The sequence below is a fragment of the Erithacus rubecula genome (genome assembly GCF_903797595.1).
Source record: "Erithacus rubecula genome assembly, chromosome: 29".
NCBI classification, from domain to species: domain Eukaryota; kingdom Metazoa; phylum Chordata; class Aves; order Passeriformes; family Muscicapidae; genus Erithacus; species Erithacus rubecula.
The window spans coordinates 326,193-387,140 of NC_136681.1; the positions used below are offsets into that span (position 1 = coordinate 326,193).

Here is a 60,948-nt window from a genome sequence, read left to right on the forward strand (position 1 = left end):
CCTTCCTCCTGCAGCACACACAGGGAAAAGCTGGGAATGGGGGCTGGCACATCTTTTCCAACCCAAATTTGCTGTGATTTTGGGGGTTTTCTCTTGCTCCTGGGGTTGGGAAGGGGGAGATTTTCCTGGGAGCTGTGCTGGTGTAAATCAGGATTGGGGACAGCCAGGGACAAAGTATGGAAAACTCAGGGTATGGGAACAGGGAGGGACCAATTCTGCACTGGGAGGATCCATCAGATCCAGTCTCCCCAGTTTAGAGTCCAAGGACAGGGCTTGGAGCAGCCTGGGGTGGTTGGAGGTGTCTGTATCCACCCACAGAATGAGACCATCCAAAAGCTCCCCTTCAATCCAAACCATTCCATGCTGATATGGGATTTTGGGAAGGAACTCCTGGCTGGGAGGGTGGGGAGGGGCTGGGATGGAATTCCCAGAGGAGCTGTGGCTGCTCCAACCCTGGCAGTCACAGCACCCTGGGACAGTGGGAGGTGTCCCTGCCATGGCAGAGGTGACACAGGACTGATTTAAGGTCCCTTCCCACCCAAACCATCCCATAATCTCCTGATTCTCTGCCCCAATTCCCTCAATTCCCCCCTGCCTGGGGCATTTCTCACCTCCCTGTGCCGCAGCTGCAGGTTCTGCCCCTCGTAGTAGATGTTGTAAGTTTTCAGGTGCAGGAGGAGCTCATTCCTGGGGAAAAAAAATGGGAAAAAATGGGGAAAAAATGGGAAAAAAATGGGGAAAAATGCTGAGATGGGGTTTGGGGTGAGGGGGGAGATGCTGCAGGCATCACTCAGTGACCCCTGAGCTGCCCAGGGTGGAGCAGGAATTGATTCCCTGGCTGAGAGGACACAAAATTTGCTTCATTTGAGGCACATTTGGGTCTTTCCAGACCTCCCTTGTTGAAGGTTTTTGCTGGGGATCCAACATTTTGCAGCCACATCTAAGGAGAGAAGCTCCCCATGACCATGTCCCCACAAATCTTCTGAAAAGGCACAAGAAACCCCATCAGAGCTCGGGGCAGTTGGTCATGAGGCTGGAAAATAAATCAGTTTTCTGGGGGTCACACTGGAGTCACGAGGGATCCCGGGTGAGGTGCTCATGTCAAAGCTCTGAGCTCTGCTCTGGGCAAAAACTCGTGATAAAAATACAAATAAAGGCAAAAACAAGGGCAAAAATCTACAAAAAAATAAATGTTCAAAGGTGGAAATAAAGATTGATATGAAAATAAAAGTGAAATAAATGATCTGGGGTAGGAGAGGGGGGAATTTCATATTTCTGCTTTATCTCCCTTTCAATCTCCCCAAATTCACTTTTTTTTCCCCCTAAGAACAGAAGAATGATTATTAATCAGGATTTTTTCAGCAAAAACCATTTTGTATGGGAAGTTTTAAAGCATTTGGCCACACTCCTAAGGAAAAATTGAAAATCTCACCAAAAACTGCTTTTTTTTGTTAAAGAAATTGCCTTTTTATAATGTTATATAGCGTGTTTATAATGCTACATTCTGTTATGCATTATATACATACAAAATATATATATATATATAAAAATATATAAATATATTGTTATATATTGCTATATATTGCTATATATTGTTATATGCTATATATTATATATATAAAATGTATATAAATTAATGTATTAAATATTTTGCTCAAAGGAATCTTGTATATTGCAGCTCATAGATAATATGTTATATATTGTGTTGATAATGTTATATATTGTTATATAGTGTTATATATTGCTATATGCTATATATTATATATGCAAAATATATAAAAATTAATATATTATCTATTTAGCTCAAAGAAATCTTGTATGCTATACGTCATAGATAATATGTTATATATTGTATTTATTATTTTACATTGTTGATATTGTTGTTATTGTGTTGATAATGCTTTATATAGTTAGATACTGTTATATGCTGTTAGATATTGATAGATACCATAATTTGTTACATGTGATATATTGTATATTGTTATATATATTTTTATAGTGTTATATATTGTTATATAGTGTTATATATTGTTATATATTGCTATATATTGTTAAACATTATTATATATTGTTATATATTGTAATATATTGTTATACATTATTATATATTGTTATATGCTGTTAGACATGGTTATATGTTGTTATACATTATTATATATTGTTATATACTGTTAGACATGGTTATATATTGTTATATATAATTATACATTATTATATATTGTTATATGCTGTTAGACATGGTTATATGTTGTTATACATTATTATATATTGTTGTATATTGTTATACATTGTTATATATTGTTATATATTGTTATATATAGTTATACATTGTTATATATTGTTATATATAGTTATACATTATTATATATTTTTATTTATTGTTAGCCACTGTTCTGTGCTGTTAGATACTTTTGGGTATTGCACTATTTTGCATATTTGGGGTACAGATAACACCTTACACACCCTGTTACCCACCCCAGGTCACAGATAACCCCCCATCCCCCACCCCCCATCCCCCACCCCCCGCAATCCCGCACCCCGCCCCTCCCCCCTCACCTGGAGATGAATTTGTCTTTCCCGCAGGGAACCGCGTCCCCTGGGCCGAGCTCCATCCCGGGGCATGGAGCTGGGGAGGGAGCAGAGACAGCTCAGGGAGCGGCAGAGAAACAGAGATAATGGGAACGGTGGGGATGATTAACAGAGATAACAGAGATAACAGAGATAACAGAGATAATGGGAATGGTGGGAATGATAGAGATAACAGAGATAACAGAGATAATGGGAACGGTGGGGATGATAGAGATAACAGAGATAACAGAGATAACAGAGATAACAGAGATAATAGAGATAATGGGAACGGTGGGGATGATAGAGATAACAGAGATAATAGAGATAATGGGAATGGTGGGAATGATAGAGATAACAGAGATAACAGAGATAATGGGAACGGTGGGGATGATAGAGATAACAGAGATAACAGAGATAACAGAGATAATGGGAACGGTGGGGATGATAGAGATAACAGAGATAACAGAGATAACAGAGATAATGGGAACGGTGGGGATGATAGAGATAACAGAGATAATAGAGATAATAGAGATAATAGAGATAACAGAGATAATGGGAACGGTGGGAATGATAGAGATAACAGAGATAATGGGAACGGTGGGAATGATAGAGATAAGAGATAATGGGAATGGTGGGGATGATAGAGATAACAGAGATAATGGGAATGGTGGGAATGATAGAGATAACAGAGATAACAGAGATAACAGAGATAACAGAGATAATGGGAATGGTGGGGATGATAGAGATAACAGAGATAACAGAGATAACAGAGATAATGGGAATGGTGGGGATGATAGAGATAACAGAGATAATGGGAATGGTGGGAATGGTGGGAATAATAGAGGTAATGGAAATAATAGAGATAACAGAGATAACAGAGATAATGGGAATGGTGGGAATGGTGGGAATGGTGGGAATGATAGAGATAACAGAGATAATAGAGATAATAGAGATAACAGAGATAATGGGAATGATGGGAATGGTGGGAATGAAATAATAGAGATAACAGAGATAATAGAGATGAGATAATGGGAATGATGGGAATGGTGGGAATGGTGGGAATGATGGGAATGATAGAGGTAATGGAAATAATAGAGATAATAGAAATTATAGAGATTATAGAGATAATAAAATTATAGAGATGATAGAGATGATAGAAATAGAAATACAGAAATAGAAATAGAAATCGAAATATAGAAATAGAAATAGAAATAGAAATGGAAGCCCACCCCAACAAAACAAACAAACAAACAAACAAACAAACAAACAAAAAAAACCCACACAAAGATAAAATTAAAATAAAAATAAAGTAAAAAATAAGTAAAAAATAAAAATAAAAATAACAATAAAAATTTAAAAATTAAAAAATTAAAAATAAAATAAAATAAAAGTACAAATAAAAATAAAAGTAAATAGAAATAAATAAAAACAAAAAAAAATTTAAAAAATTAAAATAAATAAAAATAAAAATAAAAATAAAAAATAAAAGTAAAAAATAAAATACTCCCCCCCCCGCCCCCGCGCCGTGCTGGAAAGGCTCCGGAGGGGCGGGCGGGGCTCGGCGCGGCTGCTCGGGGGAAGGAGCGAGATCAGATAAGGGCGGAGGCGCCGCGAGCTCACTGAAAATTTAATCCCAGCGGAGATAACCTTACGCGAAATTTGCATTTGGAGCATCCGCGGGTGTCCCAGGGAAGCCAGAGCTGCGGGAGGGCGGGGGGAAAATGGGAATTGTTCCTTTTCTCCGATTATTTCCCTCTTTTTTTCATCCTACAAAACTCTGAACATGCGAGTCCAGGTCCTGCCTTGGGCCGTCCCAGCCCCGCGCGGCTCCAGGGATGAATTTTCCAAGCAGCCAGAGCTGCTGGGCTGATCCTGCAGCTTTATTTTTTATGATTCCAGCTGGATTTTTGGGCCATGTAAACCCTTGGGAAGTCCCCAAAATCCCATCTTGGGGCAGGTCCTAGCTTAGGTCTCAGGTGGGATTTTTGAACCATATAAAATGGAATTAAAATGAGGTTTGGGGTGGAGCTCTTGGGGTTCTCATGGGTTCAGAACAGTTTGGAAATCGGGTGTTGAAGAGACCTCAGAATGTGGAACTGGGATGGTTTTGAATGACCAAGAAAGGACTTCTGGGGTCGTGCTTTTCCTTGGCTGAAATCCTAGACAGGATTTCATTTTTCAGGGTCTTTTCCCTCCCTTCCCTTCTCCTAGAGGAGAAACTGAGGTGAGCAGAAATCATTTGCTCCACAAGCTGCTGTATTTCCACCTCCCACATCTCTTCCTCTCAGTTCCCTGGGACCAAATAAAAAAAAAAAAAAAACCAAAACTTTTCCTGAAAGAAAAAAACCCAAATCCACACCAAAATCCAGGGCAAGGTGGTAAAAGCTGTCAGAGGATGGGTCTAAAATCTAAAATCTAAAGCCTCTGCAATCCTGGGGCTCCATCCTGCACGTTGGGATGAATCTCTGGGGAAAAAAAAAATGGATTGGCAAGGGAAAAAATCTTCTGTGGCAGGTTTGAAACCCCACACGAGGCTGAGCTGGAGCTGGAGCAGGAGGGGAAGGGCAGGAAATCGGCCCAGCCCAGCCCTGGGGCTCTGGGTCCGCCCGGAGAAAAAGCAGAAGAAAAAGTCGGCACCGAAAAATCGCGGAAGACCTGAAAAATCTTTGGGTTTCCTGAGCAGCTGAATGAGGGTTTTGGCAAAAGTGGGAGAAATTTGGAGAAATTTGGCAAAATCCAGCACCAACCCTCTCCCTGCAGCCAGCAGCCTCCTTTCCTGTCTCCATCCTCCCACAGGGAACAAACCCAGGAATAATCCTGTTTATCCATCAAAAATGGGATTTCACAGCTGGCTCAGGGGTTTGGGATAAACCCTTGGGGTTTTGGGCAGCAGCTGCGTGTGGAGCCCTAAATTTGGGGGTCCCATCTGAGAGGGGCAGGAATGAGCATCCCCCTCGTGAGTGTCCCCTGGCAAGAGATAAAAAGCTCTTGAGGACATTCAGAGGATTAAAGGACACGGAAAATGAGAAAATGGTGCCAAAATCACCAAAATGAGTGAAAAAAACCTTCCTAGAGCAGCAAAAACACCAAAGTAAGTTAAAAACAACCTTCCTAGAGCAGCCCAGGGTGGAGCCCTTGGTACCACTCGGAGCTTTGCTCCAGAGCATCCTGGTGATGCCAAGGGGCGAAGCCAAAGTCCCAATTCCCTCGGAGGGGACACGGGAGTGATCTGCAGCCATAAAAAAGGGCCAATTTTGGGGTGCAAGGGGAACTCCAAAATGCAGGTTCATCCTCCCGTGCCGAGGAGTCGTTTCCTGTTTACGCCCCGGCTCTGCCACCTTCGCCTCCGTCATCACATCCCCTTCCTAGCGCTCAGGAAAGGGGCAAATTCTTCCTTTTTTGGGTCTGGAGAGAACCAGGCTGGGAGTGGAGGGGAGAGGCGGCTCCTGGAGATTCCCCAGGCGCTGCGACCCCCGATATCCCGCCGTGGCTTTGGAAAAAGGCTGAAAACCACGCCAGAAAAACTGGAAATCACCCAAATCAAAGCGCTGGCAAAGTGGAAGTTGCTCCATTGCTCAATCGTGACATTTTGGGACCGTGTCTGCTCCCCGTGCCTCAGTTTCCCTCTCGGAGCTGACGCGTTTCCGCCGTGCCCTGCCCAGCCCGAGCTGCTCCTGGTGCTTTGCAAAGCGCTTTTAGCACAGCCCTGACCCTCTCTGCCTCCCCTCGGCTGCTCCCAGGACCCCACGGAACCCAGACTCGCTCCCCTCCCTAAAAACAGCCCTCCGAAAATTCTTCCCTCATCCCTGCACCCCGCAGCCACAGCTTCTGTCGAGCTCCCGGGACTCCAACACCACAAAACAAGGAAAAAAGTGGCAAACCCCCCAAAGCAGTGTTTTCAGCGGGACAGCGATTTTTCTTTCCCTGCTCCCGCAAAGAAATCTGCATTTTTTGGGGGGGTTTGCTGCCTCAGTCCCGCCCCCCGCAGCACCCGGGAGCCTGGGCAGCATCCCCGGCATCCCCCGAGGGATTGTGGGAATATCCCGGGAGGCCGCGATGTTCGCTCCTTCCCCGCAGCCCGGGGCGGCTTTTAGCGGCCCAGGGACGCTGGGATCGCACGGGGCTGGGTGGGAAAGCATCACCCGAGGGCTCCGCGGAGCCTCCGCGGTGCCGGGCAGGGGCGGAGCGCTCACCCCGTCCCGCGGATCCTGCGCTGCCTCCGGCCCGGCCGCTACTCCTGGGCTGCGATTCCTGCCCCGCGTCCGGCCCGCATCCCTACGCGGGGAGGTGCGGCTGCTCCATTGTTTTCCAGCGCCGCTATTGTTCTCCAGCCCGATTGCTCCGTCCTGGAAAGGGAGAGGGGAAGGAGGGAGCGCCGAGCGCTGGCGGAGCCGCCGGAGATGCCGCGGGGTGCCGGGTCCCTCGGGGACAGGCGAGGGGACCCAGGGGCCGCGCTCGGGGTGGAGCCCCCCGGGAGGAGCCGGTGGTCCCGGGGGTCGCGGTGGGACAGCGGCGGGCGGCTCTGCCCCGGGGAGAAGGATCCGAGCCCGGGGGGAGCCGCGGGCGCTGCGGCCGCTCCGGCCCCGCGATGCCGAGGGCGCCCGGGGGTGCCGAGGGGACACCGGGGGTGGCGGCGGGTCCCCCCCGCTCCCGGCGGGTTTCGCCTCCGCTCGCTGCGGGGGGAGCGCGGCTCAGCCCCGGGGCCGCTCCCCGCGCAGGGTGCGGGGATGGGGATGGAGAGCGCGATGGGGACGGGGATGGGAATGGGGGTGAGGACGCCCCATCCCGCCCGCACTCACCCCGTGCCGGTGCCGGTGCCGCTCCGCTCCAGCCGGTGTCCCCTAGGGCCGCCCCTGGGCGGGGCGCGACGGGGAGGGGCGCGGGCGGGGCCGGGGGCGGCAGCGCGGGGGACACCCCCACCCGCGGCCGGGGTCATCCCGGAACCCGGATCCCGAAGGACATCCCGGCCCCGGGATCCCTTTCCGGGTGCCGGGGACCCCGGAGGATGCGGCATCGGGAGCCGGGCTGTCCCCGCCCGCACATCCCGGAGGATGCTCCAGCCACATCCCTGGAGCAGGTTCTGGGCTCCCAAAGGACACCCCGGCTCCACCCGGGTTGCACGTCAGGAGCAGGATCTGAAAGGATTCTCCATCCCTGGTGCCATTAAAAGGATCCCAAAGGGCGCCCCATACCCACTGTCACCACCAGGATCCCAAAGGAATCCCCATCCCACACAGCCAGGCTGGAAATGTTCTTACTATCAGCTCCAGCTTTGTCCAGAATTCCCAGAGGGAGCTTTGTGTGCTGCACCCCACAGGCTGGAGCAGTTGTTTCTGCCTTGAAAAGCCCCAAATCCTGGGATATGCAGTGCCAGAGCCATGCAGGCAGCACCCTCAGCTCTTCTCTTGTTGGGATGGGGCCCAACCTCGGCCGCGGGATCTCACCCAGATCCAAAACCGCCCCCGAGAAGGGGATGGGGGAGGAAATGAATTAAAATAAAAAGTGCCTGGCAGCAGCAGCTGCAGCTGGGGCTCACAGTTACCCAGAGCTCAGCATTCCCAGGATCAGGGTCCCATCCTGCCTGTCCAGTCCCAGTGGTCTGGGGGGAGTTTGGGGTGAAGTTTGGGGGGAGTTTGGGGGGAACTCTATTCCAGAGGAGCAGGGGCCGTGTCCCTCCCCCTTTGTCTGCTCCTGACCTTTCCCAGTGCTTTGTGGCTTCTCTGGGCTGTTTTTCTTTTTAAGGAATTTGCCTAGAAACAGCCCACACGAAAGAAAAAAAAAAACAACCCCAAAACAAAGAAATAATCAAAGCAGTTTCTTGAGCCAAACAGGCGTCTCTGCAGGCACAGACTGGAATGGGCCTTTCCCCCCGATTTTCTTGGATTTCTATGTAAAATATGAGAAGTTCTGGAGGAGCCATCTGGCTGAGGGAAGCACTGACTCTGCAGAAGGGAGCAGGGCCGGGTCAGGATTGATATTCCAGCAGCATCTCCAGGGCTGGCAGGGATGAGAGGCCCTTTGTGGCAGGAAGAGAGGACAATGGAGCCCCAAACCCCAGGGACTCAGCCTCAAACTCAGGGAGAGCTTCCCCTGACCCTCAGCTCGTGGGGTGGATGCGAACAGAAAAATAAAATTAAATCTTGGGTTTGGGGTGCACAGGGGGATTCTGGCTGCAGAGTGTGGGTTAAATCCTGATTTTTGCCATGTTTTGCTCGCTGCCATCAGAGCACAGGCAGTGGGGGGAGGCTGGAGCCTGGATGGAGGGATTTATTTAGTAAATAAAAGGAACCTGACCCATTCGTGCCCTGAGGGCTCCCTGCAGCTGCAGGCTGCTGCTGCCTCCACAGCAGGGTGAGCACAGATCCACGGGGAAGGAGAACTTCCACCCCTCAAGCTGCTGAAAACCCCCCAGGAAAAGGCAAAAAGGATGTTACAGCACCTGTTCTGCAGGCTGAGTCAGCATTTCAGCCACGCAGGGATCACAGCAGATGCCTTTCCAACCACGATCTTGGATGCATTTACTGCTGCCAAGGACCTCAGTCAGGCCCCAGAATAAAACACCAGCCCTAAAATTCTTCAATATTCAATGATTTCCCCCCAGACCAAGCAAGCAGCCTAAATCCCTTCTTCCCTACCTTGGCAGCTTCTCGTGGTTTCAGCTTTGAGCCCCCCCAGCTGATTGCCAGTAAATACTGAGCAGTGTCCCACACTTGGATCCACGCTGGTGTGGGAGCAGCTGGGAGCTGTTAGGGAGCTCTGAAACCAGATGGGAAGAGATGTGGCTCTGCAAAGGCCTCTCCTCCTCCCTGACCTTGGCTCTTTCCCAGGATTGCCTCCCCTGTGTGGGAGTTTTGGCTGTTCTGAAAACCCCCAAGTTTGAGTTCCTGTCTCAGAATCTGCTCACCTTGGGCTGATGCTGATTTGGGGAAGGCACGAGGAGAAAACACAATTATTGCCTGAGCTGTGATCCCACAGCACAGGGGATTAGCCAGGATTAGGATCAGGTTTTCATCACAGACCCAAACCTGGAGTGCTCAGAAATCCCTGGCCCTGCTCCCAGCTGCTCCCCTGGCTCTGATCCCACAGCTGCTCCCAGCTCCTCACTGTGGATTTGGGTGGGTTTTTTTTTGCTGTTTTAGTTCCTATCCCACTCCACCATGGCCACATCCAAGTTTGGGGTGGTGCTGGGGTGTCCCCAAAGCCAGGAGCAGCTCCCTTGGGGGCTGGGTACCCTCAGCCAGGTGTTCCCAGCTCCCAACCCCTCCCAGGGAACCCCCTGCTGCTCTGGGCTCAAACCTGGAATTTGCTGCAGAGAAATGAGGTCATGGAGGGGCTGGGGATGAGCAGAGGTGGTGACAGCCCAGGTGACACTCAGCTCCTTCACCCACACACAGGGGGACCTGGAGGTGCCTCAGTGAGAGCAGGGACAGGCAGGAATCCCAGGAATGGGCAGGGAATTGCAGAAAAGATCCCAGGAAGGAGCAGGAATCCCAAGAACAGGCAGGAATCCCGGGATGGGCAGGCAGCTGTGCCTCTCGCCCATAAATGCAGGAATCCCACATGGTGGGAGCAGTGGGATGAAGGTCCCTTCCAACCCAAACCATTTCAGGATGTTCCAATTCCAGAATTCTCCAAAGGAACTGACACCACACTGCCCCACTGCATCTATGCCCGCGTTTATTTATACTGAACAGCTTTAAAAATACAGAATAAAATAGCTTTATCTACTATTATTCACAACATCTGGTCCAAATATTACATTTTTAAATATTTAGTTGTTTAATGAAGCAATGTTAGAAAAAAAAAAAAAAAAAAGGAATAATAATAAAAAAACTCCATAAAAGAATTACACATCTTAGAACAACAAAAAAAATCAAACATCCCACCCTCCCCCAAATAAACTTTTGCTGTTGAACAAAAAAGTTTTACAGCCAAAGTCAGTCACGAAAAGTCATGGAGAAAACAAAATTTATCCCCACCGCCTAAGAACAGTCAATAGTTTGTTACACCAGAGGTTGTTCTAAACAGACAAACAGAGGAATTATCTGGACTGGCAGCAGGAGGATTGCCCAGAAGGGCAGAGGCCACCCTGGATGTCCCTGGCCAGTGGCAATTCCAGCAGGAATGCTTGAGGTGGCTCCAGCACTGCCCCAGCTCTCAGCCAGCCCAGGTACAGCCCCAACCAGGGAAACTGCACCCAGTGGGACTTTGCTGCAAAAAAAAGGTGACCCCCCCCAGTGCCCCTGCTTTGAAAAAGGAAAAGGGGAGAAAAAAAGCTGCTTTAGGTAGAAGAAGGCCACAAAAAGCAAGGTGAAGGTCGTGCTGGTCTCACACAGGCGCTGCACACATCAACCCAGCGGTTCTGGCAAGCACAGGCTGCTCACGTGGGGTGGAGGATCCAAGGGCTCAGGCAAACCTGCAGGCACTGGGCTCTGCCACCAGCAGTGCCTGCAGTGCTGTTTGTACCCAAAAATGACAAATTTGCACTTCTGGGGTGCAAAGGACGGGTCACACTCACTGGTGCTCCTCGGGCACCACTGAGGGATTTTCTCCAATTCTGCCCCGGGAGCCTCGAGGGCTCAGCAGGGAGGAAACAACAAAACCCTCCAGTTTTGGGTAGGAACACAAACATGGGTAAATAAAGTATACACAACCACTATAGATTCGTCAATGAAGAAATTCTACCATCACATGACATTGTCATGACACTCATACCACTCCCTCCCAGGAAAAGCACTGCCATTATCCTGAGTGGAAATGTTATTTTTCTTAATATATGGAAATAAAATACTGCAATATTCATGTACAAACCAAGTTGTCATATTTCAAGTCAGTATTAAAAGGCAATAAAAGCAAATTTGGGGTTGAAAAAGGTTGAGCTTTCTGAGCGAGGTACGTGGTGAAGTCCCTCCAATATGACAACGTTAATCAGTCATAGCTGTCAGCTAGGAAACCTAAATTTCTCTAGGCATAATTTGCAAATATTTGCTTTAGAAAATGTGTTTCAACATGTCAGCAAGAACCCTTAATTTAACCTAAAAAAAATACAAGAGAATATCAATTACAAAAATCCCAAGTTACTTTGTTTGTATACACTGATGCCATCTCTGATATGACAAAATGAGATTTCTACCATGAATATTTGCCCTTCCCTCTCAAAATTGGCTGAAACTTCTCATGGCCTCATCACTCATCTCTCAGCTGCCATCTTCCCTGGGTGGTTGGAGTTTGGCTGTTGGAAAGGCAGGGAGGGACAGAGAGGAAAATCCAGCATTGCACTGGCAGTCAGGTTACACCTGGATGTCCCCAGCACACACAACTCATATTTAATGCTCCCCAAACCTGCAGCTTCATCCACAGGCACCCAGCTCCCTGGAATTTCACAGCAGCCACTTGGGAATGTGGCCAGAAGGGACCAGGGGGAAAAAAAAGGGACCAGGAAAATAAGAACCAGAAAGAAAAGGGAGCATGAAAAAAAAAAGGGAGCAGGAAATGGGAAGGTTGGAGAAGGGTCTAAGGTCCAAAATCCCCCCTGTGCCTGCACAAACCCTGGCTGAACTCAGGGATTTGCCCCCAAAGCAAAGCACTGCTCTCCTCTCCCTGGGAGGGCTCCAGGAGCCCCAGGAAGGGTCAGGAGCTCCTGTTCTCACCTCAGCCCAGCCCTGCCTGCACTTCCAGCTGTCCTTCCCCAGCCCAGGGCTCACCTTGCACCATTCACCTGGGGAAAGGTGGGGATTTGTCCCACTGACCAAAGGGATCCAAAGCGACCCCAATTCCAGCTGCTTGCCAGGGACAGCCAGGGGCAATGGGCACAAACACAGAAAGAATTCAATCCAAAGAAATTTGAAGTGTAGCTGCTCAAGGAGTGCTGTGGGGAAGGAGGGGTGCTCTGCTCCAGGGAGGAGAGAAAACTATCCTGGGATTTGCTGCCCTGGCACTCTGAGTGTCTTGGGAATCTCCACTGAGAACTCACCCAGATTTCCCTCAACAGGGTGAGAGAGACAAACTCTGCTGTCATCCCCTCCTCTCTCTGGAGTTAGCTGGAAATTAAAAGCTTTTTCTCCCTTTCTCCACTTTTACAGGATAACCAACTTTGGCATCTGACATCACCACGACCCCTCAGGTCGTGGCCTGTGTTTTCCATGGGTATTTTTAACCTCCCACATCTGCCACACATCTTTGGTTGCACAGAAAGCTGGGGAATTTGGAAGCTTTGTGCCACTGAGCAGAGGCCTCCATACCCAAACTGTGTCCAACACCTCACTACCTGGAGAGGAAAGACTGAAAAATGAGCAAAAATGATTTTTGTTTCACAGGCAAACCAACCTCATCTATACACAACAACTCTTCCGAGCAGCTCTCGAGTCCAACTGACACCAAGACTGCAAACTACTGAAAGTTCCCCAAAGGAAGCAGGAACAAAGGCATGCTTGGACATGGGAAAAGCAGGATAAAACAGTTTCTGGAAACAGCCATGGCATGCTGAGAACGATTTCCACAGAATCATTCCCACTCTACACTACTCAGCACGGATCCATCAAGCTCTGTCCTTGCCCTCCCCACCCCAACCCATCCATGCTTCAATAACCCAGAACAAATTCCCCTGGGAGCAGACTTAGAGAAAACAGAGCTCCTGTGCTCCTGTCCAGTAGTCAAACTTGGATAAATATATCAGGGGGTTACAGGATCTACTGTTATGGTTTTCCAGGAATACAAAATGCAAGCACCGTAGAGCATTACTGGCCTTGAAATTACATTACACAACATTTCCCTGATGATCTCCACAGCTGAAAATGCTTTTGGGGCCACACTGAAGTCTAAAACTAACTTGCAATAGTAAGAACATTAAACAGGAATAAAACTGTTAATCATGAATGCATGATGAGCATGAACACCCACATAACAGCAGAGCTGAGACTATTCCAGGAACAAAAAGAGAGATCTGAGTGGTGCCCTGATTGGACCCAATACCCGTGAACCCATCCCGTGGGTGAGGCTGGCAGGTGCAGTGTCTCTGCTGTCCCAAACCCCCTTCCCAGCAGGAATCAGCTCTGGAGAAGCCCCACAACAGGAGAAGAAAGAGCCTTGTGCAGCATCAGCAAAAAAAAAACCAAACCAAACCCTGCTCAGCCCCAAGCCAGGAGTGCCCAGCATTCGGAGCACGCAGCTTTCCCTGCAGGGAACAACTGCTAATTGCTTGGAGCTGCTCAGCTAATTAGCATTTCTGGCCATTAAACATCCTGCTGGACACGGGCACTGAACTGAAATGCTGCCTCCAGGTCCTGTCTGAGTTGAGATTTCCCATCCCAGCCTTGGAAGGAATTCCCCAGGTGGGGAAAGCAAAAGTTCAAGAATGAGAAATGCTGTGAGTAAAATAAAGTGGCTGCTGCAGCACTGAGCCAGCCACGGTTTTTAAGGGCAAAGTTATTCCAGAAACTTCCTGTCTGAGCACTGGATGTGCCACTGAAATCACAGATAATTCAGAACTGAACTCTCATGATTTGCCAGCATCAGCTGAGCCTGGTTTCCAGGGTGCTGAGAGCATGGAATGTGCAAATCACTGAGTGGCAGAACAGCATCTATGGGACTTGACTTGATCAGAAGGAAAGTGTTTTCCTTTTCTCCCTTTTCCCCCTCCCTCCTTTTCTTCAAGGTTCAGTTTTCTCAGCATAACCAACACTGAGGGCTTCAATAAAATCACCATAAAAACCAAAGGTTTGCAGCAGCACCTCCACACCTCCACCTAAAACCATTCCAAAACAACAGACTTCGGTGCACAGCTCTCTACAACTTCCCAAAATCAGCAGCATTTGCCACAGAGACACTAGACCTAGCTCCCACCACCCACAGCAGGAAAAGCTTTTTTTTTTTTCTTTTTTTTTTTTTTTTAAATCTGTCTCAGCTCTGGTTCCAGAATTTAAATGCAGATATACAAAACATAGATTTTAATGCTTCTTAATCAGCAAGAAACTGCAAATACATCTTTGACTACAACTAGATAATATAATTTCAGCTAAGGCTATACTGTAGCTTCTGAGTCTTCATCTGAACTCCTGCAGTTACTGCTTTTCCTGAAGCCTTTCCACGTGTATCCCATGAAGGTGGGGCTGATGGGCAGGAAGCTGAAACATCTGTATTTTTTAATGAAGTTCATGCCAAAAGGCAGATCATATGTTTCCATGCCATCCAGGGATTTGCTTCCTTTACCAACCCCTTTCTTCCATTTCCGTATTCCCCTTTCTTCAGGGCTTCCTAGAAATCAAAATAAAAGAAGAAAATATGTCTACATCTACATATCTATATATCTATGTATCTATATATCTATATATCCATGGATATCTTTATATGAACACACAGGCCTAAAGCAGAGCCTGAAAGAAGAAAGAAAACATCAAGGCTCAGCCACCAAGATCTTCCAGCTACAAAGATCTTCCAGGCTCCTCAAAAATTGAAAGACACATTATTTATTTTGTAACTGGAAGTCAAGGCAAGTTTTTCCTCTTGAATGGAAGCAGGTTTGGATCTCAAAGCCAATTTTACTGTGTCTCCAGGCTGGTTTGGGTTTTATCAGTTGTCTTAGGGGTTTGATTTTAACCTGGGAAGGACTCCAGGTGTTCTCAGGGGAAGGGAGGGCAGGTGTAAGGACTCTGCTGCTGCTGCTGTGGGAACAGGCAGCCCCCAGGCAGGGATCCTGCCCCTGCTCAGGCCCAGGGATGCTGCAGGCAGCAGGGAAGGACTCAGGCTCACCTGGGATGGTGTTATCCAGGATGAAGGCGACGCAGCCCCCGACGAACATGGCAGTGGTGAGCAGCACGTTCAACACCTGATCAATGCCTGCTATTCCTGCAGCAACAGGGAGAACCTGGCTGGGCTCTGGGGCACACACACCCTGTGATCCACACCCAGGCCAAGCTGAAGCACTCAGCTCAAGGGAGGGATCTGCTCCACAAGGGCTCTGCAAGCCACGTGGGCTTGGTGCAGAAGAAGCACCACCACGGGACATTGTTCCCCAAAATGCAACCTCAGAACTGTCAGCTGCTCACAAAAATGTCACCAAACACTGTTTTAGTTCCTACTGCAGACACAACTAATCTGAACTAAGCAGAAAATTGTGAAATGGAAAAAGAAATGTTCAGATTGTGAAATCACAGGGACTGAAATATTCTTTTTATAAATCTTTACTTTTTGAAGGGGCAAGAATTCACAGCCCCACTTAGGGAACAACACTGCATTAACCACATAAAGCTTGAAGGATCTACTTTTCTAACCACTCACAGCAGGACAGATATGTCCTTAAATCCTGGTCTGAAGGCATAGTGGAAAGAAAAGTCAGTTAATATTTTGTTTAAAAAACCCCAAACAAACCCAAAGCAGTGAAATATTTCCTTTGAATCCATCTCTGGTGACACACACTGGCACGACCACTGGTGAGGGGAACATTAAAACAGAAAACCCTCCCAGTGAACTCCTCAAAGCTACTATTTGGTTAACAGTCTGCAAAGGAATTCACTAAAATTAAAATTTACACTCAGAACATGTCTGAGTGACAAAAACTTGCAACCCCCAAACAATTCCCCACCTTCCAAACTCTGCCTTGGTGTTTCCCCTTAATCTTTTAACATCATTTACAGGTCACATTCACCCTTTCAGTTTTTCTTTCAGCCTGGTTGGTAACTGCCTCTTTCCACTGCTCTACAATGCACCCAGAGAAAGCAGAAAAGCTTCAGCTGAAACATTCCCTGCAGGTCTCAACCTCCCAATGAATTCTCTGAACAGACACACAGCTTGTCTGCACCTTCACTCTCTGCATAGTTTGGGTTTTTTCTCTCCACAATTTGGGTTTCTTCTCACTGACCCTCTGCACCTGGATGGATTCTCCATGTGAGCACAAGGCACAAATGCTGCTGTGGAGGAGCAGGAGCACCTACCAGTGACCAGGGGGTTCTGCTTGAGATAGCTGGGGAGGACGAGCCCGAAGAAGATGGAAAACCCGAGCACGAAGAGATTCCGAGAAGAATTGAGATCGATGAACTGCAGGTTTGACAGACCCACGGCCGTGATCATCCCTGAACACACAAAAACCAGCTTGAAATAAGTGCTTTTCTTCAAATCCCAGTCCAGCAGAATGCTGAGCAGCAGCAGAGGAGCCCCGAGCCCCCTTACCGAAGAGGGTGCAGAAGAGCGCGCCCAGCACGGGGTCGGGCAGCGAGGCGAAGAGCGCGCTGAACTTGCCCACCATGCCCAGCAGCAGCATGAAGGCAGCTCCATACTGGATCACCCTGCGGCTGCCAACCTGCAGGGAACAGCACAGACACTGCCTGAGGGCTGCACTCAGCCCAGCCTCACCTTCTGTTGTGCTCAGTTTTCATTTCTGCTCCTTCCCATTCCCTTCCGTTTGAGCTCGTGTTTTGTGTTGGTGCTGGAGGGCTCAGCCAAGCTCAGCTGCCCCAGGCCAGCCCTAAAACCATCTGGAACTGCCACAAGCACCAGGAAATGTGCAACCCAAAATGGCCAAACCCAGGGAGGAGAGATGGCAAATGGAAAAAAGAAAATAAATTTTGTGTGCTGCTGCCCCTGGACAGGGGAATCCATTGAACAGTTACCAGGTGTGGTGGTTTGTAATGACACCAGCTCACAGCAAGGAGGTGCAGGATTTTTAGACTTAGATTAGCAGGTGGTTTTGTGACATCCTCAGAGACCAGGGCTGAATGCAAATCAGGGCTGTGCTAACACTGAAACCAAGGGCCTGCACTTCCTTCCCAGTTTTATTTTAAGCATTTGAAATTCAAGCAGTCAGTGGTTCTCTGTGCTGCAGGGGTGCTGGATAAACCTGCACATTCCTTCCCCAAAACCCAAGAGTTTTTCAGTTGGTATTTTAACACACTTCTGCTGCCCTAAGAGGTGCCCCAGAGACAACAAAAACTCCTTTACATTAAGGTGGTTTCTAGAAAAGCCCTTTGCAGGTCCCCTGGCACAGAGCATGAAGGCTCAAAAAGGAAATATTCATTTGTTCATCATGTGTGACTGAGCTATATGAGTGAAATGAGAAACAACAGATCCAACAGGCCTGAGGAGGGGCTAAGTCCTTCCTTGCCCCACATTCCTCACTGCTGAGTTCCAGGGGAGCTTCTCTCCCTGAAAACAGAAGCTGCACCATGAACTGGAATTACAATAGAACTCAGCTGGTACCTTTCTACTCTTTATAAAAGATATTCACTTCTGCAGAGTCACTCAGATCTTGCCCTGCAAATCTCTTCCTGCCAGAAACTGACAAATTCTTTGAAAACCTTCATGATAGTGACATTTATTTATGCAAACAAATTAAGCTCCTCTGGCAAGTTACTGAAAATATCCCAGGCAGCATTTAGCTCAGGCTCTGTATTTATTCCCAGCACACACACTTACAGTGATTATTTTGGAGTGCATCAAATGGTACCTGGTGCCTCCATTTCAGCACCACCACTATGGCAAGAGCTGCTTTAGCCCCAGCTGATCAGAATTAATTGATCTTCCTCTCATCAAGTAAAATACACACTGGCTCAAAGACCTTGCAGCACCTCCACCCAGCTGCATTTAAATTCTAAGTGTAATTACACACCAATTTCAAAGGAGGGAAATGCTCTGGGATCAGCAGCACTGAAGATTTCCCCTCCCAAATCAACAGCAGAGCATCTCTGTGCCAAAATTCTATCTGAAACTGAAAAACTCTTGGGTTTTGGGGAAGGAATGTGCAGGCAGGGGAACAAGAGCAAAGCCTGTTGCAGACACCCAGCTGTGTCTACCCAGCTCCACTCCCTGCCACAGCTGCCACTCCAACCTTCCACTGCTCCAGCATGAAATGCACACTCATTTCTATGGGCTGCACATAAAAAAAGTGCTGTTAATTCATCTCAACCCCCATGAAGTAACAATAGAAAGGGAGAAGGACAGAATAAACCTTTCTTTAAGGATTTTTTTCCTGACCAAAACCTCTCCTAGGAGATTTCCACCAGCAGCTGGATGGTGACTGGTACAGACAGCAGATGGTGCTGTTAGTGTTGAATTGCAGCCTGAACCCAGCAGAATCTCCCTTTGTGCAGCAGAAGGAATGGCTGAGGACAAATCTATCCTTTATGTGGGGGATTAGGCCAGGGGGATGAGTCACACACATTTTCTATCCCTGCACAAAGGATTTATGATCCCCATGTCAAACACCCAACAAGATGTTATTACATCATAAATAACAAAAGAACATAAATTACGTTATTTACAACATAAATCACTCTCATGGTAAATCACACAATGCTGCTGCTATTTCTTACCAAGGTTAAATTAACAATATCAGGCAGATCTTGCAGCCCAAGGCCTCCCAGCTTACCCAGGCACAGATCCAGCTCCACATGTGAGCAAAGGAACTCCACAAGTGCTCACACACTTCACTGAACAACGTCAGGAGAAAATATGTAAAGCCCTAAAAGCCTTAAACCCAAATATCAGGGTACACTGAACTCTGCCACAACCTTGACTGCAGCCCCTGAGCCAGTGCAGTGTCCCAGTACAGACACTGATAAAGCCCAAGCACTTCCCACTGCATTTTACTGTGTTGGAGGTATTAAAAAGTCACTTCCTACTGGTGCTTTCAGAGCCAAGATACCCAAAAAGCACCAATTTCTACAGAGTTTACAGTGTTTATGCCTCAACTCCAACCACCCCAGAGCCCTGGAATGCTGCCTGGGTTTCCAAGAGTCAATTTATGCAGCAGCATCTGCTTTATGTGAATTCTAACTGTCTTTTACTGTGAATAGAAGGGATTTTTGATGTAGAAGAATGCATTTCTCTCAGACAAGAGCTGGTACAGACAATCAGGTACACTCAGAATGATCTGGGAAGTTTGTCTGCACAGGAATGGAGCAGAAGGATCTCCTGAAGAGGATTATGAAGCTAAGGAAGACTTGAACCCCTCACCTTTGTGATGCCCAGGACCCCAATGTTGGGGCTGGAAGAGGTGGATCCATTCCCTGTTCCAAACACTCCATCCAGGACACAGGAAAGACCCTCGATGAAAATCCCCCTGGAAATTCCAAAAACAACCCAAGAGTCACATTGATACAGTGATTACTTTGGAGTGCATCATTTGGATTCACTGGCATTCACTGAGAGGGCATCTCATGGCTGAATATCACAGGGACATCTGTTCCATCATGGAATTATTGTAATTCATGTTTCAAGCTCCAACACACCTGGAAAACACACTGGAGTTCTGTTTTCTGAGTCTTAGATCCCCACATTCTTAAAGTGAGGAAATTATATAAAAAATTCACTTAAAACTTCAGAGCCGCTCTTTGTTTCTAAACTGCATTCCAGGTGATTTTGCCAACCCCAATTGCAGAACCAGTTCAGAGTTCTATCCCTATGGAGATGGTGCTATTAGCTCCCACAGATCCCAGCAGGAATAGGACTGGGATCCAAATGCTCCATCTGTAAGGTGACAGCTCCATCCTGGATCTCAGACCCGTGGCCCTCGTGTTTGACCAAACTGCAACATCTCATCTCAGAGCACATTCCTGCCTTATCCCAAGGGGGAAAACAATAAAAACCCAACTAGTCTAAGCCATGGAAGTCTCATTTTTGTACAAACCTGTTGATGGCATGGATGGGGGGAGGAGGAGCACAGGAGAGCCTGGCACAGGCGTAGTAATCCCCGATGGACTCGATGATGCTGGCGACGACGGCGCTCAGCATCCCGATCACCCCCGCAGCAGAGATGGTGGGCAGCCCCCACTGGACTGTGGAGAGAGGAAAACTGAAACCTCTGCTGCCCCAGGAAACTGCCTGGGTATCAAACAAACAGAAATCTGATGGAATTGTGGAGTGGTTTGTGTTTTAGGATCTTTTTAGGATCATCGAGTGCTGTTCTCCCAGCACTGCCCAGGCCACCGCTGGCCCTGTCCCCAGGTGTCACATCCCCCACACTGCTGCTAAATCCCCCCAGGGATGGGGATTCCACCCCTGTTTCAGAGCTGGGCAGCCCTTCTGGACAAGAAATGTTCCCCAAAATCCACCCTGAGCTCCCCTGGCTCAGCCTGAGGCTGTTCCCTCTCCTCCTGTCCCTGTTCCCTGGGTTAAGATCCCAAATCCCCCCTGGCTGTCCCCTCCTGTCAGGGAGCTGTGCAGAGCCACAAGGTTCCCCCTGAGCCTCCTTTTCTCCATGCTGAGCCCCTTTCCAGCTCCTTCAGCCCCTTTATGTCCTTGCCCTGAGGGGCCAGAACTGACCCTGGCATTGAGGTGGGGCCTCCCCAATGCCCAGCACAGCCCTGGGCACTGTTTATTTATCTTTGATGGAAACAACAAACTCCCTTCACTCTAACAAAGTCTGGCAAGTTCAAGGAGATGAAAGGAGCAAAGGAAAAACTGCCAAACCAACTGCTTTGATCACACTTGGAAAAATCCCAGAGAACTATAAACCTCACTAAAAAAAATTCCTCCTGTTCAGGAATCAGGAATTTGAGCTGCAGCATGTGAGAAAACAATTGTGGCCAGCGAGACAAATGCCACTTAATTATTATTGCTCCAAAAATTCACTTTGGTCACAAGTTTAGTGTACCAAAGAGGATGGCAACAACCAGCTCTGATCACTGCACAAACACCTCCCAGCTCCAAATTTTTGTAGTAGAGAAAATAAGATTAATTTAAGCTTGCAGAAAAGCCTGGCAGGTTTTCAACAGCAATTGCCTTGATGCTTTTATCTCTTTGAAATAGATGAGCCTCCTGCAACAAAGGGATCTTCAGTCACACAAGAGTGAATGAAGCTCACAGATATGAAAGGGCTGATCAGGGTGGGGAAGTTTTCCTCCTCTTCTTTCCCAAAAGCTTCTATTCTTCATCTGCTGCTTTAGAAGTGGTTTCTTTTAAGAACCAAAGCATAAGGAAAACCACAATGAAGCTGCCTCATCACAATGTGGTGGCATAACTGATAATTCCTATAAACTCTATTCTAAAAGAACATTATTCCCTAATTACCCCGTTAATTTCTGAAGGGTAAACCAGTTGTGCAATCTCATGCCATAAACCCAGCCTTTACCAGCTTTAAACTTAAGAGGTAGCCAACATAAAAATGCATCCAAAAGGTTGTGTAAAGTGTTTGGTGCTCTTCTTGTAAATAATTTCATTGCCCTCTGATAAGCAGGGCCTGGCATTCCCTGACTTGCCTGCTCCAGCACTGCCTTGGCAAGTCAGGACATTCTTCTGCCAGTAACAGTTGTGCTCGTTCAGGAATGGGTGTGTTTGGGGCAGGGAAGTGCAGCAAGCTGGAAGAAACTCCCCACAAAAAGTGATTCTTTACCCAAGGAGAGTCAGCAGAGCTGTAAAAACCTGTCCCTGGCATTGTACAACATTAACAGGATTGCCAAGGACAGATAAATCAGCCAGTCCTTGGATTTTCCACGTTATAGATAAAATCACTTGTTATCAGAAGAGTCACCCACATAAATCCTACAAACTGCAGTTCCAGAACCTCAGCCTTCCTTGGATGAGACATTAAGGCAGCAACTGAAGAAGAAAACAAGGAAAATCCCCAGAAATCAGAGAGTGGTGTGTGCTAGAAGCGTGCAACGGAGAGCAGGGACCCCGTGCGTGCCCCAGGCTGGACAGGGGTGCAGCATCCACCACCCAAAGGTTATGGGATGCAGCTGTGGGATGCAGCAGTGAGCCAGAGAGCTGCTGTTACAAGAGGAGGGGCAGTTCTGGGCTGGGCAGCACTTACAGGGGTAGGGCACCTTGAACCAGGGTGCCACCAGCAGCACGCCGCGGCGCGCGTCCGTGCGCGCGTAGAAACCGTACTTGGAGCTGTCCGGGGGGAACACGTCTGTCACTGTGAAGATGAAGCACAGCAGCCACGACACCAGGATGGCCAGGATGATCTGGGGACAGCAGCACACAGGGATAAAGGACTCTGAGTGCCTGCTGGGCTGTGAGTCTGAGAGGGCAGAGCTGCCAGCTGCTCCCCCCGCCCCAGGAAAGGGCTCTCACAAAATCCTGGCAAGCAAAGCAAATCCCTTCTCTCAAATCTCCAAATGGGCACTTGAACACACTGGGGAATTAGTCTCAGTTTTACCAGGGGCAGGGGAGCTGTTCAGGTAAAAGGGGATGCTCAGGGTCTGGAATCAGCTCAGTCTGAGCTCCCTGGGCCTCCATCACTGCAACAGCTCCACCAGAGTGGCCACAAAATCAGAATATTTCCTGTGGCCAACAAGCCATTATGTTTCCAATAAATCCATTTAAGCTTTTATCTCACTTTTGTTAAGAAAAATCAACACCCCCCCCCCCCCAAACAGATTTTTTTTTTTGCCTAAGGAAGAACAAGTTCAACGACTTACAGGGAACATCTTGAAAAGCTGCAGCCTGTATGCTGTCCATCCTTTCTTGGATTTATAAATGGGCAAGGGAAATTTGACATTTCTGGCATACTGAGAAAACAACAATACTAGGAAAATAGTCCTGAGGAAAAAAGGAGGAGGAGGGTGGGAAAAGAGAGAAATGTCATTAGCACCAATATATGATAAATTCTTCTCAGCACAAACCTCTTGAGACTCTTTGGATGCAAAAACATAAATGCAAATTTTCAATTTAAGCAGAAGACAAGGCAGCAAAATGATTAAAATTATTATTCCTCAAATGCCAAACCAGAATTTGAATTCTAAAGTGCTGCAGAACTCAGCAGCTGCAAGCAGATAAAATGAATGAGGAACAGGCCCAGACTGAAGGGAAGTTTTCAGTTACAATTCCTGTGCTGCCCCTTCTTTCCTCCCAGACTCCACCTGTGAGCAAGGGTTGCTCTGTAAAGCACAAAACTTGCTGCCAGCAACTGGGAACAAACAGGAGAACTGGAGGCCTGCATACATGTAAAAATTTAATTTTTTACATTTCAAAATTTGTATGAAACTCCAAAGCACTTGAAATATTTCTGTGAGGGAAATTTTTCTGTTTATCAGAATTCATTTTTTTTCATTATGAATCTTGAACTGAATAGCTGCAAATGAAGCAGAATGCAGCCAAACCCCCAAGATTTGCTGCAAGTGCAGTTCATCAGTATTAGATATCTGAATTATTATGCATTCTCCCCCTTAATGAAACTGCCAAGCTCCTCTAGACATTAAAAATTAATTTTTACAGCTAAAATAAGCCCCCACTGCACTGAAAAATCAGAAGCCAGGGTACATTTCTCAATTCTGAAGGAGCCAAGCCAGCTCTGCTCTGAAAGAGCCTCCCAAAGACTGGAGCAGTCTGAAGAAGCAAAGCTCTGCTGAAATCTGAGATTATGTTTTTATCAGCTGACTTGAAGAATAAAAAGAGGATTTTCAGCCTCTCTCCCTCTTCTGCCCTGCATCAAACACAAACCAGTTTTGCTCTTCCTCAATCTCCAGGAACAAGGAGGGGCATTTACAGCTCTCAGCACTGCAGGAGAAAAGCAAAAGGCATCCCCTTTTCCATGCAGGAAACTCCACATCTCCCCCAAAATCCACCATGGGAAGATGGGCTCCACTCCCTCACACACCAGCCCTGAGGACAGGGAGCTTTGGATTTTATTTAGTACAGAGCTGTAAAAAAAATAAATCTAATATTCTATTACTGCAATGAATTTTCTAATGGCTGCAGGGCAGGGGGCTGTGAAACAGCACCAAATCCTTGAATGCCCCAGGAAAATTTGGATAAACAGGCAAAGACCAACTCAGAATAATTCCTCTTTTTACAAACCACAATGCAAAGTGTCTCATAAATGAACAAGTCAGGTCAGGAAAGTGGGAAATGGGGAATCCTGTCCACCATGGACACCCCCAGCTCTGCCACAGCTGATTCTGCAGGGCCAGGGGAAAATCCAGGACCTTGATCTCATCTCACAGAGCTGGAGTCACCTTTCAGTGGCTCTCCACAGCTGTGGAGCTGTTTGCCACAATCCAGTGCACATTTTTGCATGGCAGAAGCCAGAAATACTTTATTGACTGGGTAATATTTGAATCCTGCTCCTGAATTGATTTTTTTTTCCATCTGCAAAAACGTCAACTTTAATTACACGTTTCCATGTCCAATTCAAAGATCTGCTTGATTCACTTAATGTGAGTCCCAACTTGCACAGAATTTGTTTTACAGGCAAATAAAATGTTCCTTTGGATCAGCTGCTTCATAGAATAGAATAGAATCACCAAAATACTCATGATGCCAACATGCAAGATAAAAGAGAATTAAAGAGCCCTTTTAATCATAAGCTGCACTTACAGAATACTTTACATGTTCAAAGCACTGTGCAAACAGATTAGTGAGATCACAATCTGATCTCATCAAGCCATTCCTCCTGCTCCCAGAGCCAGCACAGCCACTGCTGTACATAGAACTCAGCAACTGCTTCAGCCTCTTTCCTCCCTAAAATGGGGCTCCCAGCCCTACTTGGGCTTTTTGCTTACCCACATGGGAAGTTCTGTCTTCTCTTTGTCTCATTTCCCTCACTTACTCCTTTCCATTCTTCCATTTCCCTGCCTCTACAGCTGATGGCACACACATTCCATTGAAACTCCCTCTAAAAGCCTTTTTGTCCCCTTGACAGGAATCTCTCAGCTCATGGCTCAGCCACTGGTGGTGTTTATGGCAATACTTGTGCCCTCTGTCACCACAAAAATGAGTTTCTCTTGGGCACAGGTCAGCAAATCAGTACCAGGGCAGAGGGACCAGCACCACCAGTGGTATTTACCTGCTGCTGCAGGAGAGAAAACAGGCAATGCCAGCCCAGAAATACAAATTGTTCACTGGATTTCATCTCTCCAGTGTTTTGCTAAATCATCTTTTCTATGGCACTGACTCCACCTGGCAAATGGCTCCCAGATCAACTCCTGCACTACAGAATTCTGCTTTCCACATTTAATTTATGGCCACTGTCCTTTCCCTTCTCCTTGAGTTCACATTATCATGGAATGGTTTGGGTGGGAAGGAACCTTAAAACACATCCAGTTCCACAGAGGAACCATGGACAGGGACACCTTCCATTATGCCAAGCTGCTCCAAGCCCTGTCCAACCTGACCTGGCACACTCCCAAGGATCCAGGGGTGACCACAGCAGCTCTGGGGCCTCCCCACTCTCCCAGGGAAGGATTTCATCCCAGGGAAAAGCTTCTTCAGGCAGCTCCCCTGACCTGCTGACCCAGTCTCAGCCAGCCTCCTGCTCGTGCTGTGGCTCCCCCCAGCTGTGGCTGCCCAGCAGCAGCCCAGGTACTCACAGCATGGCGATGCCCCAGTGCTTGCCAGCTCTCTCCCCTGCAGCCTGGAAGCCCGAGAGGCCGATCAGGGCCACGGTGGGGGTGATGGTCAGGGGGCCGATGTAGCGCAGCAGAGCCCCGGGCAGCCCCAGCAGCCCGATCACCACCTCGATCAGCGAGGACATGATGATGGCACCTTGGATCTGAACACACAACAGGCCACAGAGGCAGCTCAGTGCCATCTGACAGCAAAGCCACACCCTTTGTTTTTCTGCTCTGGATTACAAACTGCAGTTAAAAGAATTCAGTGACACAGAAGAACTCAGCAATTTTTTTTTTTTCGTCATAAAACAGCTCATTATGTTTAAGTGACTTATTGCTTTAAGCATAACACTTATGGTTTTCTCCACAAAACTATTACACAACAGACCAGTGGGCCAGTCTGGAAGCTGTGTGGAAAGCACATCACACTGTCAGACAGGAGACCTGGGGTCCAGGCTAACCTTTAAGCTCTCAGATCGAACGGCAAGGGTTGGTGCGCCACGAGGTGATGCTCCTAGCTCCTAGGGGCAGAGTGTGTGCTGCATTGGTCACAAGTGCTCCTTAGAAGCTGGATTAGAGCAGCGTTGTGGTCTCAGGAGACTGTCAGCCCTCTTGGCTGCAGGGCTCTTGGCAGGATGTAGCTATGGTTTGAACATGGGGAAGAGAGAGGGGTTGTTTTTAATTAAGAAAAAGTTGGCAGCCCAAAGCAACGGGATGGGAGATCAATTCCATGACACACGCCTTCATTTGGACTACTCTACCTGCCACCCTGGCATGGCACAGCCCTCAGCCTGCCCTGCAGGGCACCACACAGGACTTCACACTGCCCTGCTGCGAGTGGAGAAGGAGCTCCAGGTATTTCACAAGTTTCTCTTATCACAAGAGTCTCCAACTTAAGACACTTGGGAATGAACCAGATTTCCTAACTGCAGATTCACCTTCCAGGGGCCAGCCCCACTGCACAAGGACAGCAGGCAAGAGGCCTGGCAGCAGCTGAACTGCTGCCAGCGAGCACAAATCAAAGTTACAAGAAGAGTTTTCATCTCACTTGAGCATTTCACTGCATGTCTTTTGGAATGTGGTAACTAACTCCTGGTATTTGCTGTCCAGCAATGAACAGGTGGAAAAGATGAAGACTTCCATGAAATGAGTAAAGGGATATATTTAAATGGAGATCGCAGTGAAACAAGAAATTACCAACTTAAAGACAAGAACACACAGATGATTAAGTGAGAAACTTAACTGGAACTGGAGAGAGTGACAGCAAAAGGCAACTCCCACATTACCTCTCGTATCCGGGGGTACCAGATGTGCTCCGTGTGCAGCAGCTCTGCTGTTCCATTGGTAACTGTTACATCTTGCAAAGGGAGAAAGAACACAGGGATTGATTAATTTATTGATTGATTTACTCCCCAGCCACTCTGCTACCACCCCATACTAAACAAATCCCTCCTCATGCTGTGTGTGAGCCCCAATTCACATAGAGAGCAAGTCCTGCTACAAATGAAGTGACACCAGGCTCACCAACCAATCCCTCACCTCACCCTCTGCTCCAAAGTGGGAAAACACCCTGACTTCCAGACAGACAGCTCAGTCAGGAATTCTCACCCTCCCCCAACAGAGGGGTGCTCAGTGCACCCAAGGAATCACAAACACCAGAGCCTGCTGCTCCCCAGTCACTCACTGAATGAGCTGACCCTGGGGACAACCCCAACTGGCAGCTCTGGAAGGTGAAAGGGGTCAGAGGGAAGATGCAGCAAAACTCTTTTTGAAAATCTGGAGTTGTGGGGAAAATTGCTTTGCCACCCATCCAGGGCTATCAGTTTCTTTCAACAAGTTGGGTATTAATCACATTTTGAATGTGAGGTAACAGAGATGTATAAATACATAAATAATGCAAATTCAATTCTTAGAGAGTCCAAAGGAGCCTTGGGAAGAGCTTAAGTCAGGAGTGAGCAGCCTGATTCCCTGTGCTGCTGCTGCCCACTGCCCACAGCCTTGGTGCTGAATTAACCACCCCCCAAAAAACTGCCAGAGTCATTTCCACCTTCCAGTCAATCTAAAGCAAATGCTCCCATCCCAACCAGAATCTTTTCCCTCTGCAGTTCCAACCTTTCAGGATGACAACAACAGCAGAGAAAGAATGAAAAAGAACATCCACATCTTGTCAAAACCTGCCAGGTATGATTTAAACAAGGGAAAATCCTGGTCTGGAGGTGATGCTGTACATTGCTCAAACTCCCTCCTACTCACAACTTCCAAGGAATTCAGTTGGACTTGTTATTTCCAAATATTTGGAACATTATGGGAAGGAGTATTTACAGAATGCAAATGAAACAGAAAAATTACTTTATGCCATGTTTACATTTCTTTTGTCAACGTTTTTATATTTTAAAAATCCCCAAAACCAGAACTGCACAAGGACATTTTCAGCAATCTTCTTCTGTGGCACAGTATTTTAACTCTAAAAAGAGAGGCTTCCCATATTCCCTGCTCATGACTCCCTGTTTTTACATCACAAGCTCTGGTAGCTGCACTCCACATGACCTGGGCCATTTGTCACTTAAACCTGAACAAGGATAAACAACAATTACCTGTGTTATTGCACTTCCACTTCTCCAGAGAGAGAATTGCTCTGGCAGGTGCTAAGAATGCAAAAGCACTGGCTTGGAACAGGGGTAACCTGGTGGAAAGGGAGAGGAGAGATGGTGACATTCTGTGGGTGGCTCAAACCACCTTTTCCTGAGTTATAAAACTGGGAAATAGGAAGATTTCTCACCAAAAAAAAACCCAAACCCAGTCAGAGAAATGCAAAGATTTCACAAGCCAAAGCCAGGATATCACAGCACCTGCCTGGAGCTATGAGCCAGGTAATTCCAGGGGCCAGGCAGTGCTGGCAGGCTCAGCAGCACAGGGACACAGATGGACAGAGCTGGGAACAGGGTGCTGAACATGCAGCTTTGACCATCCCAACTCTCTGAAGGTGCAGCCTCCTTCCCTTCCCTCTGCATGACTCCAAGTACACTCATTTCTATGTGCATGTGTCAACAACTGCTGGCTCGATGGCAGCAGATTAGATGTTCCAAGTGGTTGCCACCAATAAATATAAACACCACAAGAATTTCAAGATGACATTCTTAGCATTGATGTTTATACTTCCCAAAAGATTTAAGGATCTGAAGAGGATCTACCTGCACCAAGTATGAATTTACTGAACTCACTGTGCCTTGTGTAACAAATCTCCCAATGTCACTTAACTCCACTTGGAACTATTCTGCAAATATTGACATGAATGCATTGCCATGAGATTCCCTTTAGCAGGAGATCCCAAGGTGTGACAGGGAAATGCTCAGGAGCTGTTTTACAGCACCTTGAGGGCAGGGCAAACACCAGGGCAGGAAAAAGAGCTGCTCAGGTTCAGGCAGAGATCAGCAAATGCTCAAAGGAGGAGAAATGTGGGGGGAAAGTGGAGTACAGTGAGCACAGGAAAGATCAAAGCAGAATCATGTTGTTCATGGTAGTTGTGAAGCTCACAGGCAGCAGCTGGTGCAGTTTGAGCCATGGGCAATTTCAAACCCACCAAATGCTGAAAACTCCATTAGAAACTCAAACTTCATAAACTCCATGAGCCATCTAAGCATGGCTGACTGGACAGAACTCCCACTGGGAGCTCCTTCAAGCACAAATCCCAGCTCTATCTCCAGGAAGTCAGGGCTGGTGGCTCAGGGAATGAGTCACCCCATTCTGCCAGGCTCATTAAGCAAAGCTGGTGCCCATGGCAGGGCTGCAATACCTGGAACAAGCTGCTACTGCTCCATCCCACCTACACAGCCCCTCAGAGGTTTGGTAAACACACACTGCAAACACATTCTCCAGTGCTGAGCTCACTGCTGCCAGCTTGGGTTGTTCTGTATCCCATTAAACACCAGCAGATGGATGGAAAATCACATCTCAGCATGTCCTCAACCTTTACCTGACACAGGTAACTCAGAGAGCTGTCAAAAGGCTCAAAATAGTGGGTTTTTCCCCTAAGCCAGGCAAAAACAAAGAAAAGTAATTACATTTTTATAATTTTTTTAACAAATTGCTCAAAATCAATCACCAAGATCTGTCTCTTTCTCAAGCAACAGCTGCAGTCTGGAACTTGACTTCCAGATTTGAAGGCAGCCACTCACTGCCAGTCAGCTAAAGCACCAAAGCTCATTTAAATTTCACTCTAAATCATCAAGCTGCTCCATTTTGGCACTGGCCCTTGTGAAGACAGGAGTTTTTCTGCAGCCAAAGACATCTGGAAATGTCTCATTAGGTTCACATGTCCCACAGATGTGAGAAAGCTGAGCCAGTGCAGTGAGGGCACAGCACCAAGTGGATTAAAGCTCTATTTGATGGTCTCAGTGCCACTAATTACCCACTAATGAACCCCTGCCAGAGCTGGGGCTCACTATTCACCCAGTGAATAGCTGGAATTCCTAGAACTGGTCTGGGTACCAAAGTGACCACAACTCCACCTGTAATTGAGCTAAATCCATCTTTAAGGACCCTTAAACCATGGAATTTGACCTTTTGAAACCTTTATTTGCTGAAATACTTGGCAGTTGACAGACTTGCCAATGAATACTTGCAAATCTCATTGAGAGGCCTGTGCTGCTGTATCCTATTCCCAGCCTTACATAAACCCCCCATCACATGGGGAATAGTTATAAAACATCCAAGAGTGGAAATTTCCTTCTTAAATACAAGTTATTTTAAGACCCAAACATAATTTGGCCTTCAGGAATATAAAATGTAAGTACAGTGCAAGTAAAAGTCACTGAAAAGGGAAAAATCCCAGCAGGGTGGAGACCAGGGATGGGATTACAGAGAAAGAACAGATAATTTCAAAATGATGGCACCATAATTTTGGGCCCTTTCTCTCTGAATGAGCCCCAAATCCCTCTTAATATAGTAAGTGATAAAAAGCCAAGATTAGTTAGGGAAAAAAAACCAAAAAACAAAAAACAAACCAAATATGACAAACTTCCAGATAAGGTACATGAGGATTTATGGCTGCAGCACAAAGAGCCAACCAGGCTGGAAATAAAATTACTAACCCTGGGGAGTCTTTACTAACAAGAAATACATTGGGGAAAGAAAATTTGCTTTTTCAACAGTTTTCACTCTGTTGTTTTGTCATCACAAAGGGAGAGGAGTGAGCTCCAAAGTCCAGTAAGACAAAATAATATAGGGAATGATTTTATTTCCCAAAGGAAAAAAACAAACCAGCAAGAACCACAGCAAACTCAAATAGCAACCAAAGGATACACTGGAAAACCTGGAATATCTGGAAATGTTTTAGATTAAAAGTTGATCCACCACAGGTTTGCATTCTGCACCCTCCTGAGACACCTTTGCCACCTGAAGATTCTGGTTCTTAACTAAATCTTTAAAAATGTGAAAGGTGTTGAGAATTTTTTAGTGGAAAGCAAGATTTCAGCTCACATTGTTCCAAAACTGAACTGAATGACTCAAGGATCACCTGAGGGTTAAACATGCACTTTTATTCTGGATTGGGTTTATTCAAGAAAATGTAGAAATAACTGTGCAGGTTTTAGTTATTCCCAAAGTTTAGGTCAGCATGTTAAACATCTGTGCAGTGGTGACTCTGGAACAAGGTTCTCAAAGATTTATCTCAATAAAACAACATCCTGTTCTGGCCAACACCAGATTTCTACAAGGCCATCCCTTTGTGTGTGTTCCAAAGTCCAGGGATGATCACTACCCATAACTCAGAGCAGCTAACAAATAAACCCAAATTATTTCATGGACTGGGAGGTATCAGAGACTCAGTTCAGAGTGGTAAGTTTCCCTCATCATTTTTCCCTGCCTTTTTAACTTGCTAAGCCCTTCACAGGATGAAGAATGCAATTTCTTGAAGGGCTGATCACAACAACCTAAATATTGCCAAGAATTTCATTCAAGAAATTAATAAAAATAACCACAGTTAGCTCCTGTTTACCAAGGTGTATGAATTTTCATCTTCCAGGAACACTTCCTTCCCTCTCTTTTCTGCTGGGTTTCTCTCCTCCTTCTCCCCTTTCCTTGCTGTATTTTCTCACCCTTGGGATGCCTTGTGTTATTTCAAATCCACCTTTTTTTTGGGAGAAGCTTTCCTAAAGCTCTCCCTGTGTGGGACTTGTGAACAGTAAATTAGTGTGATTATGCAGAAGGTGATTTATTGTTTACTTTTAATTTCACTTCTACATTTTTAAACTACTGTTTATGTGATCACACATTTTTTGATTGGTGCTTCTATCTTGTCAAAGAGCCTTGCAGGCAAAATGACTGATTGCAGTTTAGAGCATTACTGCCTACCTTTATTTTGGCTTTTGAATCTTGGTATTGTGTTTTTCAGCTTTTTCTCTCCCAATTTAGCACAATTTATATTTCAATAGCCTTGAAGAGTTCTACAGAAAAACACTTAGAAATGGTTTATCCACCTGTTATAAACAAGGGTTTAAAATGAAAAAAAAACGTAGAAAAATACATTTTGGCCGGTGCACTTGGGCAAACAAAGGATGGATTGCTACAGCCCTGTAGCTGCTGCTGTTGTGATCTGCCCCAAGCCCCAGTCTCACCTGCAGCCAAAGGTGGTCTGCAGCAGGGTGGTGATGCCCACGCAGAAGAAGATGGTCCCGATGAGCTGGCTGGTGGCCCACTGGTCAAAGCCCACGCACATGGCATCGGCCAGCAGGAAGGGCACGGCGATGGTGCCGCTGAAACACGTCAGGTAGTGCTGGGGGCACAGGGGGGTTAGAGCTGCAGCCAGCAGCAGCCTCACTCATCCATTCACTCATCATTCACTCATTTCTGCTTCTGAACCCTCAGCAAAGCTCCTGCTCTGCTGAGGTTTCCTTTCAGTGTTTCTCTGAGCTCTTGGTGCTGGTGTGGGTTCCATAGGGCAGTTCCACAGCTGCTCTCCTGAGCAGGCATCCAGGTAACTGCTGAGAGCAGCTGCCAGCCCAGAAATAACTGCATTCATGCTGCCTCACATCCCCTGCCTCTCAAGGACCAGCAGCTGGGCACTCGTTCATTCCTCCTCAAGCCAAGCAGTCAAAAGCAAAACAAACAAATTTTCACCATACTCCACCCACAAGTAAAAAGAGACTTCCTACAGAACTGCCTGTCCTTGAGGAAAAGGCAGAAATAAAAAAGGATGCTTTGGAATGTATTTGTTTGGAGACTTCAACATCCTTTACAGAGATTACCAAATTCTCAGCATTCCTGTGGGACAGATTTTCTGACCACTGCAGAAGGGAAGGAGATGGAACTGGAGCTGCTCTGCTGCCCTCAAGTAGTGGCTGAGCTGGAGGAGGGTCCAGCTGCCCACTGCAGCCCCAGTCCCTGCAGGAAGCTGCTCCTGCTCCAAGGGGCAAGCCAGCTGCAGGGTGATGTTCTCAGAACTGGAATAACTGCAGTAGCAGCTTTAATATTCAACATTTCAGGTCTAAACCATTCTCTCCATCTTTAACTCCAGAGGTGCCTCATGTCCCTTGTGAAGGCCACCACTGAGCCTTTGCTCACTCATTTACCAACGGCAGCTTGTAGCTCTTAAATAATTAAAGTGAATCTCATAAAAGCACAAAGTGAAAACTCAAATCATTCTCAGAACAATGATCTGAGTGTGATCAGCTTCAGAAGAAACCTCTGAGCACCTTCTTCAAACATGTGAGGGTGGAGAAGGATAAAACTCACACACACAAACACAATGAACTGGACAGAAAATCCTCAACAAGCTTTGAAAGTTACAGAAGAAAAAACTGTCTCTGCTCTGGCATGTACCTGCAAGCCCAGAAAAATGCAGAGGTACCAGGGAGGAACATCTTCAATGGTGTAAATCATGTCAGTCCTCTGGGCATCCAAGCTGCCACTGCTGTCCAGGGTCTCTGCCAGGGAGCTCTGCAGGAAAACAAGGGACACCAGCAGGTTATTGCTGCATGGAATGAAGTGAATTGAAACACCCAGACACTCCAAGGCTGGTTCAGCACTCCCAAGAAATGCTGATTTGTGACAATTTCAAAGCCTTTCACATCCAGCTCCTGAATTTGTACCCAACATGTTCCCTTCTGACAGCCATTCCCTGGCTTTTTTATTTATAAATGATGACCGATGACAGAACTGATCTGGCAGCCAAAATGTGCCTAAAAATGGATTCATCATGACAAGACTGTTAAAAAATCCCACCAAACCCCAAGACCACAAAAACAAACAAACAAACAAAAAAAATTGGGAAGAATTGGAACTAAGAAGCCAACCCTGGCTGTTTCCAAAGCTGAAGAGTTCTGTCCTTGCATCAGAGACCAAAATGACTGGCAAAAATACATCCTCATTATGATAATTGCTTCCCTGCTTTGCTCTTACCCAATTTGATCTTGGTTAACCACTTTTGGCCAAAGAATTTGTAATTTTTCTTCTGTCCCTCCTATTTATGCAGTCAGGAAAAATGCTTATAATTATAACCAAATTAATCCCCAACCAATTTCTATCAGTCATACAAAGTTCCTCCAGGAATTTAAATTCCCTCAGGAATTTAGGCAAGGCCACACTGTGCTCTAGCAGACTGAGAGAGCCAAGGGACAACTGACCAGAGACATTCACACATCAACACCCCTGCAAATTTTCCACTAGAACAAGGGCTCTGTCATTTCTCTGACACAAATGAGTGGAATCTTTTCCCTCCAACCCTCTGGTTTGGAAATTCCTGAGAACAAACCACAACGCTCCCAGCACAACAACAAAAGCAGGAGGAAGTATTGGATTTTGTAATTTCAGATCAAGTAACTCAAAAATTACCTTACACAACAACTGCTCTGCCCTAATCCAGCCCAAGACACAGCAAAGCCACGTGAAGCTGCCTCACACAGAGCCTGGGAGCTCTGCCAGACTCGTGACTGCCTCAAACAGTCTCTACTTCTCCAAAAATCCCAAAACATCCACAGATTGTGCTGAGGTCATCTCCACTTGGTGCCACTTGTAAGCTCAGTGAGCCAAACTGACCCTGCACTCCCCAGGGAAAACAAATCCACTGGGATAATTCACATTCAGTGGGTGCAAGTGAGCACTGGGGGAAGGTTGAGGGTGTTGCAGCAGGAAAGAAAAATCTAGAAATTGTCATTTCAGAGAACTTGGTAAAGCACTTTGAGCAATCCTCTCCCCAGGATCCAGAGCCTGCACAGAGCCAGCAGGGGAAGTGTCCCTGCCCAGCCCCTCCTGCAGCACCAGTGACTGAAAAAGGAACACATTCTCTCCTGACCCAATTATCTGAAAAAAAAAAACCAAAAACCAAAAAACAAAGACTTGGGAAAAACCAGAAATTTGAATCATGGAATGATTAAAGCTGGAAAAGCCCTTTCAGATCATCAGGTGTGACCACCAACAGAGCAGCACCACCATGGTCACCACCAAACCACATCTCCAAGTAACACATCCACTCATTGCTGGAACTCCTCTGGGGATGGGGACTCCATCACTGCCTGGGACATCCCTTCCAATCCCTGACCACCCTTTCCCTGAAGAACTCTTCTGATGTCCAACCTGGCCCTGCCCTAGCTGGCCCAGTGGGACCATGGGCAGGGACACCTCCCACTGTCCCAGGCCTGGCCCTGGTCACTGCCAGGGACTCAGGGGCAGCCACAGCTGCTCTGGGCACCTGTGCAGGGCCTGCCCACCCTGCTCATTCACCCAGAGCCACAGCAAAGCTTTAAGTCATGATCTGCTTACTCAAAAGCTCAGTCTCTCTTAGGTGAATTATTCTCCATCATCCCCAGTTCTGACCACATGGATCAGCTGGGAAGGAGAAAAGCACATGGTTGGTAAAAGCAGGAACACTTCCATGTCTAGAGATGGCTTATCTCATTGCACAATTCCACCCAAACACCTTCTGCTCAAGGCTTTTATCAGATTGTGCCTCTCCACTCCAGCCCCAGCATGCTCTGAAAATCAGCCATCAAAGACTTTCCAGGTCAACAAAACCCCTGTCCATTAAACATGACTGTGATGATGATGATGGCTGTGGGGATGTGAGTGAGACAGAATGAGCTGGGTGTGCTCCAGGCCTCCTCTGGAACCCAACACTGACAGGCCTCTGGCTGCTCAGGGGGTGTTTCAAATCTGAAATTCAGGAGTGAATTTGGGTGTCTGAGTTGAAAACATTAACTGCACCTCCTGTTGTCATCTCTGCCCCAAGAGAAACTACAGCCTTGAAGAAGGAACATCACAATGCCCCTGCTTGGAACCAGGAGTTTTGTTCTTGTTTCTATCAGGACATTTGGAAAAACTTTGGTCAGATTGAGGCTTTTCAGAGACAAGGCTCTACTACCAAGCCAGTATGACTGAACATTTTAGAAGTTCAGATTTACCATAATCCTCATCATTACTTTAAACAAAAGCTGAGATTCACACCATCTCACCTTGCAGGATTATTACTTAACAGCCCCAGGGAATGAAGGAATGGAGAAAAAAGCTGAGAAAATCACAACCAAGGGCATGAACTGCCTCTACCATTTCCTGAGTCATGCCCCAAATGCTGCAACCGAAGTGTGTGATCAGGAGTCATGAGGGCAGAACTGCCTGGGGTGATGTGAATCTGCAAGTCAGCAGCTCTGAGAGAGGAAACCTCACAGCCAGGGGAGGCTGCTGTGAGCAAAGCAGGAGCTGAGAGAGCAAGAGTGAGTCCCCACCTAGCAGGGAAGGCCCACATACCTTCTCTGCTATGCCATTCTCTGTGGTGTAAATGGCCATCAGCTCTGTGTCCTCTGTGTCCTGGTCACCACTGGATGTGGCTCCACCGTTTATCACAACCTTAAAAACATCACAAAAAGAGAAACATGAGGTCTTTTAAAAGAAACATTTCCTCTGTGATCACACCTCGTATGTCACTCAGTTTTCTCTCTTGGTACTTGGCATCTGCCTCTTGATATTTTGTTAGAAAACATGAGGAGCATGGCAAGTCATCATTTCTGTAACAGCAGGGCTAGGGACAGAGAGAGACCTGACAGACATCACAGAGAGCTCCCTAAAAACAGCATACAGAGCTCCCTAAAAACAGCATACAGAGCTCCCTAAAATCAGCATAAAGAGCTCCCTAAACAAAAAAATCAGAGAGCTCCCTAAACACAGCACAGAGAACTCCTTAAAACCATCAGAGAGCTCCCTTAAAACAGTACACAGAGCTCCCTAAAACCTGGGCAGTGTTAGCTGGGGGCAGGGGAACCAGCAGCAGACTGGCTGGGAGAGTTGTTGAGAGTTAATAGAGTAATTAAACTGAAAATGGCAGTAAAAGACAAGCAAATGTCTCCCTGCTGCTGCCCCCTACTCTTCAGGTGGTCAGTACAGGCTGGGCAGGAGCCCAGGTGGGCAAGGAGGCTCTGCTGGGGCCCCTCAAGGGCTGTGGCAGATCTGCCCCCTCATGAGAGGGACCCTGAGGGAAGGGAATGGAGCTGGGAAGGGGCTGAAGGAGCTGGGAAGGGGCTGAAGGAGCTGGGAAGGGGCTGAGGAGCTGGGAAGGGGCTGAAGGAGCTGGGAAGGGGCTGAAGGAGCTGGGAAGGGGCTGAAGGAGCTGGGAAGGGGCTGAAGGAGCTGGGAAGGGGCTGAAGGAGCTGGGAAGGGGCTGAAGGAGCTGGGAAGGGGCTGAAGGAGCTGGGAAGGGGCTGAGGAGCTGGGAAGGGGCTGAAGGAGCTGGGAAGGGGCTGAGGAGCTGGGAAGGGGCTCAGCCTGGAGAAAAGGAGGCTCAGGGGGGACCTTGTGGCTCTGCACTGCTCCCTGACAGGAGGGGACAGCCAGGGGGTCTCTCTGCTCCAGCGAACAGGGACAGGAGGAGAAGGAACAGCCTCAGGCTGGGCCTGGGGAGGCTCAGGGTGGATTTTGGGGAATATTTCTTCACTGAAAGAGTTGTTAAGCACTGGAACTACTGCCCAGGGCTGTGGTGGTGTCCCCATGCCTGGAGCTGCTCAGAACTTCATGGTTGAGTGGACATGGTGGGACTGGTCACAGGTTGAGGACCCTGGAGGACATTTCCAGCCTCAGTGACTCCATGATCCCAGCCCAGGGGTGGTGCTGCTGCAGAAGGACAGCTCAGGGCTCTGAGCATGCAGTGCCTGGGGTGCTGCCCATCCTGGCAGCACAGAACAGCCACACACAGCAGGAGCAGCCATGTTTACCCAGAGATGTTCAGGAGAGCAGAGCCTTGGCACTGAGTGGAAATGAAGGGTGTGTACCCCTGGTTCACACTGAGCCTGGCTGCAGGGCTGGAAATACTCACAGGCAGGGTGAAGAAGGTGGGGTGCTTGGACTCATCCTCATATTTGCCCTCTGTGGAGCCTCCAGCCTCCACAGACTTGGCTGTGGTGTTCTTGCCAATCCCCATTGTTTCCAGCACGTCCAGGACTTGCATGCAGCACCCAGGAGGTGCTCCTGGGACAGGCCAAGAACTGAGGACAGCTCCTTATTCCAACAGCAGCAGCTCCAGGAATCACACAGGAGCTCAGTAATCCAGCTGGGACATCAGGGTGTCATTCACATCAACTGCTCCTAGGAGGGAAGGGAGACATTGGTATTTTTTTATTCCCTAAAATAGATGTGCAAAAGCACAAACCCCACAGCCTGGGCTCCCTTTGGTGCCTGTGACTCACCAACTCTCATCATGCCTCCCTGATAATTAGCAGTCAAGGTATTTGAAATTCTTTCATACTGGGAATACTCTGATTATTCTCTCATTCTCATTACTGTTTTTCAATCAGCAGTGGTATATTGAAACCTTGAACTTTTTGGGACAAACTTCAGGCACAGGGCAGTGCAGAACAGCTGAACATCCACCACAAACAAGACTTGGGCTTCTCCAAGGAGGGTGAATTTGCAGAGCTGCTCCAGGGTTGCCTCAGCATTACTGAATCCTTTCTTTGAAACAATCTTTGAAACAAAAAGCATCTGGGAAGCTCAGACTGAATGGACAGTGAGCCTGTTTCAGATAGAAGCAGCCCCTTCTGCTCAACATTCTAACCCAAAATTATCCCCAAATTCTCAGTTGTATGAAGAACACTCCAAGTAATCTGCCTGAGGATAGTGAAGGAACTGTTTGAGGACAAACTCTGTATTTTAATGAGTTTCACTTCTCTTCTGGCACAGGAACAGGAAAGATCAGACACCTTAGTGGGTTTCTTTTGCTCTCCCACATGGGTCAGTTCTGCAGTACAATTTTGCAGCATTTGCTCCTTAAATCAGAGCAGCCAGTCCACTGCCATTCCACATTTTCCATTTCCAAGACAAAAGAACAGGAATTAACATATTTGAACCTAAACTCTCCACAGGACAGCACAGAAAATCCTGCAGCAAACCAAGTTTTTCAAGTTGTGGCTACAGAGCTTTAAACAGAGAATGCAGCTGCCAACACAGGCAGCTGAAACCAGGTCAGGTACAGGTGAAAGTACAGGACAGAACCTGAAAAATGGTCTCCTGAAAGCCACAAAAAGTGGAATTTTCTGCATCTATCCAAGCAGCAGAACCCACTCACACTGGTATTACTCCAAATGCAAGTTAATGATGAGTTCAGCTGAACCCTAAGGTACAAAAACAGCTCATGGACACTCACAAACACAAGTTTGGATTGGGAAAAAAGAAGCAGAACTTGGGTTTTTCCTGAAGTCTCCCTTCCAGATGCTGCTCAGGAAATGCCAGCAGCTCCTGTCTACTGTAATTGCAATAATAACTGAACTTGAGAAAAACTCTTCTGCTGAGGGCAATTCAGGACTGTAGTAATATATGAATACTAATATTTTAGAACCTCTTAATAACTGTTAATTGCCCATTTGCTAGGAAGTTCTGGTTCCTTGAGGTGAAAGAAATAGTAAATCTTTTAAAGCAATGTAGGTATCTTCTGAAAAGTTACATAAAAAAGATGATTTGGGCACTGAGATCCCTTGAAGCATTAATTAAATCAAGATGGGATGGAAGGCAGTGCCTGCAAATCAGGGTTAAGATTTGTTTATGAGAGTAAATATTAAGGTAGCATAATTATTTCTCACTTGAAGAAGGCTGGTTTGAACACTCACTGGCTTGCTCTGGAAAAAACCTGTCATTCCCATTTTCACAAAGAGCACCTCTTCAAAGTGCAGCTCAGGGCAGAGAGGAGAAGGTACTGGTTAAAGGTTAAAGCTCTGGGAGCACTGGGGGGTCTGGGCTGGGGTTTTTTGTTTACTTTCACTGTAGAGAAACGAGGTTTTTTTTTTTTTCTAGCACACAAGAACAAAGAGAAAAGAATCTGCCTTCTTCTATCATTGCAGATGTATTTTATTCTCCAAGAAAATCAGAGACAGAGACAGGCAAGGTTTAGTCTGGCAGCTTTATCCTCTGGGATTGGGAAGGGAAAGGGCAGCAGGACACCTCCCCAAGCCAGGCCCAATAAACCTGGAGCCAGGGAAGCTGCCAGTCACAGGATTTGCTGCTCTAAGGTGCTCTGGCACCCTAAGCTGCTTAGCTGGCATTAACCAGCATCTCCAGGGAGGAAAGACAAGACTCTGTAATCCTGCTCTGCTGGGCACTGCACAACAACAGGGCTGCTGTCTTCTCCTGGCCTGCAGCACTCCTTGGGAATTGCAGCAGGACAGCAGCAAAGCTTGCCTTGGATCAATTGATTGCTGAGGGCTGACACACTGCAGCTAAAATAACAATTCCCAAACAGGCAACTCCCAAATCACAGGCAAAATCCTCTCTTTGCTGCTTTTCTTAAAGAGAGGGAGGGTTTGTGTCAGGAGGGGGTGGTCCAAGAAAAACCAGAAAAATTAATTTCCCAGCTCTTCTTGCTTCTACCCAGCAATTAAAATTAATGGCACAGATGATCATCAAGAGATTTCTGGAATGCTTTGATTCTGCAATCAGGAGTGTCAAAAAGCAGCAGATAAACTCTGCTGCCTAAAGCTATCTGGGAGAGATCATTCCTTATCAGCCCCGTGTCCCACCACATGACTCAGGTTTTTTTACAGCCCTCCAGGGCAAACCCAGCTCCTCAGGAGCTGCAAAGTCCTGGAGAAAGAGATAAAACCCACTCAATACAACCCATCCCCTGCAGGCTGGGATCAAGTGGAAAGGCTGGAAGTGAAATTTCTGGCAGGACTGATTAAAGTTCTCCTTTCCCCACTGAACCACCTCCAGTGCACACCTGTGTTTAACAGACAGAGCTGCCAGGGTTTACAGAGCTGAGATAAGGTTTAAACAAAGGGCAGGAGATAGGCCAGGTGCAAGTTAAAGAGGAAAAGCCACTCTGCACCTTCAAGCTCTGCCTTTTCTCCAGTAAAAGCTCCCTCCAGCCCTGGAGCCATCAGCAGAGGACAGAGGAGGTGGCAGTGTCTGCTCTGACACCTTCTCACACTGCCAGGACCACCCAGCACATTCTCCCTTTTGCCAAGGTCACTGCTGTTTAAACAAATTAGGATGATTTCAAAGCTCATGTTAAAAGGATAAAATCCATCTGAGATATGGAGATCTACAATGCAAGATTGGGTTTAAAAGCTCTTTCTTCCTGCAAGTCTTTCTCTGGAAGCTCCACCACAAATAAAAAACATCCACAGGAGCACAAAGGTTTTTCTTACAGGAAAATCTGCCCTATGCCATCACATGTGCCACCACAAAAAGCTTCACCTGCCTGTGAGTCAATAAAAAAAAATCCTTTCAAAGTTCATCTCTTAAGTAGATCCAAGGGTTAACCTGGGCAGGACAGGAGGTGCAGAAAGACATAAAGAACTTATTGCCATGGGAGGGACAACTGGCCATGAACCCACAAAGGAGCAGGCAATGGGATACAGACACCTCCCTTGCATGCACTGTTTCCTTTAAAAGCACTGGATATAGGTTTTGGCTGATTCACACCAAAAATATTGTCTAGATCAGATTTGCTGTGATGGCAATTCCTCCCTGAAGGCCCAGTGGGAATGAATTCAACATTAATATTTGAATCCAGAGCTTGGCAAGGCAAGGACTGGGGAAAACAAAACCCACCTGACCTCCAGGCTATGACATTCCTGGACAACTGGTAAGTTCTTGGGGCTCTTAGTTTGGGTTGATTTAGGGTTTTTTCAGACTTCTCTTAGATGCATCAAGGCTTTGCAGGTGCTGGCAGCACCAGGACTGGGCAGCAGGTCATGCTCAGGACATGGCAATGCTGTAAAGCTCATTTGTGATAAGGAGACCTAGAGATGAACCCTCTGGAGGAAACTCAGGCTCCCTGATGACTTCCAACCCTGAAAATTATATATTTTAACCAAAGTGAAAGGATCTCCAGCAGCTCTGTGTATTCCCTTATTTGCCAAACTCAAACCAAAAACCTTCTAAAACCAAGAAGGCTGAATTCCAACTGGATCCTAAATTTCTCTCAGTTGAGGTGAGCCCACCACCCAGTGCCAACCAAAATCCTGAGGCTCTCCCTGCCCTGTGGGTCTCTCTTCCCCACCCTGTGGAAAATCAGGGACTGGCCTGAATTTGGTGGCCCTTCCCTGCTGCACAAGGGAAATATTCATAAAGGAAGCACAACAAGTGTGGTGATAAAAGCAGCTGGGGATGGAGCAGCCCCACACTTGGGTTTGTCCCATGTCACACTCCCTGGGGAAGGAGCCAGCCAGGACCTTCCTGCCTGTTACCAACAGCTGAAGAGCCAAAAAAAATCTGGCTGTTGCACACACTGAGGAGATTAGAATCAAATTAAGGTCACTGCTTAATTACCATCATCAATTTATTATTTTAATTAGCTGTCAGGCTCATGTGAACAGACCAACTTTCTCCTGCAAGCAGAGATGATGCTCAGCCAAGTTGTCCCACTTGAGGTGCCTGTGGAATTTCACCACCTCCCATGGCACTTCCAAGTGCTTGGCACCTCAGAAACCAGGGCACATGATGTGTTTTAACACAAATCAAGGCATCCTCTTGGTCTGAGATTCTATTTTTGGCAGCAGACACACAGCAGAGCTGTGGAAAGGGACTTGGACTCCCTGCATGCTGTTTTCTTGTTACATGCACCAGGTCTGAGAAGATAAAACCAGCTTTAACCTCACTTGCTCAGGTTTAAGGCTGTGGGAAGGACACACCAGAGGCTGAGGCTAAAGCAAAATTTCAGTTCCTGCAGTGTCACAGCTGTGAAGAATTGAAGCCAGTACCAAACACATGATTTGGGGTAAAAAAAGCCCATTTAGGCCAAGCACAGAGAAAGCAAAGGAACAGAGCTGCCATGGGGCAGCCAGGACTCCAGTGAGGGGACACAGAGAAGGGACAGGCTGGGACTGGCACTGGGGTAGCCAGGGAGCTGCAGAAGGGACAGGATGATGCCAAGAGATCAGGGAAGTGGTGAAAGGAGCTCCTTGCCCAGAAGCCTTCACCAAACTGCTCAGGGACACAGGAGTGTCCAGCAGGGCAGACAATCAAGGGATGCTGCAGAGCTCCAATCAAAGCTTGCTCACAGAGCAGGGCTGTGCCTGGCCAGACACACCACTCCACACAAAAGCAAGGCAATTCCCAGTTAATTAAGGAATTGCAGATTTCTCCAGATCCACACTGGCTCTAGCTACACCCTCACAAAACTTCTCTATTGATTTTGTGCTATTAAGGTATTAAAACCCCAAATCTCATATTTTTGTTATTAGCCACACCTTGCCTGCCGTGCATCAGCTCCAGGTACTGGGTTTATCAGTGTTCTCACTTTTCTGCTGTTTTTAATACCACAAAAACCTTAGAACACAGTTCCCCTTTTCTCTCTGCTGCCTGCACAGCTGTCAACACCTATTTCACAGCTCAAATAAATAAATATTCGAGTTACTTGTTTCTGAGAACCTGTTAGAAATGAAACAGCACATTACCAAGAGATTTTTAAATATCAAGGACCAAATTACAAGCCAACAAAAGAGCATCAGCTTTGCTACTTAGGTGTCCAGAGGGTGCTGGATGTTCTCCTTAGAAAAATGTTCTCCCCCCAGTTAAAAAAAATCCACAAATATCTCATCACTGAGGTTAAAAAAGCCCAGTAAGTACCTAAACGATGCAATCTCAGTTGTGTCTGCAGAACCACAACCACAAGTCGAATTGCTTCACACTGTAAAACCCAGATCTGTGCCTGGATATGGCACCTGTGAGGTCCCACCCACTGTCCACATATGCAGGGAGTGTCTAAAAAGGTTTTTTTCTGCCTTCCAGGGCATTTTCACCATCTCACAGGTGTGAAGAAGGTGCCCAGAACCCACAGTTAATTTTCTCTTGCTACTTGTACAAACCATCCTCCTGCTTTGGTGTCAGAGTGAGTTTCTGGAGCTGTTTGGAGCAGCTTCTTTGGTTCCAGGAACTTGTGATTTGTCTTCAGCAGGGGCCTCTCTAGTTCCTTCCCATCAGCTGAAGCTGCACTGAAATATCACCACATCCTAAATGCTCCAGAGATTTCCCTCCTCCACTGAACCACATCCACAACTGAAGGAAAGCAGACTCCACATTTCACCTACCACCACCCAGTTTGCCTCCACCTGCAGCAGAGACAAATAAAATGCTGCTGAACACCCAAACTTCCTAACATTTGAGTTTTACAAAACTCAATTTAGGTTTTAAAAAGTGCTGATGGCTACTTGAAGAAGCTTCTCTCTTCGTTTCAAAGTAGCTCTTCAAAGCACAGACATATTCTTTCTTTGGAGGCACTCAGGAATGTTTAAGGAGTTGGTATTTTGACTGCCATCCAGAACGGTGCTTTAATAACTGACCAATGTTATTAGGGCAAGTCTACACAAAGCTAAGCAGGAAAGTTATGCCGAGCTCAAACCTTCCGTGTATTTAAAGCACATTAGCTCAATCTCATTAACTTCCTGTGTGAATGAGCTCGTTGAGAAGGGGACTTAAATCCAGCTGAATGAGATGTTTAACAAAGGATCTCACAGCTTTCAAAAACTACAAGTTTGGTTAGTCAAGTTATTAACTGAGAGCTTAGTTAGGCTGTGATTCTAAACTAGAATAGCCAAAATCTGAGTGTTTCCAGCATCAGTCACCCTGAAAGATGTTTGATCAAAACACTGCTGGCCAAGCAGTTCCTCCTCATCTTTCACCCCATTACTCCCATTTTCTTGTTCCAAAAGGCAGCACTTTTGCCCAAATTCTGTGCAGTGCATTTGCCACCCTCCCGTGGGACCCCACCAAGGGACAGGGATGAGAAAAGGACACGGCAGGATGAAATTCCAGAGAAGCAGAAGGTGGGAGATGGCAATTTCCAGCTGGTTACCTGCACACAGAGCAGCACAGCCCCTGCTGGGAACTGGCACCTGCAGAGCTCTCCAGACTCAGGGAAAATAAAAATTAACTCCTGTCTCACTGCCCCTTCACAGGAGCTCAGCACACCTTGCCCAGTGCATGGCACACAGTAATTTGATTTAGAGTGCTATCGAGTCCTTACAGTCTCCCTGGGGAGAATTAATAATTTGGGCATTCCAATACCTCCCCGTTATTATGGATATTAATACACAGCTCGTTAAGCTCCTTCAGGGCCCTCAAAGCAACCTGAGCTCACACTGGGTTCTTTCTCAGCCTGCTTTGTACTTGGACTTGGCACTTTGATGAAAGCTCCCTTCTTTCCAAGACTTTAATCACATTAAAACAAAGGTGGAGTTAAGAGACTCATCTAGGAAAAATTCCATTTATTAAGTAAATCAAGGTAATGTGCCAATTTTTCAGCTCTGGATGTGAAGCTCCTTCCCAAAGGCTGAGGCATTCCTGTGGATCCTTTGGAAAGGGAACAGCATGAGCCCAGAAATCAATACAAACCCAGCAACTGATCCCACACTTGAGTTTTACACCCAGTTATCTATTAGGCCTGTCTGGAAATAAACACTTCCATTTAGCATAACTGATTAGGATGTGGAATAAATAAACTCTCAGAAACTAACCTAGATGCTGTACTTTTGTGCTCAAGATTTCTTAAAATCCTTTTTACTACATAAATATCATATAAATTTCTCCCATTTTAAAGATTAAAAGGAAAGTTTATGGATAAACAGAAAACAGCAAATACTTTTGAAATAGTATCTTTTTCTACAGTGAAGATGAAAAATTAAATTCTGTAATCTTTTAAGACACAAGTTAAGTTATTAACACCTGCAAACACAAGTTTTTAAGTTTCTTCTTTCATACAGCAGACACCAAATCAATTGAATTTTTGCAACCATCCCCAGCAGGCTGTGAACCCCAAGACAAACCTGCACGAAGCTCTGGGAAGCAGCTCCTGCAGCAGCAGCTGGAGGATGCAGACACACATCCATCCCCAGGAGCACTTTCCCCTCTTTTTATACTTGCCCATTGTGTAACTGCTCGTGCCCAATCCCAGCCCACGGTTCCACAAGGTGGGGCAGGAGGAGCCCTGGACACTCTGCTTACTCCTGGGTTACTCCTCCTTTACTCCACGCCTCCTGTGGGTTACGCAAAGCAGGCGGGCCCGGGAGCTTCAGCTTGGCCACAAACTCCAGAGTAACTCCTGGGGAGAACAGCCAGCCAGAGCCTCCAAACACAACTGGCACAAATATTTACATGCCTGGCTGCAACAGCTGGAGTCGGGATGGGGATTTTCTGCGAGTGTTTTTCCATCAGCCTCCCTTGTGCAACTTGCACAGACATGTTTTTATCAGTAACTGAACACGTTTTTGAGAGGTCCCAGAGCTCTTCCCTAAGGTAAGGTCAGTGATCCACGAGCTCACTGGGAACTGAAACACACCAGGACTCGTGCTGGGCTCAACCACTTCCCCAGTGGAAAATGCTGAGTAATGATGAGCACAGGGCAAAGTGAGATGGAAAGGGAGGAAGGAGAAGAAGTGAAAGACTTGAAACAACAAGAAAAACAACAAAAAAAATAAATAAAGGTTGCCAAGCACTGGAACAGGCTGCCCTGGGAAGTGGGTGAGTCCCTGTCCCTGGAGGTGTGTAAAAGCCATGGAGATGTGGCATTCAGGGCATGGTTTAGTGGTGGACATGGCAGTGCTGGCTTAATGGCTGGACTTGATCTTAGAGGCCTTTTCCAACAGAAACAAATCTAGGACTCTAGAATTGCTTCCCATGGATCTCCTCCTTGCCCCACTCCCTTTCTGTGGGAGCACAGGGCTGCCTAAGGCTGCCCTTACACTCCTGAACATCACTTTGTAATTTGGCACATCACAGCCCCTGCCTCAAGCTGCTAAGGTTTTCATCCCCACCCCTATCCCCCAATTCCCTTTTCAAAGGATTAATGAGACATCATCATCATCCTACAACTGATACTGAAGCCACAACCAGAACAGGCCACCACAAAGCAGCACCCAGGGAGCAGCTTCTGCCCCAATTTACCAGCACCAACTCCACCCCTTGCACCCAGCTGAGAGAGGGCCAAGAGCACCGAGCTCAAGGGCACAAGGATGAGCTCACTGTACCTGAAACACCCTGTTTGCACCCCAATGTGTGCAGGCAGGGACAGGCTCCATCCAGTTCCCTAAAGTCCATCCAGCCTGAGCAGGGCAGGGTTAACTGGGAGCTGGAGCCTGAGCAGGGCAGGGTTAACTGGGAGCCTGAGCAGGGCAGGGTTAACTGGGAGCCTGAGCAGGGCAGGGTTAACTGGGAGCCTGAGCCTGAGCAGGGCAGGGTTAACTGGGAGCCTGAGCAGGGCAGGGTTAACTGGGAGCTGGAGCCTGAGCAGGGCAGGGTTAACTGGGAGCTGCTGCCTGAGCAGGGCAGGGTTAACTGGGAGCTGCTGCCTGAGCAGGGCAGGGTTAACTGGGAGCTGCTGCCTGAGCAGGGCAGGGTTAACTGGGAGCTGCTGCCTGAGCAGGGCAGGGTTAACTGGAAGCCTGAGCAGGGCAGGGTTAACTGGGAGCTGGAGCCTGAGCAGGGCAGGGTTAACTGGGAGCCTGAGCCTGAGCAGGGCAGGGTTAACTGGGAGCTGGAGCCTGAGCAGGGCAGGGTTAACTGGGAGCCTGAGCCTGAGCAGGGCAGGGTTAACTGGGAGCCTGAGCAGGGCAGGGTTAACTGGGAGCTGGAGCCTGAGCAGGGCAGGGTTAACTGGGAGCCTGAACCTGAGCAGGGCAGGGTTAACTGGGAGCTGGAGCCTGAGCAGGCAGGGTTAACTGGGAGCCTGAGCAGGGCAGGGTTAACTGGGAGCTGGAGCCTGAGCAGGGCAGGGTTAACTGGGAGCTGGAGCCTGAGCAGGGCAGGGTTAACTGGGAGCCTGAGCAGGGCAGGGTTAACTGGGAGCCTGAGCCTGAGCAGGGCAGGGTTAACTGGGAGCCTGAGCCTGAGCAGGGCAGGGTTAACTGGGAGCCTGAGCCTGAGCAGGGTAGGGTTAACTGGGAGCCTGAGCAGGGCAGGGTTAACTGGGAGCCTGAGCAGGGTAGGGTTAACTGGGAGCTGCTGCCTGAGCAGGGCAGGGTTAACTGGGAGCTGCTGCCTGAGCAGGGCAGGGTTAACTGGGAGCTGCTGCCTGAGCAGGGCAGGGTTAACTGGGAGCCTGAGCAGGGCAGGGTTAACTGGGAGCTGCTGCCTGAGCAGGGCAGGGTTAACTGGGAGCTGCTGCCTGAGCAGGGCAGGGTTAACTGGGAGCTGCTGCCTGTCCCGTGCAAAGCTCCTCATTCATCCCTCACTCAGATCCATGGGAGGATTCAAGGATCTCCAGCAATTCCTTTGTGCAGTGTGTGCACACAAACCCACAGGATGTTCCAGCCTTTAATCCCTGCTGCAAGGAGATGTTGAGAAGTTTCCCCCTTCGTTCACTCCTTTTTCAATTATTAAATCCTTTCCTCCTTCCTTCTAATTCCAAATGTTTTCATAAATAGAAATATCTTAATTTCAATGTAAAGAAATTTTAGAGCCTATAACACAAACATCACCAAACCTTAAGACCACAAGATACCAACTGCTGTACCCAGACTGGCTGAAGATCACTCATCTGTAACATTTTAAGGAACATGCTGGAATTTTTTTTTAGATTCAAGGTGTCTGATGTACTCACAGGCAGCTACAGGACTGAGTGATCAATGGCAAGAGGAAAACCTCAGGTTATGAAAGAAGTAAGCCATTTGTTTTTTTACTCCAATGTCCAACTATTGTTCAATCCAATGGTATTTTTAAATAGTTGGATTAAACAATGCCAGGGACTCAAATACTTCTTGCCCTGAATATCTCAGTTCAAAGTATAATTGAGTTCAGTGCAATTAAAATTCTAAAGTATGCAATCAAAGACTTGTCTATTTACCTTGCAATTAAAACTAATCGCTCCAAAATTCATCAGCAGTGAGTGGAGAATTTCATAATGATTTCAATGATTTCATCATTCGAACAATTTATTTCTGATTACTCTGCATTTACACTAAATCCAAATAAACCACCTGCTAATCTGGGTACCTCCACTTCAATCCAAGGTTGATGTTGGGACAGATCCAAGCTGCCTTGCTGGGTTACAATTCCTGCAGGGAGCAGGGACTGGAATCACTGCCACACTCCAGGAGAATGCCAATTCAAAATGTAACTCCAATCTCTCAAGCACTGGGATACTGCACAGGGCAGCTTCATGTTCCAAACTGGTGTGGAAGGCAGCTGGGAATAAACAGCTGAGAGCTGTGTGTAGCTGCACTTTACTGTGGGAGGGGAATCAGAGGAATTGTCTCACTTTGCTTCAGCCTGGGGAGCTTGGTCATGATGGTCTGACACAGCTACTCATCAATTTTATACCTGCTTCATGTCTGAAATGCAAACTGCTGGAAGCATTTTTACTGCTTGGAAATGTTACTCCTAGGAGGAGTTCACTTTGATTATTATGAGAAAATCCAATTTTCTGCCTTCTTCTCAGATACTCAAGTGTTCAGTCCAAGGATGAACCAACACTTCTGAGCCAAATTCTGTTTGTTCTTGGACACACATGAGTAAACTACTGACAATGTTCCCAGCTGAAATATTTATTCTGAGGATTTATTCTCTGCCATTTTGCAGCACTCAGGCAGGAAAAAATCCTTCTCTGAAGTCCCCTATTCCTCCTACACAGGGGTGGCACACAATGGTTATGTCCCATCACCAAAATGACAATAATGTAACCCAGGTGCTGCTAACAAAAATCCCTCCCTTGAACCTTGATTAAGAGCAAGAAAAAAGCCCAAAAGGAAGAGGGATGCAGTCAGTTTCCCTGCAGGAACATCCTGTTTCATCCAGAGGGTGAGGTGGAGGAGGCCTTGTTTCTGACAGCTCAATGAGCCCCCTCACTACATTTTTGTAGCCATCTCCTAATTTAAGTATTCTTCCTCCCAAAGCCACAGCAAATACGTGATCTTTTACATCAGCTTATTTAATCAGCAGCCTCCCATGAACATCCTCCAGAACACACTTAACATAATACAGCAAACACAGAAAACAGCATCACACACCAGCACAATAAATAGATCCACCCACAACTGGGAACAGCAGAAAGCCTCAGCTATTAAGTTTGATCTTAGAGGGATGTTTATAAATTCACTGAATTATGAATTCCTTGAAAAAGCACTTACCAGAATATGAAAACACCTACTTGCCCTTCCCCAGTGCTGACTCAAATTGACACCAAGAATTACTGGAACTGCTCTGAAAGCTGCCCAGGTAATTCAGGGAGCAATGCCCAGTCCTGGCTCCTGCCCCTGAGAGTGTCCTTGTACCTGGCTGAAGCCACAAACCCCTCTCTCCCAGAGGGAGGACACCTTGGGGCAGTCCATGGCAAATGAATCCCACATTTCCAAGTGGACAATGCAATGCTTTGTGGCCAAAATTCTGTTCTTAAATCCCTAACTCGTCTACAGCCTGTATTATTAAGGTATTAGAACTTTTCCTTCAACTGTGTATTTTTGAACCCAGGATCTGAGAAGTACATCAAAGCAAATACAGAGTTCTGTGTAAAAAGGTAATTACAAGATGGAAGTGCCTTTAAGAACACATGTAGCTGACTTCTGGGCAAGAAATAAGGAATCATTGTCAAGAAAGAACAACAAAAGAATAGTGAAGCCAAAGATCAAAACACTTCCAAAATTCCCGGGGAAGGAATGTGCTTTTTGGGACCTGTTATTGTAGTCACCCTGCTCATAAACGAAGTCAGACTCCTTTCCTGGAGCTCCAGGTACTCCTGTAAATAATCAAAGAAAAGACAGAAGCAAAGCCTGGCCAACAGAGCAGGGCAGAGGTAGGAGAACATTAACGAGTCATGTATTCCCAGATTACCCTTAACACATCATTACCTTCATGTATTCCCAGATTACCCTTAACACATCATTACCCTCATGTATTCCCAGATTACCCTTAACACATCATTACCCTCATGTATTCCTGGAATCCCCATCCCTGGCAGTGCCCAAGGCCAGGGCTTGGAGCAGTGGGAGATGTCCCTGCCCACGCAGGGGTGGCACTGCAGGGGATTTGAGGTTTTTCCCATCCCAACCCACTCCGTGCCCAGGAAAACAGACCGAATTTGACACATCAGTTACCAGTTAGTTTGCACACTTATATTTTAGCTTTCTCTCCCCGTTTTTGTGACTGCCAATGGTTTCAAAAGGGTGGACTAAAACTGTACAGAAAGATCCAGCAGGCTGTGCAAAGAACATGGAAAGCTTTAGCCAGAGCTACTGTTACTTTAATTTTCTAAAGGCAAAACACTTCTGAGCCAAATAATTTGTTTATAGTTTTTCATTCAATATAACATTTGCTTAGATGCCTAAAAGTCACCCTGCATTACACAGGGAGCAGCCAGGCTGAAAACTCCAGCTGCAAGACTAAATGCTTTAAGAGCTGGAGGGGGAAGAGAGCTGATATCCATAGTTTTGGTCAGCGATTTGGGATCTTGTTCACAGCTCAGTAATTCACAGCCCAACTGCTCCAGCAGCCACAACTCCTCCTCCCACCAATCTCAGCCCCCTGCATCCGAAATGAAAAAAAAGCCCTTTTAATCTTCAAAGCATGGCCACAAGTCAATCTCAACTTAGCACACTTTTTAATTTTCTTTTTAATTATCCAGTTGGGAGAGTTATGCCCTTCTTGCCCAGTGACCTTTCACTCCTTTGAGATTACTTCAAAATCTTTCCTGGGAATAATCAGTGAATTTCCACCCCTTACAGAGGAAAGGTTCCAAGGCTCCCAAGGCTGAGTGTGACCCTGCACGTGCAGGAATCTCTGCTGTGCTCCCAGGACAGGATGCTCTGGTTCCAGGAGTGCAATCCCAGCACAGCTGCCTGACCCCATTCTGGGGTTTGGGGTCCTGACCTGGAGCCAAAGCAGCAGCAGAAGCTTCCTGCTGGAGCTGGCACAAGGCAGGGCACAGGCAGAGCATCTCTTGGTGTCACAGAGCAAGAACAGATGCCCTCACTGACTCTACCAGCAACAATAAATGCTGATATTGCCACCAAGAACTGGTGCCCAGCTGTTTGCCCCAGGAGCTTTGGTACCAAGCACAGCTTGGTTTCCCACAGCCACTGGGGAAAAATTAAATCATGATTGCCATTAATGATATTTAAGCCAAACCAGCACTCCTTACTCCCTGCCCACGTACCAAACAACTGTAAGCAGCCCTGGGTTTGATTCCCACATGTTAAGCCAACTAATTACTAATTTATTAATTTCATAACAAGCCTGGCAGTGTTTCAGTGCTCAGCCAGCCCTGCTGGGTGACTCCCCTGCTGCTGTTTCAGGCAGGCTCAGTGAAAACAGCTCCTGCCCAGCCACCAGCACTGACCTCCTCAGAAATGTGCATTTATTGGTCCCTCCACCCTCTGAAATCATTGGGGACAGTCCAAGGGGACAGGACTTGCTGGAGCCCAGCTGCCACCTCACCCCTGTGTCACACACCACATCACCAGGCTGAGATGGGGGATGTCACTCCAAAGCAGTGGCTTTGAAGACTTCCCTCCCTGTGTAAGCAGGTAATTAAGAATGCATTAAATAGAAATTAATGCATTAAATATCCCCATGAGCAACAGAATTGGTAAAGAAGGTTAAGTGGCTTCTCCAAGTGAAGGGACACAAATGGAACAGTGGGTTTAACACCCAACTGGTTGCTCAGGAAAAGCACAAATTACAGTATCTTCAGAGTTCACACTACTTACAATAATATTTATACCAACTGTGGGTTACTGAAGGAAAACTTCTTGGTTTAGGGAAGACTTTTTAAAAAAGTACTTAGGCAAAATTTAGTAGAAGAAACCTATATTTACCTTCAGTAAACCTCTTTGTGATTTCTACCAGTAAACCAATCCTTTTTTAACCAACATACTGCGGGTTTAATATTCTGCCTTAATGGCTTCTTCATCTTCAGGGCTCTTTGGCAGATGTGTTTCAGCACTGCTTTTAACAAAATAATCTCAATTATTCTTACTTAATTGGCTTCAGATAAATGCAAGACTTCTTAGCTGCTGCTATTTGAAGGAACAGCACTTCAGCACACATTTTGCCCTTTGAATAATTAGAAGAAAAGACCAATGCAGATGGAGTGTACCTAAGTGAGCTCCAAAATGGGGCTAATGCTGATCATAAAATCTTTACCAAACCCCAACAGCCAGGGAGGGGAGCTCAGACAGTGCTGTGGGTTCAGGCTCATTTATACTGAGAAACTGCATAGAAGGTTTAATTGACAGCTTTGCTTGGTTCTATTGTGGCTGATTAGGCATCTCCATGAAAAGCATTAGCTGTGTTTGATCCCCTCCAAAGCAGAGCAGCTCATTAGCAGGGGATGTTTACAGGAGCAGCAGCTCTTCCCCTGCTGCAGGAGGGGTTTTCACAGTCTGTTTTTATCAGGAGGATCATGACTCCAAAGCAGCCCAGCCTTCCACCCTTTGCCTTTCCTGGTATTTGCCAACAGGACAGATGGACAAGGAAAACATCTGACAGGACTACAATAAACCCCCAAGACTTGGGTATTAAAAAAAAAAACCAAAATACTCTCTCTCACCCGTATTTTTTTAAGCTTTAAAAGCATGTCCCAGTGAGGTGAAATAATTACAAATAATAAATGTCCAACAGGCTGAATAAAACAGACCAGAGCCCTGTGAAATTATATTGGTAATAATGACTGTGCTCAGCACAACCTCCCAAAATTCCACACACAAAATTAAATGGCACCCATGCAAATACATCCAATACCAGCAAATTACTGGTAATTGTTATTGTTCCCAGAGATGAAAGGACACAGAGCAGTATGAGAACACAGCAATTATTTCCTGCACTCTGAGCAGCCTATGAACAGAGACCTGCAGCTCCAATTTCTTGTCAGTCTCAATCCAAATTACTCTTTAGGCTTGGTCTTAATACAACAAAATGCTCATCAGGAAACTGTGATCTGCCAGCTTTTATCAAAAACTCCAATCTGTTAAAATATCATCAAGCAAATGCTGCTTGCATCAGCATTACCTTTCAGAAATAATTAATTCTGTACAAAAAAAAAAAAGAAAAAGAGAAGGGGAAAAAAAGCTGCTGTAACCTGTGAAGAGCTGGTGCTTTAGAGTTTGCAAAAACAAGGATGTGTTTCCTTTGCTTGGGTATGGTGAGGGTCTGGATACAGGATTTTCCACACAAAGGACAAGCAATAAACAGAGCAAAATTAGTTTTCTCCTGTCATAGTGATTCAAAGACTCCATAAAAATTGAAACCTTCCCACAGCAGAGTCCACTGAGTGCGATCAGCTCTGAGACTCCGAGCTCATTTCATTCAGCACACAAAAGCAAAGGTTGCTAATTTTGCAGTGCAGCACTTTATTTCCCCTCCAACCCCCTAAATAAAAAGTGAAAGTCATGACAGGGAGTCACGTGCCCGTTTTATGAGATCCTCTCCATGACCTTCAGTGCTGCTAAGAACATTTACACACAATTCCCTTTAAAAGCACAACACAGCAGCACCTGAGCTGAGCTTCAGGATGAAATTCAAGACACTCCAGGGTAAGTGAGAACAGCAGTTAAGGTCAAAAAAATAGGAAACCCTTCGGATGGTGGCTTCTGGGGTAGAAAACAGGATGAGAAAAAAAGAAAGCTGGGCTTGGTGGTCAAAGATTTCCAGCATGTCCTTGCCAATGCCAGCAGCAGATCCACAGGACTTCCAAAGGGCTGGGAGCCTGGGATAAATTCACATTAACCACCCCAGCACATAAACACAGCCGAGTGCTTCAGTGTTTAAGGCACTTTCCTATTAAAGCTGCACTTTGTTGTGTTAACTTTTACAATCTCACAAGTGGGTAACAGCCAGCAAACCACTAAAATCGACATTAATGCCCTGGGCTGCCATTTCACGGCCATGCAAAACAGGAATAAAGCCAATTAAAATGTGTCGCTCCACTGAGAGCCCGAAGTGCTCAAAGCTCCCAGCCGAGGTTAATGCCCATGAATGTCAGTGCATGAGCCCCCCTGAAAGTGCTTTTCACTTATTTCCCACCACCCTGCATTCCCAAAATGCTTCAGCCAACTGCTAGAATGGCTGGAGCCCTGCAACAGTTCGATTGAAATAAAAATTCCGACAATAAACTGGGGGACATGGGGCCATTCAAAATCAGTTGGGTGACTCACGTTTCCCAAACAGTCAAAACCAAAAATCGGTGAGTCAATCCCTCTTTCATCATTGTACTCATTTGAGACCCATTCTTCAAGCAGTTTTACTCTAAAGTGAGCATGAAGTGGGTGACAATTCCAACAGTCCCTTTTATCAGGAAGGGCACAGGCTGGTTTAACCCAAACCCGCAGAAAGCAGGTGGGTTGTTGTTTTCAGAGCACACAGAGCTTAGAAAGCTCAGACACTGTGGGACAACTCTGCTCCTCCACCACAACAACTGGACTCCTCTGCTCCTAAAAATACAACTATCAGACAAAGCTTGTTTTCTCAGGCACTTTGCTGACGCAAGTCCAAGATCAAAACATTCCTGGTTCAGAGGACAGAGATGTATCTGCCTCCAAAACAGGCAGCAAAAATCCAGCCATGCTATGCCCCCAAGGTGCCTGAGACACTCTTAAAAACACACATCGATTTATTACTGCTTAGTAAAGTAAGTTTTGAAGGAAGAATAAAATATTCTGCTTGCCTGAATGTGTTGAGAAAGAGCTCTGGAAATTCCCTTTCAGCAAGAAAGAATAAATTTTATTCTCTCTTGAAGCTGCTGTTTAAAAGTAATATTAAAATGAAATAAGTAAAGGGCAGACACTTGGATGTTAAGTGCATTCCCTGCCCCCGTCCCCTTCTTAACCAGCACTTGCATCTTCTGGCCTGGGAACTGAGACACGGGGAGATTGAGATAATTGAATTTCTAATTATAAACTCATTAAAATACTAGTTTTACAGTTACCTCGAGCCCAGCCATTCCTCAGCAAACAATCAAACGGAGCTCTAGAATGGGAACACGGAGCACTTCAATCCACTCCCAGCGGGGAAACACCCAACCCGCTGCTTTGGGCACAGCCTGGTGGCCAATTCATCCTTCCCAAAAAACCATCCCAGAGCCAAGGGAAGAGTCACAGCTCCCAGGCTGAGGGTGACTCACTGCAGACGGGGCTGATGACAACACTGGGGACCACAAAACACACGCTGGTCCCTCTGCAGAGCCCGGGAGCCGCGTCCATGGCCGGGCACGTGGCGTTCCCCATGGCGCACACACTCCCGGGGCTTGGCCGGGAATAATGCGAGTGGAAGGGATGAAATTACAAAAGGAGACTTCTGAGTTACAAGTCCAGTCCTCCTTCCTCCTCTCTTTCCCCACCAAGTGCCAGCGATGTCTCAACACCCCAACTGCCTGTCCAAGGAAGTAGCTCTGCTCCTTTCCGGGCCAAATTGCCGTGGCAAGAAATCCCCATGTAGCTTCATCTCCAACAGAAAAACATTCAAACAGCAAACATTGCCTTCCCACAACCTGAAAACAGCCAAACATCATCAGATTTCTTTCCTGCCCTCAAAGAAATCCTGTCCTGAAACAGCTCATAACAACTAAAAACATCTGTCCATAAAGCAAATGTGCTCCCAAGTACTGACAGCAATATTTAGTGCACCCCACAAAGCTGGCTGTGTCTGAACACACTTCACCCCCGGGAAGGCTGGAGAACACAGCAAGAACTTTCATTTATTTCTTTTACTCCTGCCTTCACTACATCAGGATGCTTGTCTCTTACTCATCCTGACTGTCAGTATTGTCTTCCTGCAGCTTTTAAGTAAAATAACCCCCACAGTAACTGTTTTCAGGCCATGTCATGAGCATTGAAGCCTCATAAATAACACTTGATATAAATAGATTTTCCAGCAACACATCAGCTCCAATGGAAGTAGAAGGGTAGTCTACAGCCATCTGCATTTTATCCTTTAAGGATAAACACATGAAGAAGTGTTTGCAAGAAAAATAAATCTATTGAAGAAATGGTCCTACAGAAACTTCTGGGGCTTGAGATTTCTTACGTGGTTCACACAGAGACGTTGACAGGAGCAGCTACAGCAGAACAAGATCTTCTCAGAAGAAATCCTTCCCTGGGAGGGTGGGCAGGGCTGGCACAGGGTGCCCAGAGCAGCTGGGACAGGGGGAGGTGTCCCTGCCATGGCAGGGGTGGCACTGATGGGCTCTGAGGTCCCTCCAATCCAAACCATTGCAGGATTCCATCACCTTCCTACTGACACCAGTTTGTGGTGGGAACAGCTCCCAGCTGCCTCCCCCTGCCCTCAGCATCAGGAGAGGTTTAATCGCTGCTGCTCAGACCAGTCTTGAGAGCAGCTTAGCAGCCAATTCTGGAGGAATCCATACCGACAACGCCTGGAGTTTCACCCATTTTCCTTTCAATGGTCTCCAATCAACTTCCACAACACAACAAAGCCACTGTCACAGCTCCCCTGGACACCCCACCATGCAGAGGAAGCTGGCTACACCAGGAAGAAATAAATCCCCAAACATACTGACACAATCAAAGATAAAAAACTCGGTTTGATTTAAAAAACATTTAAAATAGGAACTGCATACAAATGCAGAATTTTTTTACAGGTTCTTCTTAACAAACGTGGGGGAAATCCAGAGTCAACGTTTTCTGTTAGGAAAAATCCAAACCTCAAGCACTGCCATTATCTCAAGCTTCTCCCGAAGATGTCTCCAACCAAGTAATAGCAACAAAGAAATTATCTGTATTTCTCCACTGGAATTCGACTGTTAGACGACCTCATGAGACAGAATTCTCATATCAGCAAGGTTTAAATACACCCACACACCACATTCTATGGATTTATGGAGGTACACTCAGGTCTGCCTGGGCTCGGGGAGGGCAAAGAGCACAAAAATGCCCCGAATAGATCTGGCTGCCACAGAAATGAAAGGTTTTGTGGGCTAACCCCTGATGGAGCTGCCATCCCCGGGAGTCCCAGCGCCAGGAGCTGCTTCAGTTGTTGATATCTCTCAAGGAAACACCCATCAGCTCGCAGCCCAAATCCTCCCAGTTTTGAGGAGCTGCTTTTATTTCCCATTTATTTTCAAGCTGAAAATGCTGAAGAAGCAACAGGCCCGTGCTCTGAACCTGATTCCCATGCTGCTCCTTCCATCTGCTGAGAGCTCAGCAGAGCTAAGCCCGGCTCAGGGCAGGGCTTACAGCCCAGTGACAACTCTGAGATGCTCCTCAACCATTTGAGTTCGGCTTGTTAAGCCACAGTGGGAGCACAACCCATCCCTGAGAACCCCAACGCGACCTCCTCTTGTCCCCAGGGCACTGACAAGACATTTTCAAGTCTTCTTCCCATCTTGGCTAAGCCAAAGGCATGTTTAAATCCATGATAAAAATCTCAGGGCTTGTTTAACCTCCTTGCTAGCCCAAGGTTGAATTTGTTTCGGTGCATCTCCATGTTAACACTGCTCTGATTTCAAGCTATCTGGATCATGACTGGAAGCCAGGAGAAGGGGTACAAGAGCTCATCAACTAATCCAATTGTTCCACATATCTCAGGATTATTTTCCAGTTTTCTAACCTGAGCTACTTGTTGCAATAATCCTTTATCTACACTGAAATCAACAGAAGACCAAGGTGTGCAGTTAAGCCTGGCTCAGGCACGGTGCAGCCCATCATTCCAGCATTTGTTCTGCTTCTCCACTTTGTTTTACTCCACCTGCCAGGAAAAACACTACCCAAACCAGCTCTTTATTTAAGCTTAAACTGGGTAATTTAAAGCCTCCTCAAGCCTAGCAGCACTACACTGCAGTGAGGGCACACAGACATATTAAGCTCCCTGTAAATACGGAGCATTTGGTGTTTTTATTGAAAATTAAAGCTCATCAGCAACAGTGAGCCTGGCATTTACCTATCACTGAACTCACACCAAGAGTCAGCTGCATGTGGGAAATGACAAGGCAGAAAAAATTAACAGGCCAGGTCTTTACCTTGTCTTAAACACCTCGGGGGATTTCCCTTCCCTGCCAGAATCTTCCACGGTCTGCTGCTGCCTTGGGGGTCAGCGCAGCCCGCACTCACCTGGCCAGGAGAGCCCCAACCTGCCTCAAGGGCTGCTCTTCCCTGCCTTCAAAATGACAGCGGCGGCTCCAAAATGAATGGAACGGGAATAAAGCTGTAATGCCTCTGCCTCATTCCCAGCTTTTATGGAAAAAAAGGCAAAAAAACATTAATAACGGGAATATATGATGGTGGTTAGTCCTTATTTTAGGAAATCTAATAGGCTTACAAGCAGCTTTGTTTGGGCGTTTTTCCCGAACATCACTTCTTTCTAGCCAAAATGTACCTTAAAACAAAAGAAAACCACACAGGATATCGAATGGGGCTTGCAAGTTAAAATCAGAAAGCCGAAATATTTACTGCCTCAATGTACACTGAAAAATGAGGGGGAAAAAAGGCAAATAAATAATTTTAAAAGGTGGGGGGGGGGAAGCTTTAAAGCACATCACGAGAACGGGATCAAGGAAGAGCGAGGCCACCCCTTCAGGACCAGGGGAGAATTAACCTGCATTTCTCCATCCCATCTGCAAGCTTACGGCTCTGCCACCCATTTTGTTTCAGATTAACGGAAAAAAAAAATAATTAAAATAATGACTTCAGCGGCACAGAGAGAAGACCCCACCCGGGGATCGACGCCCGCCCGGTGCTGCTCGCCGCGCAGGTGACCCCGCCGCAGGTGCCACCCCCGGCCCCTTCCCCATCCCTTGGAGACGATGCCGAGCCCGAAAAGGGCGGCGCGGAGCACAGGGAAGGGTTTATTGAACCCCCAAATGCGAGATGAAAGGGAGAGGATGAGCGCAGAGGTGCGGGCGGCGCGGCCAAGGTGAACCGCGGCCGGCTAACATGGTGGAGGCTGCGGGGAGCAGCGACCCCCGGCCCGCGGCAGCGAGGGGCGAGCCGCGGCTGTGCGGGGCGGGCACGGAGCTGACACGGGCGGGAGGCTGAGGGGAGAGCGCGGCGGGGAGAACGCTGAGGGGAAAGCGCTGAGGGGAGAGCGCGGCGGGGAGAACGCTGAGGGGAAAGCGCTGAGGGGAAGCGCCGCGGGGAGAACGCTGAGGGGAAAGCGCTGAGGGGAAGCGCCGCGGGGCTGCTCCCTCAGGGCGGGCGGCGGCGGCAGCAGGACGGCGAGGACGGGCTCACCTGCCATGGCGGGCTGAGGGCGGCAATGGCGCTGGGGGCTGCGGCTCCGCTCCCCTCGGTCTCCGCGGCGAGTGCGGCGGGGCCGGGCGGCCCCGGCAGGCAGAGCACGGGGCGGGACGGGCCCCGCTCCGCCCCCCACAAGATGGCGCAGCCCGGCCCCGCTCCCTCAGCGCTCGGCCGCCATGGCGGCCCCCCGCTCGGCGGGGAAACAGCCTCTGCTCCCTGAGGGAGAAGCCTCCAGCGCAGGGCTGTGTTAACGCTGTGTGCATGAAGGACGCACATCGCGGAGTCACGGCATGGGGCAGGTGAAGGGAGCGCAATGGGGCGTCTGGTCCAAGCTGGCTGCGCAGGCAGGGGCAGCCCGCAGCACATGGCACAGGGTTGTGTCCAGAAGGGTTTGGAATATCCCCGCTGAGGGATTCCGCAGCCTCTCTGGGCAATGCAGCACTGAGCAGGGAATGGCCGTGGCCTCAGGGATGGCAGAGCTCCAGGAGAGCTGGGACAAGGCGCTCAGGAACATGTGGGATTGTTGGGAT

At 47.3% G+C, this 60,948-nt stretch overlaps 2 protein-coding genes across 6 annotated transcripts in view; both read right to left on the bottom strand.

The window, feature by feature from the left end:
• RASSF2 (Ras association domain family member 2) overlaps positions 1-2,618 on the bottom strand; it is a 12,438-nt gene extending 9,820 nt beyond the window's left edge. Inside the window, 3 exon segments of the mRNA XM_079328991.1 lie at positions 1-8; positions 612-687; positions 2,557-2,618. The exon segment at positions 1-8 is cut by the window's left edge and continues 94 nt beyond it. Of these exon segments, the coding sequence (XP_079185117.1) occupies positions 1-8; positions 612-687; positions 2,557-2,612 (140 nt within the window). The 5' untranslated portion in view covers positions 2,613-2,618.
• Positions 2,619-10,228: 7,610 nt separating this feature from the next.
• On the bottom strand, positions 10,229-60,550 carry SLC23A2 (solute carrier family 23 member 2). 5 transcript variants are annotated; one of them, XM_079329023.1, is made up of 16 exons: positions 60,413-60,550; positions 38,128-38,396; positions 36,570-36,668; positions 33,651-33,767; positions 32,447-32,604; positions 28,427-28,515; positions 27,119-27,189; positions 25,812-25,993; positions 22,923-23,043; positions 22,310-22,466; positions 20,186-20,333; positions 19,513-19,618; positions 16,732-16,861; positions 16,497-16,634; positions 15,316-15,411; positions 10,229-14,820 (listed from the first exon to the last, which is right to left on the bottom strand). In XM_079329023.1, the coding sequence occupies exons 2-16, from the start codon at positions 38,257-38,259 to the stop codon at positions 14,588-14,590; spliced, it is 1,977 nt and encodes a 658-aa protein (XP_079185149.1). In that variant the 5' UTR covers positions 38,260-38,396; positions 60,413-60,550; the 3' UTR covers positions 10,229-14,587. The 5 variants fall into 5 exon arrangements, with proteins under 5 accessions (XP_079185149.1, XP_079185151.1, XP_079185150.1 ...); XM_079329025.1 differs by having other exon boundaries at positions 38,128-38,393; positions 60,413-60,515; XM_079329024.1 differs by lacking the exon at positions 60,413-60,550 and adding an exon at positions 46,070-46,107.
• Between the last annotated feature and the right edge of the window lie 398 nt (positions 60,551-60,948).

Excerpts from the sequence above, each read along its gene's own strand:
- SLC23A2 (XM_079329023.1), bottom strand. The coding sequence starts at position 38,259 with ATGCAAGTCCTGGACGTGCTGGAAACAATGGGGATTGGCAAGAACACC. Across the intron at positions 23,044-25,811 it reads CACTGGGGCATCGCCATGCT|GACTATTTTCCTAGTATTGT; the intron begins GTGAGTACCTGG and ends TTTTTTCCTCAG. Across the intron at positions 15,412-16,496 it reads GCAGAACCCCCTGGTCACTG|GAATAGCAGGCATTGATCAG; the intron begins GTAGGTGCTCCT and ends CTGTTGCTGCAG.